The following is a 60,948-nucleotide window of genomic DNA, read 5'->3' as shown; positions in this document are numbered from 1 at the left end:
GATTCTTCCACCCTGGGAAAAAGCTTCTGACTATCCACTCTGAACATGCCGCTCATAACTTTGTAAACCTCTATCATGTCGCCCCTCCACCTCCGTCTTTCCAGTGAAAACAATCCGAGTTTATCCAACCTCTCCTCATAGCTAATGCCCTCCAGACCAGGCAACATCCTGGTAAACCTCCTCTGTACCCTCTCCAAAGTCTCTACGTCCTTCTGGTAGTGTGGCGACCAGAATTGCACGCAATATTCTAAGTGTAGACTAACTAAGGTTCTGTACAGCTGCAACATGACTTGCCAATTTTTATACTCTATGCCCCGACCAATGAAGGCAAGCATGCCGTATGCCTTCTTGACTACCTTATCCACCTGCGTTGCCACTTTCAGTGACCTGTGGACCTCTACGCCCAGATCTCTCTGCCTGTCAATACTCCTAAGGGTTCTGCCATTTACTGCATTAGACCTTCCAAAATGCATTACCTCACATTTGTCCGGATTAAACTCCATCTGCCATTTCTCCGCCCAAGTCTCCAACCGATCTATATCCTGCTGTATCCTCTGACAATCCTCATCATTATCCGCAACTCCACCAACCTTACAAACCACCATCCGCAAACTTACTAATCAGACCAGCTACATTTTCCTCCAAATCATTTATATATACTACAAACAGCAAAGGTCCCAGCACTGATCCCTGCGAAACACCACTAGTCACATCCCTCCATTCAGAAAAACACCCATCCACTGTTACCCTCTGTCTTCTGTGGTCACCACACTTCAGGAAGGATGCGAGGGTCCTTCACAGGGTGCAGAGCAGATTTACCAGAATGGTAATGGTTCCAGGGATGGAGGATTTTAGTTACAAGGTTAAGTTGGAAAAGCTGGGTTTGTTCTCCTTAGAACAAAGGAGATTGAGCGGAGATTTACTAGAAATGTACAAAGATTATGACAGGCTTAGACTAAGTTAGACAAGAAAAAGCTGTTCCCATTAACAAATGGTACAAGGACTAGGGGACACAGATTGAAAGTTTTGGGCAAAAGATGCAGGGGGAATATGAGGACGCACTCTTTTACACATCGGGTGGTAATGACCTGAAACTCGCTGCCCACAAGGGTGGTGGAAGCGGAGATGATCAATGACTTCAAGAGGAAGTTGGATGGCCATCTGACAGAAATAGACTTGCAGGGCTGCCGGAATCGAGCCAGGATGTGGGACTGATAGCATAGCTCTGTGGAGAGCAGGCATGGGCTTGATGGGCTGAATGGCCTCCTTCTGTGCCATATATGACTCCATGCTGTAATTGTGAGAAGATAATTATGACAGGATTAGGTATTATAAACTGAATGACCTTCCTTATATGTACTTTGTGAAATCTAAATTATTTGGTATGGGACAGGCTCTTGCTTTAATGAGTATTTTAATGTATGTTACTCGTAAAATATGTTCTGGGTGTCATATCAGCAAATAATTTTTGTATGAAAACCTTAACTCCTGACATTTTCCTGGCATTTAAAGTTCTGTTAGCTGTGGGTCAGTTGGTAGCACTCTTGCCTCTGAGTCAGAAATCTCTCAGTTCAAGTCTACCCCAGGATTTGAGCACAAAAACTTAGGCTCATATTCCAGTGCAATACTCTAGTGAGGGAGTGCTGTCCTGTTGGAAATGCCATCTTTCAGATGAGATGTGAAACCAAGGACCTGCTTGCACTTGCAGGTGGTTGTTCCATGGTACTATTCTGAAGAACAGGAACTCAAGAAAAACACAATCACCAGGGAAGTGGTACTCAGCAATTGCTGGAGCTGCGGGCTGACAAGTCCCCGGCTCCTGATGGACCTCATCCTAGGGTCTTCAAAGAAGTGGCTAGTGAGATAGTTGATGCATTGGTTTTGATTTTCCAAAATTCCCTAGATTCGGGGAAGGTTCCATTAGATTGGAAAATAGCCAACGTAACTCCTTTATTCAAAAAGGGAGACAGAAAACAGGAAACTACAGGCCAGTTAGTTTAACATCTATCATAGGGAAAATGTTAGAAGCTATTATTAAAGACGTTATAGCAGGGCACTTAGAAAAATTCAAGGTAATCAGGCAGAATAAACATGGTTTTTTGAAAGGAAAATCATGTTTAACCAATTTATTGGAGTTCTTTGAAGTAACATATGCTGTGGATAAAGGAGAACCAGTGGATGTACTGTACTTAGATTTCCAGAAGGCATTTGATAAGGTGGCACATCAAAGGTTATTGCAGAAAATAAAAGCTCATGGTGTAGGGGTAACACTTTGGCATGGATAGAAGATTGGCTAGCTAACAGGAAACAGAGTAAACATAAATGAGTCATTTTCTGGTTGGCAAGATGTAACGCATGGTGTGCTGGGACGTCAACGTTTTACAATTTATATAAATGACTTGAAGGGACCGAAGGTATGGTTGCTAAATTTGCTGATGCCACAAAGATAAGTAGGAAAGTAAGTTGTGAAGAAAACATAAGGGGGCTACAAATGGAGTATAATGTGGGAAAATGTGCAATTGTCCATTTTTGCAGGAAGAGTAAAAAAAAGCATATTTATCTAAATGGTGAGAGTTTGCAGAGCTTGGAGATGCAGAGGGATCTGGGTATCCTTGTGCGTGAATCGCAAAAGGTTAATTTGCAGGTACAAATAATTAGGAAAGCTAATACATGTTATCACTTATTGTGAGGGGAATTGAATACAAAAGCAGGGACGTTATGCTTCAGCTATACAGGGCATTGGTGAGACCACATCTGGAGTACTGTATACAGTATTGGTCTCCTTATTTAAGGATGCAAATGTGTTGGAAGCAGTTCAGAGGTTTACTAGACTAATACCTGGAATGGGCAGGTTGTCTTATGAGGAAAGGTTGGACAGACTAGGTTTGTATCCGCTGGAGTTTAGAAGAGTAAGAGGCGACTTGATTCAAACATATAAGATTTTGAGGGGTCTTGACAGGGTGGATGTGGAAAGGGTGTTTACTCTTGTGGGAGAATCTAGAACTAGGGGTCACTGTTTAAAAATAAGGGGTCATCCATTTAAGGCAGAGATGAGGGGAAATTTTTTCTCTCAGAGGGTGGTGAGTCTTTAGAACTCTCTTCCTCAAAAGACGGTGGAAGCAGAGTCTTTGAATATTTTGAAGGCAGAGGTAGATAGATTCTTGATAAGCACAGGGTGAAAGGTTATTGGGGGTAGGCAGGAATGTGGAGTTAAGGTTACAATCAGATCAACCATGATTTTATTGTATGGCGGAGCAGGCTCGAGGGGCCGAGTTGCCTACTCCTGCTCCTAATTTGTATGTTCGTATGTCATCCTTGGTGTCCTGGCCAATATTTTTTATTCAACCAATAACACTAAAACAGATTACCTGGTTAATGTCACGTTGCTGTTTGTGGGAGCTTGCTGTGCACAAATTGGCTGCCTTCTTTCCTAAATTACAACAGTAACTACACTTCAAAAGTACTTCATTGCATGTAAAGTGTTTTAGGACTTCCTATGGTCTTAAAACGCACAATATCAAAGCAGGTCTTTTCTCTTTCCTCCTGTCATTGTAAACCCTGAGCCTTTAAAGGGTGATTGTTGTGATGACGTCATGGAGCCCCACGCATGCGGCTTGCCTCTGGCGCGGGGCCTGACGGGAAGCCCAGTTCCAATATGGCTGAAGATCCCGGGGGAGTGCATTTCATTCATCCAATCACTTTCTCTCTTCTTTTTGTTTTTCCTGTCGATTCCGCAACATGGAAGAACTCTCGATAGCGTGTTTCGGTCTCGTGTTGTCGTCGCAATGCCAAAGAAAGGGAACAGAAAACGGCTGAAATTTCGGGGAAACATTTCTTCTGAAGCAGGTGAAAAAAGCAAGAGAATTGAACAAGCGTAGCCTAACCTGCTACCGGAAGACCCGCCCAATTTCGCGCTTTGATTGGTTCATCTTGTCTGTTGAGTTCGATGATTGGGCCAGGAAGCTCAAGCTGCTATCATAGTCATACAGCACAGAACAGGCCCTTCGACCCACTATGTTAGATGGCGCTAGGTTCGTCTATTCACTTTAAGTCCAGGCTAGATTTTGGTTCGATTGTTGAGAGTGGAGGGTTTTACGTTGCTTTCTGTGTGGGCCCGGGCAACAACCACATTCTGACCTAAAAAGCTGATTGGGAGGTGTTAACAGTCCGATCAGTTTGAGAACCGCAGAATTGTTCTAGCACAGGAGACCATTCGTGCTCTGCAGAGCTACTCTTTGGATTGAAGCTGCGCACCTGAAATCACCTGGTTGCAGTAATGTACAAATACTTCGTACAAAACGAACCGTTGAGGAGAGAGGCACGGTTTCACCTTCATAAAAGTAAAATACTGTGGATGTTGACAATCTGAAATAAAACAGAAAATGCTGAAATAGTCAGGCAGCAACTGTGGAAAGAAAGTATCTGTGGGGTGGAAGGTAGGAGGGATTAAATGGGATAAGGCAAAAGAGTGGTAATGGGACAAGTAAAGAAACAAAAGATGGGCCTAGAGGAACTGAAAACGACAAAAGCAGAATCGTTACCAGCAACTGCTATCTGAAAAAGGAATAGTGGTTATGTCCTACAATCTTCCACCCTATCACTGATCTTCCCTTTTGTTCTATCCTTGCACACCCACCCCCTTCCCTGCTTCGATCCTTGCTTAAAGCTTGTTGCATCTCTAACCTTTCCCAGTTCTGATGAAAGGCCATTGACCTGAAATATTAACTTTGTTCCTCTTGTCGTAGATGCTGCCTGACCTAAGTATTTGCAGCATTTTATGTTATTGCAGCTTCACCTTCCTTACATTAAGCAATTTGAGCTTGTCCAAAGCTTTGCTGCCCACATGCTAACTTGCACAAGTCCCATTCACGCATCACTTTGTGCTTGTTGACCTGCATTGGCTCCTGGTCCCACTGTACTTCAATATTAAATTTCTCATCTTTGTTTCAAATTCCTCCCTATCTCTATAATTTTCTCCAGCCCCACAACCCTCATGATGTTTCTGTGCTTCTCCAAATGTGACCTCTTGCAAATCCCCAGTTTTCATTGCTGCACCATTGTCGGCTGTGCCTTCGGCTGCCAAGGATCTCAGCTCTGGAATTCCCTCCTAAACTTCTGCTCCACTCTAACATTCTTTCCTTAAGATGCACCTTAAAACTCACCTTTGATCAGGTTTGTGGTCACTTGTCCTAATATCTCCTTATGAGGCACTGTACCAAATTTTGTCTGGTAACGCTTCTGTGAAAAACTTTGGGACTTGTTACTGCATTAAAGGTGCTGTATAAAATTTGGCACTTTGTATTTCGTTACCCAACCCAACACCATTTTTGTGTCATTCTAAGGTAGTGTAGTGTTGCAATCATGGATGTTTGTTCGTGAAGATTAATGACTCACTACTTCTCAATTATGCGACACAGATGAGATCAGTATTTTATTATTGACTTTTAGCATCAAGTTTACTTACGAATTTCTGAACTTTGCTGTCCAAAACCAGACCTAACTTTGAGCAGTTATTTGTCTTATCGTCTTAACTGGCATGATACTGCTGCTGTAGAGTTTATGTGATTCACATGTACTCTCTCTCAAAAATGTGCTTTATCTCCAAAGTGCAAAGGAACACCCCTCCTCTGCATTAGATATTTCTGTTTCTCTTATAAGCCATTCTTGTGTACATGAAGTGTGAATTATTGCCAAATCAAGGCAACTTTTGTGCTGTCTGCCCATATCTGCTAGGAATGAGGTTGGGCTTGTTTGATTTTATCAAGGAAGATTGCAGCGTATAAGGTTGCACTGAATTCATACCTGGATTCCAGAGATGGAAGAGAAGCATTGTTCTACTGCATCTTGTTCTGTGAATATTGTGCACCAGTGATTTTGGAACGCAGCTGCCAATTATGCACGCATCTAAATTTGCTTAGATTCTTAACTTTTTGCTTGCTGTACAAAGCAATACTGCTTTCTCATTCAGTGTTGGCCGAACGATGAGAAATGAGTATAACATTAAACTTTCCAGGAACAGTGCCTTCAACCCATATATGGCAGAACAGTTGTCAAACTTGTATCTTCTGTCATGCAAACATTAAATCATCCCAGATTGGCTCCACAGTCTATGTTGCCCATTAATAATGTATATTATATAAAAGTGAACTAGTTGTTGAGACACAAGTCAAGCTGTTCAAAGAGCAAAGTTCAAGTTTCTGCAGTACTGGTATTCCCTATTCTAACAATTCTTCGACATTCAGTTTGTTGTTTTAGGCTTTTTGTTGTGATGGAGATTCAACTTTAATAATTTAAAATTAAGTGATTTGGTGTTGATATCTGGCAGAATTCCAATTAATCTTTATAATGTGCATCAGCCTCATTGTTGAATTATGTTAGATGTGATCATCTAGAAGCAAATATCCACACATTTGATAGCTTTCAATATAACTTGGTCTTTTATCTTAATTAAACACTTCAGTATTAGTCATGTTTTAATTCTTTTTAGTAAAGGAATTGTGTGCATTCAGTTGGTAGGTGATTGAGACATTGTGAATAGATAGAGAGGATTGTTCATATTTACTTTAAAATGAATCTGTTCACTAGTATCTATTAAGAGAATGATGCTGATACTCTGGAAAATGGTTTGGAGGAGCTGCATAATTAATGATTGCTGAATTGTCAATGATGGACTGATTTAATAACTTCACGATAATTAAGTTCTTTTTCTTATGTTTAATCTCACCAAACTAGTTGTTGTTAATGATGCCTCTGATACTCGACACGTTTTTGTCCACCGTTATGAAAGGAATACCAATTTCACTGTCCTGTGTAAAATAGGTTTGGGAAGCCTGACCAATTCCTAGTGTTTGTATCAAGAAGAAGAAAGTAAGATGCAGACTGTAGGAAAGAACCATATATATGAAGATTTGAGAAAATGCAGTAGGATTCTTTTTCTTGACTTGCTCTTTTGTACGTTAGAAGAAAAATTTTTGTTTAGCTTCCACACGCTGTGTAGCAAACTCAGTTGAGAGCCTCCAATCACACTGACAAACTCACAATTGAATTGGCAGCAGATAGTGTTTGATTTCAATTTTTTATTTCACATTAGTTTGCTACAATTTAAAATGTTTAACCATTTGTTTTTTTCCAGTTACTGTGGCAGATTATGCCGATTCAGACCCAGCTATCGTGAAGACTGGTAGAGTAAAGAAAGCTGTAGCAAATGCAATTCAGAAAGAAGGTTGGTTTGTATGAATATTTTTCAAAATACTTTTTAAGATTTTATCCAGCTGTGAACTTCTCTTTGTGATAGCTTTAGGTTTCTAACTAAACATTCTGCTGCTAATGATTAAACTTCTATCTTGATCAATAACTTTATCCACTTGCAGTTTTTACAACTTAAACCAAGCAGGTTAGCTGCATGGTTGTTGACATTGATGCCTTTTATGCACTTACAGTTCAGGTTACACGTGCAAAAATGAACAAATAAGCTAGTCCTATACCGGTATAGAGAGAGGCCTTTTATCCCCTAAATTAATGAAATCCCTATTATTTAGTGTTCAGTTCTGTTGATGAATAGGAATGTCACAACCTAGAAAGAAGGAGCCTTCATTTATATAGCATCTTTCACAACCTCAAGGCGCTTCACTGCCGATGGAGCATTTTTGAAATGTCGTCACCCTGTTATGTAAGGAAACATGGCAGCCAAACTGCACACAACAAACGCCTACAAATAGCAATGTTGTTTGAGCAATAAATGTCGGCCAAAGCACTGGGAGAACTCCCTTTTCCTCTTAAAATAGTGCCGGGGATCTTTCAAGAGACAGCCAGGCCTCTGTTTAATAGCTCTCACAAAAGATGGCACCTCCAATAGTACAGCACTCAGTACTGCGCTGAAGTGTCAACCGAGATGATGGGCTCAAGCCTCCGGATTGGGCTTGAACCCAAAGTCTTCTGACTTGGGAGAAAGTGCTATAACTGAGCCATTGCTGTCTGATCTGCGTGGTTCCACTATTTGCTTACCGTTATTTCAAATTAATTCTATTGTACTTGAGTTGATTGCTTATGCCCTCGATTCACTACTCCATTCGGCTTAATGTTAAGATCAGGAACTCCTGACATGGGTGTGAGAATGCACCTGCTATTTATGGAACAGTGTGTTATAGAGTCATTTATGGCACAGAAGGAGGCCATTCTGCCCATTGCGTTCATGCCGGCTCTCCACGGAACAATCCAGTCAGTCCTACACCCCTGCTCGATCCCCGTAGCCCTGTAAATTTTTTCCTTCAAGAGGCCATACAATTTCCTCTGAAGTCTTAGATTGTCTCTGCTTCCACCACCTTGTGGCAGCAAGTTCCAGGTATTGGTGTACGAGAGTGCATCTTTGTAGTTTATCTAAATTAGCAACTGTAGATTTTATTTTGCTTGTTGAGCAGAGTGTGGAGTGGGCATCTTGATCTGGGAACAGCATAGGGCACTTTTGAGGTTTGTCGGCATAGGAGCGGATCTTGCCTATACCTAAGTGGTCTGATGTGTAGCTTCAGTTCTTGCTTTGTCCATACGCAGCCCGTAACCCAGTGATCTATGTATGCATAAAGGAAGGATTAAAGTAAACATAAAAGAACATAGAACAGTACAGCACAGTACAGGCCCTTCGGCCCACGATGTTGTGCCGAACCTTTAACCTACTCTAAGATCAAACTAACTACCTACCCTTCATTCTACTATCATCCATGTACCTATCCAAGAGTCGCTTAAATGCCCCTAATGTATCTGCTTCTACTACCACCGCTGGCAGTGCATTCCACGCACCCACCACTCTGTGTAAAGAACCTACCTCTGACATCTCCCCGAAACCTTCCTCCAATCACCTTAAAATTATGCCCCCTGGTGATAGCCCTTTCCACCCTGGGAAAAAGTCTCTGACAATCCACTCTATCTATGCCTCTCATCATCTTGTACCCCTCTATCAAGTCACCTCTCATCCTTCTTCGCTCCAAAGAGAAAAGCCCTAGCTCCCTCAATCTTTCTTGGTAGGACATGCCCTCCAGTCCAGGCAGCATCCTGGTAAATCTCCTCTGCACCCTCTCTAAAGCTTCCACATCCTTCCTATAATGAGGCAACCAGAACTGAACATAATATTCCAAGTGTGGTCGAACCAGGGCTTTATAGAGCTGCAGCATAACCTCGCGGCTCTTAAACTCGATCCCCCTGTTAATGAAAGCCAACACCATACGTCTTAACAACCCTATCAACTTGGGTGGCAACTTTGAGCGATCTATGGACATGGATCCCAAGATCCCTCTGTTCCTCCACACTACCAAGAATCCTGTCTTTAAGCCTGTATTCCACATTCAAATTCGACCTTCCAAAATGAATCACTTCACACATTTCCAGGTTGAACTCCATCTGCCACTTCTCAGCCCAGCTCTGCATCCTGTCAATGTCCTGTTGCAACCTACAACAGCCTTCCACACTATCCACAATTCCAGCAACCTTCGTGTCATCGGCAAACCTGCTAACCCAGCCTTCCACTTCCTCATCCAAGTCATTTATAAAAATCACAAAGAGCAGAGGTCCCAGAACAGATCCTTGCGGAACACCACTGGTCACCGAGCTCCATGCTGAATACTTTCCATCTGCTACCACCCTCTGACTTGTATGGGCCAGCCAATTTTGTATCCAGAAAGCCAACTTTCCCTGAATCCCATGCCTCCTTACTTTCTGAATGAGCCTACCATGGGGAACCTTATCAAACGCCTTGCTAAAATCCATATACACCACATCCACTGCTCTTCCTTCATCAATGTGTTTTGTCACATCTTCAAAGAATTCAATAAGGCTTGTGAGGCATGACCTGCCCCTCACAAAGCCATGCTTACTGTCTCTAATCAAACCATGCTTTTCCAAATAATCATAAATCCTGTCTCTCAGAATCCTCTCCAATAATTTGCCCACTACCGACGTAAGACTGACTGGTCTATAATTCCCAGGGTTATCCCTATTCCCTTTCTTGAGCAAGGGAACAACATTTGCCACCCTCCAATCATCCGGTACTACTCCAGTGGACAGTGAAGACGCAAAGATCATCGCCATAGGCGCAGCAATCTCTTCCCTCGCTTCCTGTAATATCCTTGGGTATATCCCGTCTGGCCCCGGGGACTTATCTGTCCTCATATCATTCAAAATTTCCAGCACATCCTCCTTCTTAACCTCAACCTGTTCGAGCATATCAGCCTGTTCCACACTGTCCTCACAAACGACCAGGTCCCTCTCTCTAGTGAATACTGAAGCAAAGTATTCATTTAGGACCTCCCCTACCTCCTCCGATTCCAGGCACAAGTTCCCTCCATTATCCCTGATCGGCCCTACCCTCACTCTGGCCATCCTCTTGTTCCTCACATAAGTGTAGAACACCTTGGGATTTTCCTTAATCCTACCCGCCAAGACTTTTTCATGTCCCCTTCTAGCTCTACTAAGTCCATTCTTCAGTTCCTTCCTGGCTACCGTGTAACCCTCTCGAGCCCTGTCTGATCCTTGCTTCCTCAACCTTAAGTAAGCTGCCTTCTTCCTCTTGACTAGCTGTTCCACATCTCTTGTCATCCAAGGTTCCTTCACCCGACCATCCCTTCCCTGCCTCATCGGGACAAACCTATCCAGCAGTCGCAGCAAGTGCTCCCTAAACAACCTCCACATTTCTGTCGTGCATTTCCCTGAGAACATCTGTTCCCAATTTATGCTCCCCAGTTTCTGCCTAATAGCATTGTAATTTCCCCTCCCCCAATTAAATATTTTCCCATCCCATCTGCTCCTGTCCCTCAGGGAGTTGTGATCACTATCACCGAAATGCTCTCCCACCGAGAGATCTGCCACCTGGCCTGGTTCATTGCCAAGCACCAAGTCCAACATAGTCTCCCCTCTAGTCGGCCTATCTACATATTAAGTCAGGAAACCTTCCTGGACGCACCTGACAAAAACTGCTCCATCCAAGCTATTTGCACTAAGGAGGTTCCAATCAATATTAGGGAAGTTGAAGTCACCCATGACAACAACCCTGTTACTTCTGCACCTTTCCAAAATCTGCCTCCCAATCTGTTCCTCCATGTCTCTGTTGCTATTGGGAGGTCTATAGAAAACTCCCAACAAAGTGACTGCTCCTTTCCTGTTTCTGACTTCCACCCATAATGACTCAGTAGACAAACCCTCCTCGACGACCTCCCTTTCTGCAGCTGTGATACTATCCCCGATTAACAATGCCACTCCCCCACCTCTTTTACCTCCCTCCCTATTCCTTTTGAAACATCTAAACCCCGGAACATCCAACATCCATTCCTGCCCCTGTGATATCCACGTCTCCGTAATGGCCACAACCTAGTCTCATAGCAAACCTAGTCTCATAGATCGCAGTTGCACAGTGATAGTGAACAGATTGTTTGAGGGAGGGGAGGCAGTGTTTTTCCATGTGTGATCCAAGAGCAGAGAGGTGTTCAATAAAATATTGTATGAACATAAAGTTAGACATCCTTGTAGATAACTTATCCTTACCTGGATAATCCCACAAGCATCTTGCCAGATATACGTCCTTCTAGTTAACTAAAACATAACTAGTACCCTTTCTGTGGATCCTAACCCAATGCCTCTTGGCCTCATCAATCATATTTTAGTTAAAATAAGATTGGATCTGAAACTGGTTCTATTTCATTGGAACATTTCAGGTGTTGGGTGGGGATATCGTGGATTAATTATGGCTACCATGCCTTTCAGTAAAGTGCTAATCTTAAATTTCCTTTGCTAAGCAGTCTTCATTACGAAGTAACAGTTGAAAGCTCTTGTCAGAGTCCAGTTTATGGTTATTGCTTTGGATTCACTTGCAGAACAGAGCTCCTAGATGCAATGACCAAAAGGTCCTCAGGACTTGTGCACCTTGATGCTGACTGCAAAAATGCTGTCTTGATCATTTATAAACCTCCTCATGAATTCCTGTATACATTTATGATGTAACTTTTATATGGATGTTCTAACCAAAGGTCACAGACCTGAAACGTTAACTCTGTTTCTCTCTCCACAGATGCTGCCAGACCTGCTGAGTATTTCCAACACTTTGTTTTTATTTCAGATTTCCAGGATCCACAGTATTTTGCTTTTATATGGAAGGGTTGTCTTACAAAGGAGTCATTTAGGGTTTCCTTTATATGGAGGGTTGGCTCTCTGGAGCTAAACCTGGCACTGAAATTTCCCTATGACCAAAGGAATTTTTAGTCTCTAGAATAAAGAAAGATTGGAAAACAAATGTGAAACAAAAGATTTATTTGCAGTGCTACATCAAGTCCAGCTGCTTTCTCACTGTAAAGTGAATATGTAAAACTTCAGTTAACTGAAACTATTCTTTACAGTGCACTATCATGCACAAATTTACAGGATTTATTTGAAATGTACCAGTAACTAGTTATTGTATAACATTGCAAATTAATTGGAGTTAGGATTTAAGTGCATGAAATCAGCCAATTCTGGATGATTTATAAAATTGGTATTTGGTTCCTGTATATAATCTGGTATCAAAATTCCTTGAGAAACTGTACACAAACCAATGCCCTTCTAATGATGTGTAATACCCTTAATTCATCATATACAGTGCTCCACCAGTGACAGTCCTGTAACTTCTTGAACTTGACACCTTTGGTGTATTTTCAAGATGCTCTTTCCGGGCTGAACCCAGGGTAAGAGAGAGGAACATCTAGCATTGTACAGCTGGGTGCTTTTCAGAGTTCAAATGGACATAACATGTAAATCTGACATATTGTCTTTACACATAACTGAAATTTTTGTGACGCCACCAGCTTTAGTAACTCACTTATGCATTATTGAACGTTTTTCATATGGAATATAATTTGTTACTGTAATCCCTTTGGGATTACAGGCCTGTGTAGTTTAATGAAGAACAAACACCAAACACTGATAATTTAGTCGTTTTATTTTAGCAAAGTTGCTGTGTGGCTTGGAAGCGTCTCGAGTCCCTGTAGCAGAAGACACTCTTTCCTGTGTTCCTGAGGATCATTTGGACTGTGACAGCAGTGATGAAGTTGATGTTGATGGCCACTCTGAGTTGAAGGTTTCTAGAAAAAAGAAAAGCAAAAGACAGCAAGGTAATTCACCCATAATGCAACAGAGCAGTTGTAAATGTGGCTGGAAATTTGCCCAGAAACACTCGATAGTGTCTTTTTCAAACAAAGTTAACTTTTTTACTTGTCTTGTGATTAAACACTGCATGCATACTATAATAAAAGCAAAATACTGCGGATGCTGGAAATCTGAAATAAAAACAAGAAATGCTGGAACCACTCAGCAGGTCTGGCAGCATCTGTGGAAAGAGAAGCAGAGTTAACGTTTTGGGTCAGTGACCCTTCTTCGGAACATTCATACTATATATTGCTTAATGGTTAGCTTGACTGCCCAAAACTATCCACTGCGCTATTGTGCACATTGTATAAATGTATTTACTTGGGTTTCCTCCTATCGAGCCAACCTCCTTCCCTCTGTGATTCTTGCAACACACTTGGAGTAAGCACAAGACAGTTTTTTTCATTCTTACATGGAATGTGGGTGTCCCTGGCAAGGCCAGCATTTGTTGTCCATCCCTAATTGCCCTTGACAACTGAATGGCTTGCTAGGCCATTTCAGAGGGCAGTTAAGAGTCAGCCACATTGCTGTGCGTCTGGTGTCACATGCAGGCCAGACCAGGTAAGGATGGCAGATTTCCTTCCTTAAAGGACACTAGTGCACCAGATGGGTTTTTTACGACAATCGATGATGATTTCATGGCACCATTATTGATACTAGCTTCCAATTCCAGATTTTATTAATTAATTGTATTTATTACTTAAATTTAAATTCCACCAAGTGCTGTGATGCGATTTGAATATATCTCCCCAGGGCATTAGCATGGGCTTCTTGATTACTGGTCCAGTGACAGTACCAGTACGCCACTGCCTCTGAGCATAGGGAACAGACTTTTCACACAGCATTGCTGATCAGTTTATGGAGTATAAGGGTGGCATCATGTTTCTCTCTCCCCCTTGAGCTACCTAACTAGTCCTGGAAATCCTCCTTATGTCTTCCAAAGTACATTTCATAGATAAACTGATTTTTACAGATAATCCCCTCTAACTCCATGATGACTACCTCCAGATTTTATAATTTAGGGGTCTGAAGACCAGGATAGCTTGTTTACCCAAAATATAGCAGACATCCATTCTATAATATGGTTAATTGATCCCTCGGCTTATATTTGTTACACATCACTAAACTTATACATTAATCACTCATGGTCGGCGTGTGAGTTGTATATTTCCTTGAACAGGCATTCCTTGCAGATAAGACATCTGGAGTGCAACATAATTAATTACCCCCTCGCTCACAGGCAGCTGCCTCTGTTTCCATTTCTCCTTTTATCTAGGAAGCCTGTTGCCCCATTGACCAGTTATGATATATACAGTTCAGTTTGATTGTTAACTCTTAATTCTGCAACATGTCCAACACCTCTAAATCCCAGCATTGTTATACAAAGGCTGATAGCTAGCAGTATAATTGTTTCTTGGCATTGGGAGGATATGAAAGATGCAACCACACAAACAGAGCTTGTGCATTTGTTACAATTATAGAATCCCAGTGTTGCATCAATGGAAATTCTCAAATGTTTTAATTTGTATCTGTCTCGTATTATAAATAACATATATGCGTCCTTCTGGCAAGAATATTTTGTAATATGCTGTAACCCTCCTTTTCCTATGACGTCATTAAATAGTGTGTTCCTAATTGCTGGAATAAGCTGGTGTTTTTTTTCCCCCTTCCCCAATAGAGAATGCAGAGGATTGTGGAGAACAGTACCCTATAGATATTTGGTTGTTTCTTGCATCTTACATACGACCTGAGGATGTTGCCAAGTTTGCTCTAATTTGTAAAAATGCCTGGACTGTTACCTGTACTGCTGCCTTTTGGACCAGGTTATACAGGAGGTAAGATTCTTTCATTACTTTCTGTTCTGTTAACTATTGCTAGCTGTAGAGACTGATTTCTGCCGTTATTAACAGTTCTCAAGGTTTACAGTGGCAGTAAAGGACATGAGGATGAGCTTTTCAGAAATGGAATTTGCATGCCATTTCTGAGCAACAAATGTATCCATTCAGAAAATGACTCATGAAACAATTGAAGTTGAATTTTCAAGTGTACTTACAAATTGTCTGCAGCTGTTCATATTTGAATATCAAGTACTTGGAATCATAACTGCAGCTACAGTAAACAGATGCCCAGTTCTGCCCCTCCACCACTTTCCTAGACCCCACGACAACCTCTGCTTCCAAGCTGAATGTCAAATTCTAATTGATGAGCCAAAATTTCTCTGAATTGCATATTGGCAATTGTGTTGTCTTCATCCCCCACCCAAACCCCTCTGCTCCCTTTAAAACCAGCTCCATCACTTTTATGGTTGCTCTCTCAGGTTGAGCTAATCAATGTGAAATCACAGTTCTGGTTCCTTCAATGCAAAGTTGAGTTTCAAATCTTGTATCCTATTCATCACGAAAGCCGTTTACTACCACCTCCACAACTTTGCCTGTCTCGGGTGCTTCCGTACCCACTGTCGCCAAAACCCCTTTGTCGCGTCTAGTCTCAATTTCTCTAACACTTTTTACTTGCTGCCCACCGCTCTCCACAAATTCCAACTCATCTGAATTCCATTAAGCACTAACTGCCACTTGACCATCACTCCTGTCCTTGCTGTCTTTCTGCTCCTTCAGCACCTAAAATTTAAAATCTTTCTATGATTTCATCCTACCCTACCTCTGCAGCCTTCTCTAGCCTTGCATGCCATTCAGTTGTTTAGACTTCAGTACATCGCTAATGCCTTTCTGTCCTCTACATTCAGTGGCAAAACCAGCTCTTAGCCCTACTCTTATTAATTTGTTTCCTAAACTCCTTTACCCCTCTGCTTCTCGCGATGATTTAAAAGCATTCAGAAAAGCTGGATTTTGATCAAGCCTTCAATCACCTTTCAATTTCCTCAAAAGTTCAGTATCTGTTCTTTTTCCTCTGGAATTTTATTTTTTTACAAAAAATTTTTAGCATTTTTTTTTACAATAAATGCAAGTTCTGTTGAGCTGAATAAAACTGCCTTAGTGGACGCTTACACCGTCTTAGAGGTGCAACCCCACACACGCTGGAGGTGTGGAAAACCATAGAATCATAGAAAAATTAAGGCACAGAAGGAGCCCATTCAGCCCATTGTGTCTGTGCCGGCAGAACAAACTAGCCACCCAATCTCATCCCACTTTCCAGCACCTGGTCCGTAGCCTTGCAGGTTACAGCACTTCAGGTGCATGTCCAGGTACCTTTTAAAAGAATTGAGGATTTCTCCTCCACCACCGTTCCTGGCAGTGAATTCCAGACACCCACCACCCTCTGGGTGAAAAAGTTTTTCCTCTTGTCCCCTCTAATTCTTCTACCAATCACCTTAGATCTGTTCCCCTGGTAATTGACCTCTCTGCTGGGGGAAACGGGTCCTTCCTGTCTACTTATCTAGGCCCCTCATAATTTTGTACACCTCAATTAAGTCACCCCTCAGTCTCCTCTGTTCTAAGGAAAACCATCCTAGCCGGTCCAATCTTTCCTCATAGCTGCAACTTTCAAGCCCTGGCAACATTCTTGTAAATCTCCTCTGTACTCCAGAGCATTTATGTACTTCCTGTAATGTGGTGACCAGAACTGTATACAATATTCCAGCTGTGGCCTAACCAGCGTTTTATATCTCTCAATATCAATTTCTCAATATCCTTCTGTTTATTGTGTATTCCCTTGCATTGTTTGCCTTCCCCAATTGTATTACCTCACGCTTCTCTGGATTGAATTCCATTTGCCACTTTTCCGCCCACTCAACCAAACCATTGATATCATCAGGGAGTCTACAGCTATCCTCTTCACTATCCACTAGACAGCCAATTTTTGTGTCATCAGCAAATTTCCCAATCATGCCTCCCACAATTAAGTCCAAATAATGTATACCACAAACAGCAAGGGACCCAACACTGAGCCCTGTGGAACACCACTGGAAACTGCTTTCCATTCACAAAAACATCCATCGACTACTACCCTTTGTTTCCTGTCACTGAGCAAATTTTGGATCCAACCTGCCACATTTCCCTGTATCCCATGGGCTTTCATTTTTCTGACCTGTCTGCCATGTGGGACCTTGTCAAATGCCTTACTAAATTCCATGTAGACCACATCCACTACACTACCCTCATCAATCCTCCTTGTTACTTCCTCAAAAAATCTCAATCAAGTTAGTAAGACATGAAATAAAAACAAGAAATGGTGGAACCACTCAGCAGGTCTGGCAACATCTGTGGAAAGAGAAGCAGAGTTAACGTTTCGGGTCAGTGACCCTTCTTCGGAACTAGCAAATATTAGAAATGTCAAAGGTTATAAGCAAGTGAGCCGGGGGTGGGGCAAGAGATAACAAAGGAGAAGGTGTAGATTGGACAAGGCCACATAGCTGACCAAGAGGTCATGGAACAAAGGCAAACAATATGTTAATGGTGTGTTGAAAGACAAAGCATTAGTACAGATAGGGTGTTAACGAACTGAGGATTGAACAGCAGCAAGTACAAACATGAAAAAAAAATAGTGGGTAAGCAAACTGAACAACCTACAATGAAATGAAATTAATAGAAGAAAAAAATTTGTAAAAAATGTAAAAAATAACTAAATAAAAGTAAAATGGGGGGCCCATCATGCTCTGAAATGATTGAACTCGATGTTCAGTCCGGCAGGCTGGAGTGAACCTAATCGGAAAATGAGATGCTGTTTTTCGAGCTTGCGTTGATGTTCAGTGTAACACTGCAGCAAGCCCAGGATAGAGATGGGGTGAGCAGGGGAGAGTGCTGAAATGGCAAGCAACCGGAAGCTCAGGGTCCTGCTTGCAGACTGAGCAGAGGTGTTCCGCAAAGCGGTCACCCAGTCTGCATTTGGTCTCCCCAATGTAGAGGAGGCCACATTGTGAGCAGCGAATACAGTATACATTGAAAGAAGTACAAGTAAATTGCTGCTTCACCTGAAAGGAGTGTTTGGGCCTGGGATAGTGAGGAGAGAGGAGGTAAATGGGCAGGTATTACATCTCCTGCGATTGCAGGGGAAGGTGCCATGGGACGGGGACGAGATGGTGGGGGTAATAGAGGAGTGGACCAGGGTGTCGCGGAGGGAACAATCCCTTCGGAATGCTGACAGGGGAAGGGAGGGGAAGATGTGTTTGGTAGTGGCATCACTCTGGAGGTGGCGTAAATGGCAGAGGATGATCCTTTGGATATGGAGGCTGATGGGGTGGAAAGTGAGGACAAGGGGAACCCTGTCATGGTTCTGGGAGGAAGGGGTGAGGGTAGAGGTGCGGGAAATGGGCCGGACACGGTTGAGGGCCCTGTCAACAACAGTGGGGGGGAATCCTCAGTTGAGGAAAAAGGAGGTCATATCAGTAGCACCGTCATGGAAGGTGGCATCATCAAAGCAGATGCGTCGGAGACGGAGAAACTGGGAGAATGGAATGGAGTCCTTAAAGGAGGTAGGGTGTGAAGAAGTGTAGTCCAGGTAGCTGTGGGAGTCGGTGGGCTTATAATGGATATTAGTAGACAACCTATCCCCAGAGATGGAGATAGAGAAGTCGAGGAAGGGAAGTGTCAGAGATGGACCATGTAAAGGTGAGAGAAGGGTGGAAATTGGAAGCAAAGTTGATAACGTTTTCCAGTTCGGGGCGGGAGCAGGAAACTGCACCGATACAGTCATCAGTGTACCGGAAAAAGAGTTGGGGGAGGGGGCCTGAGTAGGACTGGAACAAAGAATGCTCGACATATCCCACAAAAAGACAGGCATAACTAGGACCCATGCGGGTACCCATAGTGACACCTTTTACTTGAAGGAAGTGAGCGGAGTTGAAGGAGAAGTTGTTCAATGTGAGAACAAGTTCAGCCAGGCGGAGGAGGGTGATGGTGGATGGGGACTGGTTGGGCCTCTGTTCAAGGAATAAGCGGAGAGCTCTTAAACCATCCTGGTGGGGGATGGAGGTGTAGAGCGATTGGACGTCCAAAGTGAAGAGGAGGCGGTTGGGACCAGGAAACGGGAAATTGTCAAAATGACGTAGGGCATCAGAAGAGTCACGGATGTAGGTGGGAAGAGACTGGACCAGAGGAGAAAAGATAGAGTCAAGATAGGAAGAAATAAGGTCAGTGGGGCAGGAGCAGGCTGACACAATGGGTCTGCCGGGACAGTCCCCTTTGTGGATTTTGGGAAGGAGGTAGAAGCGGGCTGTCCGGGGTTGCGGGACTATGAGGTTGGAAGCTGTAGACAGAAGATCTCCAGAGGAGATTAGGTCAGTGACAGTCCTTTGGACAGTGGCTTGATGTTCGGTGGTGGGGTCATGGTCCAGAGGGAGGTAGGAAGAAGTGTCTGTGAGTTGGCGTTGAGCTTCTGCAAGGTAGAGGTCGGTACGCCATACAACGACAGCACCACCCTTGTCTGCAGGTTTGATGACCATGTCGGGGTTAGACCTGAGAGAACGGAGAGCCTCAAGTTCAGAGGGGGACAGGTTAGAGTGAGTGAGGGGGGCAGAGAAATTGAGATGACCAATGTGTCACCGACAGTTTTCAATGAAGAGATCAAGAGCGGGTAAGAGGCCAGGGGGAGGGGTCCAGGTAGAGGGAGAATGCTGGAGGCGGGTGAATGGGTCTGCTGGTCGGGAGGAGGACTCCTGGTCAAAGAAGTGAGCCCGGAGACGACGGAAGAAGAGCTCAACGTCATGCCGAGCGTGAAATTCATTGAGGTGGGGGCGTAAGGGGATAAAACTGAGACCTTTGCTGAGTACAGAACGTTCAGCATCAGAGAGGGGGTGGTCAGAGGGTATAGTGAATACACGGCAAGGGGTCAGATCTGAAGGGGTGGGGTCAGAGGGAAGTGAAGCGGAAGGAGGATCTGGAGGAGCATTCGTCCCCATCATTTGCTGGAGCTTGCGTTCCTTGACATCTGAAAGGAAGAAAAAAAGTTTTTTGTTAATGTGTCGGATGAAACGAAAGATGAAATGAAATTGCGGAGTAGAACAGCTTTGAGATAAGGTGAGGCGGTGTTGCTGGAGAGAGAGGTTCAGTGTGTGCATGTGGCGGCGCATAGCACTGAGTGTGGATCTCAGGATGCGGCGAGAGTAGCAGTCCAAGGAACGTTGTATTTCTCAGATACCTGTAATCCTGGGTGGATTCAAAACATGATGGGTGAAAATGCAGTTGGAATCCACGTGGAATAAGTTGGAGCCGGAGACAGTCACCGAGGAAGGACATGTGGCTGTATAAACGAGTTTTGGTAGACACTTTATCAACCACCAGGAGGGAAATAGAAAGCAATGAAGGTGAACAAGGTAAAAGAGACAAACGAAAATCCCGTCAGAGGGAAGAGCAGAACTTCTTCAAGGTAGGCATTCCTGGAAGAGAAGTGGCAGTGAATTAAACACTAAAATAAAAGCAAAATACTTTGGATGCTGGAAATCTGAAATAAAAACAAGAAATGCTGGAACCACTCAGCAGGTCTGGCAGCATCTGTGGAAAGACATGACCTTCCCTTAACAAATCCATGCTGACTATCCCTGATTAATCCATGCCTTTCTAAGTGGCAGTTTATCCTATCTCTCAGAATTGATTCTAATAATTTACCCATCACCGAAGTCAAACTGACCGGCTTATAATTATTTGGCCTATCCCTCGCACCCTTTTTAAACAATGGTACAATGTTCGCAGATCTGCAATCCTCTGGCAGTTCGCCCGTATCCAGTGAGGATTTGATGATCCTCAGCGCATCCGCTATTTCCTCCCTGGCTTCCTTTAACAACCTGGGTCGCAATCCATCCGGCCCTGGCGATTTATCCACTTTCAAGGATGTCAGACCTTTTCGTACTTCCTCTCTCATTATGCTTATCATATCTAATATTTCATACTACTCTTTTACTACAATATCTACATCATCCCTCTCTTTTGTGAAGACAGAGACAAAAGCCTCATTAATAACCCTGCCCACATCTTCTGCATCCACGCATAAGTTCCCTTATACATCTCTGATAGGTCCTACCCTTACCTTAGTTATCCTCTTGCTCTTAATGTACTGATAAAACATCTTGGGGTTTTCCTTGATTTTACCTGCCAATAATTTTTCATGTCCTCTCTTTGCTTTTCTAATTTCCTTTTTTACTTCACCCCTGCACTTTCTATACTCATCTAGGCTTTCTAAAGTACTAAGATTTTTGTGATCATCATAAGTTTTCTCTGCTTTATCTTACCCTGTATGTTTCTAGATAACCAGGGGATTCTAGATTTGGCCAAACCATCCTTTATCTTTGTGGGGACATGCCTACACTGTGCTTGTAGAATCTTGCTTTTGAATGCCTCCCACTGGTTTGCCACTGATTTTCCTTCAAGTAGCTGTATCCAGTCCACTTTCACCAGATCACCTCTCAGTTTCGTAAAATTTGCCTTCCCCCAATTTAGAACTTTTACTCCTGTTTTATCTTTGTCCTTTTCCGTGATTATGCTAAAACTAACTATTCTGGTCACCCACTGCTACTTCATCCACTTGCCCAGCTTCATTACCGAAGACTAAATCTAGAATTGCGCCCCCTGTCATTGGGCTTGTTATGTGCTGGTTAAAAAAGTTCTCTTGAATGCAATTCAAGAATTTTTGCCCTCTGTGCCCTGGACACAATATACCAGCTAACATTAGGGTAGTTGAAATCCCCAACTGTTATTGCCCTGTAGTTTTTGCACTCAGAAATTTGCCTACATATTCTTCTATCTCCCTCTCTCTATTTGGGGGTCTGTGTAGTACACTCCAAGTAGTGTGGCTGCCCCTTTTTTATTTCTGAGCTCAACCCATATGGCCTCATTTGATGATTCATTTGGCATTTCATCTCTCCTCACAGCTGTTTTTGATTCCTTAACCAATAATGCTACACCCCCTCCTTTTTTTTTATCCCCCTCTCTATCCCTCCTGAAAACTCTACATCCTGCCATTCTTGCCCCTCTTTAAGCCAAGTTTCTGTTATAGCAGGGAGGAGACACATCAGCACCAGTTCCATGATATGGAGCAGAGGGTACATAACCCATGTCAAAAAAAAATGCATGATTTAATTGTCATCATGAAGCCTCACTCTTCTTTCCCAAGAACAGCAAATGTTTTGCATTCCTTGTGAAGCTTGTATTTCTGATGCATGGAATGCTTTTTGTTGCTCCTCTTTGCGGGAATAATATTGCTGTGATTAGCGGACCAGAACTGAACATAGTACTACAAAGTAGGAGATGCTGTGCTGCAAATTGAGACCAAACTCTTTATGATCTTTTAACTTGTATATTTTTAACTATTCTTTTCAGGTTAAGTAATCAAATTTTGAATATTTAGTATTGTATATCTTTTACATCTTTTGATGTGCATATAAACTGGTCTGTTCTGTGCCAGATTGCTCTGAACTTCCCAGAACAGTGATTATGTTCTGTCTGCTTGCAGCTTTGAACTTAATAAAAATCTAGCACTCCAATTATACTTAATTCTGTACTGAGTGCTTGCAGTACAATCTCTATCCAGTTCTTTATTGAAGCATACCAGCTAAATTGTCTGATAGTTTACAACTGAATATGTTCATCCAGCTCAGACCAGGATTTTTGCTGTATAGGTTTATATCCGGGTAATCCAACATACAGCTGGCGGGCCTGTATCCGGTCCGCCAAAGATTTCCATCCGGCCCACGGATGTAAACTGTACCCGGGCCGTTCCTCATTCTCACCAGGGCTGCATGACTGAAGATGAGAAATTTCCCATTGTCAGACTGGCTTTTAAAAAAGATAGCAATTCAGTTACACAGCTGACAGTTGCTAACATCAGGAACAGTCGTTTCCGAACTTCACACAGACCCTGGGGTTTTCCGGCAGGTTCCAACTTGTTTTAAAAAGCCAGGTTGAAAATCCTGAGTCTGTCCAAAGTTGGGAAACCACTGTTCCCGATGTCAGCAACTGTCAGCTGTGAAACTGGAGATTGAGCTTTTTTATTTTAAAAAAACTGACCAAGCCTCTGCTGAGTGTTCCTGTTCTCTGAAACTGTCAAGGGCGAGGAGTGGGTCCGAGAGCGAGCGAGGAGGGGGTCCGAGAGCGAGCAAGGATTGGCGAAGGGGACAGGAGGGAGGGTCGGCGAAGGGGGCGAGAGGAGAGGGAGGGAGGGCGGGTCGGCGAAGGGGGCGAGAGGAGAGGGAGGAGAGGGCGGGTCGGCGAAGGGGGCGAAGGGGGCGAGAGGAGAGGGCGGGTCGGCGGAGAGGGCGGGTCGGCGAAGGGGGCGAGAGGAGAGGGCGGGTCGGCGAAGGGGGCGAGAGGAGAGGGTGGGCGGAGGGGGCCGGGAGGAGAGGGTGGGCGGAGGGGGCCGGGAGGAGAGGGTGGGCGGAGGGGGCGAGAGGGAGGGCGGGTCAGCGAAGGGGGCGAGAGGAGAGGGAGGGCGGGTCGGCGAAGGGGGCGAGAGGAGAGGGAGGGCGGTTCGGCGAAGGGGAGGAGAGGGTGGGCGGAGGGGGCGAGAGGAGAGGGTGGGCGGAGGGGACCGGGAGGAGAGGGTGGGCGGAGGGGGCGAGAGGGAGGGCGGGTCGGCGAAGGGGGCAAGAGGGAGGGCGGGTCAGCGAAGGGGGCGAGAGGAGAGGGAGGGCGGGTCGGCGAAGGGGGCGAGAGGAGAGGGAGGGCGGTTCGGCGAAGGGGAGGAGAGGGAGGGCGGGTCGGCGAAGGGGGCGAGAGGAGAGGGAGGGCGGTTCGGCGAAGGGGAGGAGAGGGTGGGCGGAGGGGGCGAGAGGAGAGGGTGGGCGGAGGGGGCCGGGAGGAGAGGGTGGGCGGAGGGGGCGAGAGGAGAGGGAGGAGAGGGTGGGCGGAGGGGGCCGAGAGGAGGGGGGGGGCAGAGGGGGCCGAGAGGGCCGAGAGGAGATGGGGGTGCGGGTCGGCCAAGGGGGTGAGAGGAGAGGGAAGGGCGGGTCGGCCAAGGGGGCGAGAGGAGAGGGAGGGCGGGTCGGCGAAGGGGAGGAGAGGGTGGGCGGAGGGGGCGAGAGGAGAGGGAGGAGAGGGTGGGCGGAGGGGGCGAGAGGAGAGGGAGGAGAGGGTGGGCGGAGGGGGCCGAGAGGGAGGAGAGGGTGGGCGGAGGGGGCCGAGAGGAGAGGGAGAGGGTGGGCGGAGGGGGCCGAGAGGAGAGGGGGGGGCAGAGGGGGCTGAGAGGAGAGGGGGGGGCGGGTCGGCCAAGGGGGCGAGAGGAGAGGGGGGGGGGCGAGAGGAGAGGGGGGGGGCGGGTCGGCGAAGGGGGCGAGAGGAGAGGGAAGGGCGGGTCGGCGAAGCGGGAGGGAGGAGAGGGCCGGCGAAGGGGACGAGAGGAGAGGGTCGGCGAAGGGGGCGAGAGTAGAGGGAGGAGAGGGTGGGCGGAGGGGGCCGAGAGGAGAGGGTGGGCGGAGGGGGGGAGAGGAGAGGGAGGATGGGGGCAAAGAGAGGGTGGGGGTGGGGAGAGAGAGAGAGCGGGGACGAAGGGAGGGAGAGAGAGAGACGTGAAGGAAGGAAGAGAGAGAGAGAGTGAGTGGGGGCGGAGGGAGAGGGAGAGATATGGGGCGAAGGGAGAGAGGGAGCGAAGGGGGAGGGAGAACGAGAGTGAGTGGGGGGGGGCAAATGGGGAGGAAGAGCAAGTGCGGCCAAAGTGGGGGGGAGGGAGGAAGGGGGAGAGAGAGGGGTATGGAAAGAGCAAGGGGGGGGAATGGGGTGACAACACAGAGGGGGGACACTGGGAGAGAGACAGAGAGGGAGGGAGAGTGATCAAGATCACTCCTGGCAGAATGACATCTTCGCGGAATTCTCCGCATTGCTACGTCAAGCATGCGACAAACATTGACTACTTGTGCAAGCGAAAAAAATGCTAAGTATCTCACTAAATCAGTATCCAACATAGTGAAGTGAAAGTAAGTCAATAAATTAGTCTTCTCATTTAAAGCTTCTTTAAAAATGTACATATGTTGTTTTGATTAATAGTAAGATAAATCTTTATGCCTTTATCATTCTGAAATTGTTTCACTGGCCCTCTATGTAAGACAGAAATTGTAATGTGCCCCTTCACGCACAAAGGTTGCACAACCCTGGTTTAAATGGTCTGCTGTGCTCAGTAATATTCTGAAGCTGCACGGCTCCCACTGATGGTCATAGCATGGGGTTGTTTCTTGCATTTTGCCCACTCAAAGCCAGTGCTTGATAAGGCTCCTGTGAAGCACCTTGGGACTTTTACATTAAAGGCACTATACAGAACAGTACAGCACAGTACAGGCCCTTCGGCCCACGATGTTGTGCCGACCCTTTAACCTACTCTAAGATCAAACTACCTACATACCCTTCATTCTACTATCATCCATGTACCTATCCAAGAGTCACTTAAATGTCCCTAATGTATCTGCTTCTACTATCACCGCTGGCAGTGCATTCTACGCACCCACCACTCTCTGTGTAAAGAACCTACCTCTGACATCTCCCCTAAACCTTCCTCCAATCACCTTAAAATTATGCCCCCTGGTGATAGCCCTTTCCGCCCTGGGAACAAGTCTTCTTATAAACTTGAGGTAAGCAAGCTAGCCTAACTATTTTTTTCAATGTAGAGTGGGCCAGAAATGTAAATGTTTGTCAGTAGTGGTGAGGGCTAATAAACCTATTCATCAACATTAACTATTAATTAGATTACTTCTACTTTTACACTTTTATCCCATTAAACATCGACTAGTCATTGACTGGTAGATTGTGTTTGATCGTCATTCGTTTCTGCTACCAGTTGAATTCAGTTTGATTGACTTGCTCACTAGCCTGTTGGATAACCAATAATTGAATTAGATGTCTTAACCCATATGCTCAGTAGGTAATGGACATGTGCTTTGTGCTTTCATTACTAATTATACTTTTTTTTTTGAAAAAAAAGTATTTACTAAAAATTCTTGTACATCATTGGGAGTGACTATTAAATCATTAGCATTTGGGAATTCAGTGCAGTAGTTAAAAGTAGACTGTTTTTGTTTACATATTAGGACATGATCAGGAATTTGTTTGGTACTGGTTTTGAATAGTTTGGTCTCTGGTAATGTTAATAGTTAAACTTAGTTAAACTCTTTATCTGTACAGTAACTAGATTGTACTGTATAGTGAAACCTATAAGCTACAAACTGCTTGAGGGCATCAACTGTCATTTTCGCAGGTATCCTTATGTTCAAAATGGTTATATCTGCTGCATATAAAAATATTCAGTGGAATGGTGTGTGCTGTACCTAGCATCCATAGTGGCAGGAAATCACTCCATCCCTGGGATTGAGCTGTGCAAGCATTCAGTTTCAGAGATGGAGCAGTTTCTCTGCTGCTGTGGGCGCTGGGTGAAGAGCTGTCCATTCTGCAAAAGCCATTTCTTTCACAAAACCTGCTGCCACCTTTTGAGGACATGCGTTTCCCATGTTTTAAGTCATAAAAGGGCTTGGCGTATTTAAGGCTGTCTGTTGTTTGTAATTTGCAAGTGTCCGTGGTTTCAGAGTGCCTCCTGCATATTTTATCATGTCAGTTAATTGGGCCTCTCGAATGTCTTTTTGTAGCTGTCCATTTTTTGGGAGTGTCTGTTTATATGGGTTTCATCTTATAGGTACATTAAGAATCTACTTTTTAACATGCGATCTTGGAAGTCATGTTTGCTGTGCTTTCACTTAACTGATCCATAAATCTACTTAATATACAGGTACTATTGTTCAGATGTGTACTTGCCTGTACGTTTGCAACGTGAGGTCATAGGAAAGTTGGGTTCGCTGCGTGCCTGTGTGATTCGATCTTTGTACCACATGTATGAGCCATTTCGAGCTCGTATATCAGAAAAACCTGCAATTCCTGAGTCTACTCCAAACACATTACAGAACTGTAGTGTAAGTGGAAACTTCATCTTTGATATTTGCCATTGTTTGGACCAGTGAATTCTGATTAAATTAGAAATATTTACTTGTGATGAAAATCTCCCAAGAATACTCTTGATTGGGTTAGCTTTACACTAATATATTACAAAATGCAGATTTCCCAGTTTTCATGATGTATGTAGTTGTAGTTCTTGGCTGGGATGAAACTTTTCAGGGGTTAGACTTTAAGGGCTGGACTTTTACTTGCATTACTACTTGTATTTGTCCATAGATTACTGTTTTGATAGAATGAAATACCATTTCCTTTTTGCGCCTTCTCTTTGACATGCTTTAGACTGAAATGTATGTGAGCTGCACTGCGTCCCTACAGTGCCACTCCAGAGATTACAGTTTTGCAGATGTTCATGAATGGGTCAAAGTGTCTCTTTTTCTCAGCTTCTTAAAACAAAGTAGCTGAAGTTAGGGGCTCCTGGCTTATTGCATGTGCAAACCCACGTCCTGCCAATCTGTGTCCAACATTCTGAAGTTTGTTATGCCATAAAATGGCAGTTTATTTGTAGAAATTTGATTACTAAAAGCTAGTATACTGGAGAAGTTACTAATGCATTAAAATGGCATTTTTAAAAATATAATGTTGCAACTCCAAAAAAAAAAATCTTAGTGAGTTCTAGCTTAAGCTGTGTACCTACTCCCATACTAACCATAAAAATCTAGTGTAGTTGAAGCACATTATGAGAGATACATTTAAAACTTTCACTGGACCATGCTTTTGCAAATGCAGTTGGCATTAAAGGCCTGCTCGGGTCTGCGAATGAAACCCGACCCAGCTCGAGTCCTTTCATTTTCCCCGTGACCGACCCAACCCAACCACCGGAATATATTCAACTTTATTCAAGAGGTTGTGCTCTACCTTGGATGGAATCGCTCACTGCAGATTAGTGTGGAGTGATTCCCACCTTGACGTCCTGGCTGTCACTGTACCCGACCCGAGCTCGAATGCCAGACCCGGAAGAGCGACCCGACCTGACCTGAACCCGACGCATGTCGTTGGTTTCAGGTCGGGTAGCCATGCTGTAGTTAGCTTTGAGTATTCAAATGAATTAACTGTTTTGAAAAATGTTTTTTTTTAATTACACCTATTTCTTAAAACTTGCATTCACAATGACACGTGGATAATTCTGTTTTATAGCTAAAGGTTTTTGAAGCTGAATTAAAATGTGCTGAAGTAGGCTTGTATTAAGGCAACTTATTGAATTTTTGCTGCAGGGCTAATCCATAGCAAAGGGGGAAAAAATTAAATTATACTGACTGGCTACAAAGATTTGTTTGCTAATTCACAAAAAGTATCCACCAAAATGTGCAAATCTATCTTTAAGCCCAGTGCATATATTTTAATGGTTTTAATGATGCTATGTTTGATCAATTTTGTTAACTAAAAACATTGTCATATTTGCACACTGCTGTGCTGTTGCTGAAGCTGTAAGTTTTCATTTTCCTGTTCTCTTTTCTGTGAAATAAACCAGTACAAGTTTTGTGTGTGTAACTAATATGTAAAGCTGAACATTTCATTATTAAACACAATTGTATGTTCTGTTTCTAGTGCTTGCTCTATTGGTGCAAGAAGGGAAGTGGAAATAGATCAGACCAAAGATGGGAGTTCAACTATAAATTCAAAAAGCAGGTGTGCAGTTAAATCTTTAAGTTCATAATTATTGGTTCACTAGATTAGTTCCTGGGATGAGAAGGTTGTCCTGTGATAGGCTGAGTAAATTGGGTCTAGACTGTCTAGAGTTTAGAAGAATGAGAGGTGATCGCATTGAAACATACAAGATTCTGATGAGGTAGACACAAAAGTTGTTTCTCCTAGCTGGGGAATCTGGAACATCAGCACAGTCTCAGGGTAAGGGGCTGATTATATAGGACTGAGCTGAGAAATTGCTTCATACAAAAGGTTGTGAATCTTTTGAAATTCTCTACCCCGGAGGGTTGTAGATGCTCCGTCATTGAATATATTTAAGGTTGAGAATTTTCTTGGCTCTGAGAATCAAGGGATATGGGGAGCGGGCAGGAAAGTGGAGTTGAGGCCGAGGATCAGTCATGATGTTAGGATGTGCCAAGCGAAGTCCAACTTGCTCCATATGGAGAAGCGGTTTGCTTGTGTTGGACCCTTGGTGATTGCAACAGATTTGTAGCTTAACTGTAATCAGAGGAAATCTGAAGAGCAGTAAAAATGTACATTTTATGGGTAGGTGAGCTGGTTAGCGGTGATGGGAAGAGAAAAAGTTGGATCATGAATGTAAGAGTTGCTGGCCAAACAGAAATTCACTGAGGCAGAAAAGTTCCCTATCTAGTTGTCTTGCTTAACTTTCTAGTTTCTGTTCTCATTCTATTTTTGGTAGACTGTCCTCATGTATACATCCTGAACTTTCTTGTATTAACTTCTAATGAATATTTTAAGTACTTTATCCAGCTCCCCAATAGCACAACAGGTTTAGGCAATGAGTAGCTGAGTCCTACAGACTAAGAAAGTTCCACATTTAGTTTGCCCAGTCTTGCATTAGCTGATGATACAGATGAATGCTACAGTAGGCCTTACCAGCCATGGACTAGGAGGTAAAAATTGGTCAGGATTCCCATTTCTGATCACTATCCAGAAACCCCTACTCAAAGTCACACATGAAGATATTGGTTGAGGACAAGATTGAGCTTAGCTCAAATATCCCCCATAATTAAATAGCTGAAAGGATGGAAACCCAGCCGAACTGCTCGAGCATGGAAACTTCCATCTATTGCCACACCTTTATGACCTTCTCCTCTGCTGGAAAGTACACTCTGTTCCGCAGGAGATGTGTGATGCCAAATTCATCACACTATACAAAAACAAAGACGACAGAGGAGACTGCAACAACTACAGGGGCATTGCTCCTTAGCATCATAAAGAAGGCCTCTGCTCGGGTCATACTTAAAAGACTCCATTTACATGCAGACCAAGTGTACCCCGAAGCAGTGTGGTTTCCGTGATCTACTTTCAATATGACCTTCTGCATACGCCAGCTACAAGAGAAGTGTAGGGAACAGAGTAGACCCCTTTACCTTACATTTGTAGATCTCAGTAAGGCATTCGACAGCATCAGCAGAGCAGGGCTGTATAAGATTTTGGAAAGAATTGGCTGTCCACTGAAGCTCCTCAGTCTTATCTGCTCCTTCCATGGCAACATGCACTTCACGATACAGTTTGATGACTCCAACAATTCTGGAGTAAAGAATGGAGTGAAACAGGGTTGTGTCCGAGCCCCCACTGTGTTCATCATCATCTTCATGCTCCTGACCTTTGCCTTCCCTGCAGATATGGAAGGAGTCTGCTTGCACACTAGGTCAGACGGCAAGCTCTGCAATCTATCAAAGCTGAAATCAAAGACAAAAACACATCACGTCCTGATCAGAGAACTCCTCTACGCTAACGATGCTGCGCGAGTAGCTCTCACAAACTCAACTACAAAGACTCATGGACTGTCTCTTCCGTGCATGTAACTTGTTCTCCTTGACTATAAGCATCAAGAAAACCATGGTCATGGGACAAGGTGTTGCATCGCCGCCCATGATCACACTAAATAATACCCCACTGGAAGTGGTTAGAAAATTCTACTATCTTAGGTCCACAGTGACAGACAATCTGTCCCTTGATGCAGAGCTCAATACACGCATGGGGAAAGCAGCTACCACCTTTGGCTGACTTGCAAAACGCACGTGGAGTAACTCCAAATTGACCCTTAGGACCAAGCTCATGGTTTATAATGGGGATAAGTTGGGCCAAGTGGATCAAGTGTCAGTAGGAGAGCATTTAGGGGATAGTTATCATTGCATCATAAGGTTTAGGTTGACTTTGGAAAAGGACAAAGAGCAATCCAGGGTAAGAATAATTAACTGGGGAAGGCCAACTTCAATGGGGTAAGAATGGAGCTGAGGTGAATAAATTGGAGTCAAAAGCTGGCAGGAAAACCAGTTGATGAACAATGGGCTACCTTCAAAGAAGAGATAGTTTGGGCACAGTCAAGGTGTGTTCCCTCGAAGGGGAAAAGAAGAGCAAACAACTCCAGAGCTCCCTGGATGACAAAAGAGGTAGAGATTATGATAAAGAAGAAAAAGTGTGCTTATGATAGATGCCAGGTAGAAAATACTATCGAGAACCACGCTGAATATAGAAGGTCCAGAGGGGAAGTAAAATAGCAAATAAGAGAAGCGAAGAGACTGGCAGCTAGCATTAAAGGAAGTCACAAATTTTTCTATAGGCATATAAATAGTAAAAAGGTGGTGAAAGGAGGAGTGGGGCCGATTAGGGACCAGAAGGGGGATTTACACATGGAGGCAGAGGGCATTACTGAGGTATTGAATGAATTCTTTGCATCTGTCTTTTCCAAGGAAGAAGATGTAATCCAGGCAATGTTGAAAGAGGAGGTAAGTCAGACACTAGAGGGGTTTAAAATTGATAAACAGGAAGTATTAGATAGGCCGTCTGTACTTAAAGTGGATAAAGCACCAGGGCCGGATGAAATGCATCCAAGATACTGAGGGAAGTGAGGATGGAAATCACAGAGGCACTGGCCATAATTTTTCAGTCTTCCTTAGACTCAGGTGGTGCCAGAGGACTGGAGAATTGCAAATGTTACACCCTTGTTCAAAAAAGGGTGTAAAGTTAAGCCCAGCAACTAGAGGCCAGTCAGTTAACTTCAGTGGTGGGAAAACTTCTAGAAAAAATAATTCTGGACAAAATCAGTAGTCACATGGACATATGCAAGTTATTTAAGGAAAGCTTGCATGGAGTTTTTTGAGGAGGTAACAGAGAGGGTTGATGAGGGCTATGCTGTTGATGTGGTGTACATGGACTTTCAAAAGGCATTTGATACAGTGTCACACAACAGACTTGTGAGCAAACTTGTAGCTCATGGAATAAAAGGGATGGTAGCAGCACTGATAGGAAATTGGCTGAGTGGGAACCAAAGAGTAGTGATTAATGGATGATTTTCGGGCTGGAGGAAGGTTTGTAGTGGAATTCCCCAGGGATCAGTGTTGGGACACTTGCTTTCCCTGATGTATATTGGCCTAGACCTTGGGTGTACAGAGCACAACTTCAAAGTTTGCAGATGATACGAAACTTGGAAGCATTGTGAACTGTGAGGAGGGTAGTGTAGAACTTCAAAAGGACATAGACAAATTGGTGGGAAGGGCAGACAGGTGGCAGATGAAGTTCAATGCAGAGAAATGTGAGGTGATTGATTTTGGTGGGAAGAACATGGAGAGATGATATAGAATAAAGGGGAAATTCTATAGGGGGTGCAGGAGCAGAGGGACCTAGGTGTACATGTGCATAAGTCATTAAAGGTTGAGAGAACGGTTAATAACGCATACAGTATCCTGGGCTTTATTAATATAGGCATAGAGTATAAGAGCAAGGAAGTTATGTTGAACTTGTATAACACTAATTCAGCCTCAGCTGGAGCATTGCGTCCAATTCTGGGTGCCGCACTTGAGGAAAGACATGAGGGCATTGGAGACAGTACAGAAGAGATTGGAGAAGTTAGGACTGTTTTCCTTGGAGAAAAGAAGGCTGAGAGGTAATTTGATAGAGGTATTCAAAATCATGAGGGATATAGACAGAGTAGATAGAGAGAAACTGTTCCCACTCGCGAAAGGATCGAGAACAAGCGGGCACAGATTTAAAGTAAAAGCAAAAGTGACATGAGGAAAAAACTTTTTCACGCAATGAGTGGTTAAGGTTTGGAATGCGCTGCCTGCGAATGTGGTGGAGGCAGGTTCAATTAACGCATTCAAAAGGGAGTTGGACAGTTATATGAAAAGGAAGAATGTACAGGCGAATGGAACTGAGGGAGTTGCTCTTTCAGAGAGCCAGTGTGGACATGATGGGCCAAATGGCCTCCTCCTGCACTGTAACGATTCTGTGATAAGACCTCTGTTCTCAGCACCTTGCTGTCTGTTTGTGAAACATGGGTGACTTACAGCTACCAGGAAAAGAAGCTCAATAATTTCCATCTTCGCTGTTGGCGGTGCATTATGGGTATATCCTGGTAGGACAAAATCACAAATGCGGCCATCCTCTTAAAGGTAGAGCTCCCAAGCATGTTGGCACTAATCAAACAGAGGCGGCTTCGGTGGATCAGACACGTCCGCAGGATGGAAAACGGTCGCATGCCCAAGGACCTTCTGTATGGTGAGGTAGCTGGGGCCAGCCAACCAGTAGGGCACCGAAAGCTCCACTTCAGGGATGCTTGCAAGCATGGCATGAAGGCCCTAAATGTCGACACTCAAACTTGGGAGTCACTAGCTGGCAAAGGAGGGAAATGGCGCCACAACCTGTAGACTGGTGTGCACTATCACGATGACCAGTTGCTACAGCAGCTTGGCAACAACCGCCAGTGTCAAAAACAACAACGCAAAGCATCACTTGGCAGCTTCACTTGCAGCACACATAGCAGAACCTGCCTCTCAAGGATTGAGCTTTGCAGTCATCAACAAAGGTGAACCAAGAGAAGACATGGATTAAATGGATTGCTTCCTGCGTGTCCATCATCTTTCGTAGATGGAAGGATGCCAACCATCCAGCTCCCCAATAGCTCAACAGGTTTAGGCAATGAGTAGCTGAGCCCTACAGACTTAAGAAGTTTCCATATTTGATTTGCCCAGCCGTGCATTAGCTGGCGTAACAGATGGGTGCTACAGTAGGCCTTACCGCTCCTGGACTAGGAGGTAAAAATTGGTCAATATTCCCATTTCTGATCACTATCCAGAAACCCCTGCTGGAAGACACACTTGAAGATGTCGGCTGAGGACAAGATTGAGCTTGTCTCTAATATCTGCTGTAATTAAATAGTTGACATGTTCATTGTAAAGGCTCACATGGACACTCAGACAAGTCACTGGAGGGTGAATTGTATCTCTGGATCTCTAATGCAGCAAGGTGTTCGCACCTTCAGGAGGAGTCAGGAGAATTAAATGTTTAATCACCGATAAACTTTGTCAGAGTAATAGCCTAATTCCTAGTTACACCCTTGTCTTAAAGTTTTGTTATTTTAAGATCCAAGATTTGCAGTCAAACTTTTGTTTTCCATATTACAATAAATGAATTGGGGGTTTGCAATGCTCAGTGAATGTATATGTCACAATTTGTGTCCTTCAGTCTCCCAAGTTAAAGAATGGCTCTCGAAATGGGCTTCAGTTTCCAAGACAGTATGAACCGGTACACAAGAACCCTGACCAAGACTGCTACTTGTTGCAGATCACAACTCTCAATTTCATCTTCACACCTGTGGTTATGGGAATGACTCTAGCATTGGTAAGAGCAAATCTGAATGTTCCAAAGATGGATTCTAAAGCTAAATAGTTTGTATGATATAAAAGTATTTTCTATTGAGAATTGGTTTTGTTTATTCTCTCTGTCTCCTGTTATATTACCCTGTTATGACCAGGTGAGGAAGGGGTCTCAGGCTCCCCTCTGCCCCTTTTCCTGGTTAGGCCATAACAGGGTTTAACTTTTAAAACACCGTGTCTTTAGCTTCACCTCAGTGAGTCCTTGCTCACTGCTAATTATAAACAAACCAATCAGACAGGCTTTCTTAGGTTTAAACAGGAAAGATGCAAGTTTATTAACCGTTACACTCTAACTCAGTTAGAATTACTAAAAATACATGAAGCAACCACTCTTGCATATACAATAAACAGACACAAATAGATACAGAAGAGAACAAAGAATTAAAGGGGGAGGGTTTGTAGTATTAAATGGAATTCAGTTACTGTCTTTGGTTTGGATGTAAAGACCTTGATTGGAGTTAAGTCTTAAAGTTCTCGTTGGGGCCCAGTGCACACTTTCAAATTTGTTTCGCTGGTACCAGAAGGCTGAAGTCCTCTTAAGCTGCTTCCGGGGGTCCCTGGAACTTTGCCAGAGAGAGACAGAGAGGGGTGTTTTCTTCTTGAAGTTCGGTTGCAGTCTGCCCCAAACCTTTCTGAGAGGCACAATTACACAGTTCTCAGGTTGGCCAACAGGTTAGTCATGTGACCAGCTCTTTGTTTGAAACATTATCACCTGCAAAGGGTTGTTGATTCTTCAAAGCTTACCAGACACACTCAGTGGGGGGTGGTGAAGTGCTGGCTCTTACACAGACAATAGCTCTCCAATGTCTTTTGGTCATCACTATTGACAAACCCCATCTCGCTAATTGAATCAGGGAGCACTCCCATTGTCTGTCTATGCAACTGTATCTCAGAATGCAAATGTGCAGCCATGTTTTCAGCCATTCAGCTCTGTGGTCTTTTTAAACAAGTTATGTTCAGTGTCCAGTAAAAGTTCAAATAGTGTTCCATGTGATGAAATTGTTATGTTTCCATTTGGCAGGTGTGATTTCGTCACACAGTGAACTAGCCACAAATTCAGGGATGGTTTGAGGCAGGGAAATGGTCATGGGAAAATGGTCACTTTTCAAGTAAGATCATGTCCTCCTTAATCATCCAGTTCCAAGTCTTTGTAGCTCAACTGTTGATTATGCTTTCTCAGGTTTATGGGATTACTGGGAAAATCTCAAATTCCTGTAGTAGAACAGCTGGAGTTGAAAATTATTGGTTCGCCCTGATTTTTTTTTCAAGGTCTTGTCTACAGTGACAGTTGTTTTCTGTAAGTTATGGCTTCTCTCTTTGCACTACATTTCTTAAACTTAAAACTGCACTTTTTTTTAAGAAGAATACCCTGTCAAAAGGGATTTTGGTAACTGCACATGCTTCTATCCTTTCAATTCTGTGTCTGTACAAGGGTCGTAAAAAAAATAAATAATTGAGATGTCAAGCACACCCAAATGCTTGAAACAATTATTGTCACTAAGCTCCTATCAAATAACATATGTAATCAGGATAGCCCTAGATTCAACAGCACTAGACCCAGTCTTTGTAACTCAACTGTTGACTGTTTTCTCAGGGTTTGGGATTATTGGCAAAGTTCCAGGGACCCACAGAAGCAGCTTAAGAGGACATCAGCCTTCTGGTACCAGCGAAACAAATTTGAAAGTGTGCACTGGGCCCCAACGAGAACTGCAAGACTTAATATATTGTCCGCATGCTTTTGTGCACGTGTTGTGGACTTGCTGCTCATTGTTTGAATTTTTTTTAAAAACCTGTCCCCCAGACTGGCTTCTCAAAGGTGTAACTATATTTCAGAATTTCACAGATATAAGAAATAAGAATCAGACACTTTAGGTACTTCAGTTAGTTATGGCATTGATAGAGTTTCAGCAGATGCAGAAACAAGATGCATCCCTAATTAGAACTACCTGCATCATTTCAATATAAAATTTAACAGGTTGGAAAGCTCAATTGACTGGCCTGTCTCTTTAACCCTTTCATGAAGTTTAAACTGACAAACTATTGGGTATCAGTTTGGTTCTGTAAAGTGATTATCTGTGAACAAATTTATTTGGTACTTTAGTATGCTGTAGAAAAAGTCTGGAGTGACTGATCATCTGTAGTGGAAATTCTCCATCTACCCTGAGATAATAGGTTCATATTTTGCCAGGGCAGACTATCCCAGATTATTTATGGTTACTTCAAGTCATAGGAGACACAGGTTTCTTATAGGAGCTGACTTTTCTGTTGGTCATGAGAAAGAATAGCTGTGGAAACCCAAATCTCAACACTTGATGTTTGTTTTAGAAGAATAATTGCATTGCTTCTGAAATTACACCAAAACAATATCCATCAGAATTGTTGGGACACTGTCCCTACTTATTTAATATGTGACAAGTTATGCAGGTGTTTTTCTTGCATTACAACTGGTGACTACATTTCAAAGCTACTTAATTGGCTGTAAAGCACTTTGGAGCATCCTGAGATTGTGAAAAGCATTATCAAATGCAAGTCCTTTCCTTTTCTCTTGCAGTTTACAATAAATGTGAGCACTGATATGAGGCACCATCGTGTCAGGATGCTGTTTCAAGACTCCCCACTTCCACATGGGAAGAAGCCGAAAAAGGACCAAGGACTCCAGGTTATCTTGGACCCTGTGCATAGTGTGCGTTTGCTGGACTGGTGGCATCCACAGTATCCCTTTTCTGCCAGCATTTAACACTATTTCCCTTTAAAACAACATAATGTGAAATCGCTGGATAAAAATTGGACATTGGAAAGTGCTTTGAATGGTAGACATGGAAAAAGAGTTCCGTTTTTAGAGCAATGATTTATGAAATTTAGAATTTTTGCAATTCACATGTTTCTGCTATGTCAAAGGTAGCATTAGCAGCTGGAGTGTTAACTCTATTTGGCGTCCCAGATCTGAGAAACAGAGGAAACTAATCTTGTCTCTGAAAGTAATTTTTATAAAGGCAGTCCTCAACTTTACACCTTTCTCTTGTTGTTTTATATTAACTTTTGCAGAATGTTTGAGATGTGGTGTAGAGAAGTTTTCTCTTGGAATGTATGAAATTGTTTCTCAAACGCTGGCAGTGATGTACAATGGTTAGGACAACTTTATATACAGTACCCCTTCAATTAAGGTGCACTCATGAAATGTACAGTGTTTATTTGGTCTTAATGGCAACGACTATAAAATGTTCTCTTTGTAATATGTTTCCACTGAAGACTGTTAAAACACAGTTTTGCTGCACTACCTAGAAACAGTGCTTTGTTAATGCTGAAGACATTCAATTTAGTTCAGGCTAAAAATCACAAAAGTGTCTCAGATGATCGTCATGAATCACAGGAAAAATTAGTGTCTGCAGTTAACTTACTCCCTAGAAAATATTTGTATAGAACACTGTTTTGAAAATTGTTTTTCTTCCCTCCTCACCCCTCCCACTATTTAATTCTAAAGAATCAGAAATGGAATAAAGAGAAATCAAGTCCTATCTTTTGTTTTATGTAACTTGGGGGATGGGATGTTTGCCAGACTACACCTGAAGTAGGGACAGTAATTTAGGCATCAGGCTTAGAAATGAACAAAAGGATTTTGAATTATAAGGGGGTAAACTTGAATATTACCCACTCAGTATGTCTGGGCCATTATCTTCCTAACTTTGCATGAAGCATAATGGTGTATAGTCTGAGGAAATCCATCAGCATTTTAATTGTTGTATATGGTACTTTGAAAGATAGTCTTAACCCATTTTTGTAGATGGTGGGGGTGGGGAGCGAGGATGACAATATGTCCATTGACCCATGTTCAAAAAAGTTAAATTTAAACTTTTTTTCTTGCTGTCACTGGGCAGGAATTGATTGCAGTGAGTGGCTGATGTGCACAGAGTATGAGAAATGCTGATTTTTATTAAGTGCTTTTGGAATCTTAAAAATGGCTAATCTTGCAAGTTGCAAATCTTGTTTTAGTTGCAAACCTGTAGTTCAATTAGTTCACTTTATTGGCACAGTTCAGTGTTGGAACAGGAAAAACTGTTGAGCTGGATTTTGTATGATTTTGTTTTCACTGTTTAATCTGCTGCCTGAGTCCGCTAAAGACTAAAACACAGTGGGAGGTTGTCTGACATGGTACTTGAATGAAGTAAAATAACTTAAATTCCAAGTCAACCTTTTATAAGCAGGATCGAATACTGTACGAGTGGATTTATGCAATTCAAAGATAATCAGTACTATCATTGAATGCAATATGATGGATGCAGTTGAATCTAGTGTTTCTGGTCGAGAAATTTGAATACGACAGGCCATTGCTTTCTGAAGCAAAGCTGAATTATGCACAGAACAATTGCAATTGTTTTTGTCTAATAACCCGAATGTTTCAGTGTAGCCTGAAGCTAGCAAAGTAATGTTTTTTCCAGAAGAGAAACTTAAACCAATGTGTGAAAATGTAAGAATTGAAGTATTTTGAGTTACTTTGTCATGGGTGTTGTAGCCGATGTAATTTGTGCTTGTGTTCTTAAGCTATATATCTCATTAACTATGTGTGCACCCAGCATGTTGAGACATGATTTTGATTTGTGGACAGTTTACAGATGCACTGGTCCCAAAGCAGTATGGAATGTGCACAAAATTCAGACTTGTATTTACTGCCATGCTTAAGAAATATGCAGATTTTCTAGGTTTAGGAAAAACCATTTGGTGACTGCTGGTATTTTATCTCAAAGGACTTGTTCTTGAAATTACTGCATTAAGCTTCTAATTGTGATTGCTTGGTTCAGATTCCACCTTCTGCTACAGTAACTAATTTACCCACACAGGTATTTAAATAAGTTCTTCAATCGAAAAGAAAATAAGTAATTTTATTTTTAAATGGTATTCCTTAAAGAATAAGCTGTAAATTAAGTGCAATTTTCAGCTGTGAAAGATGAAATATTGGTAGACCAAAATTGCATAACTAAGCACTGCTAAAAATGGTAGTGAACGGGAATTTCCTGCGAACAATATATTTCCTGTATTATTTTTTTTGTGTGTTTCACCAAAAGTGAGTTTGTATTTAGTAAATGTGATTGGTTGTTCACATATGCAGGTACTGTGCCGAAAGGAGCAGGGTGCATGTTCCAAATAATTGAGAATTCAGCTTGCAGGTATTGAACTTTTCTTTTGTTGGAAGTGAGAACCAGGTTCCCAGTGTAGCGCTATATCCAGGATATTCAAACAATTTCTCTGAATAATATATTTCACATGGAGCTCGTTTCTTCCAAGAAACCTTCTAATTGCTTTGATGAGATGTCTTTTTAATATAAACTTTATTTTTGCTGATCCAGTTTTTGCAGTTCAAAAGGAACACAAACACTTAATTAGCAGTCAAAAGATTTTTTTCCAGTAATATTATACACTGGTTTACATATGGGTTTTATGTTTTTAAGTTAATTTTCTGTGACTCTGCATTCCACTGTTTGTGCATTTTGTGACATTTGAGTTGAGACTTGCCTATTATATAACCATTAAAACTTTAATACATTTCCTTGAAGTGATGGGGAGCTATTGTAGGAAAGGAATGAAGCATCATCAAATCTCACTGAATAGAATTATTGGAACTTGAGTTTAATACCCTTGTCTATTTAAAATTGGGACTTATACACTTATTGAAATTGTCCTATTTTGATGAGTAAAATTATTGCGATTGAATGTTTAATGAGTATTACTGAGTGGAAGAAACGGACGTGAATAAAATACTGGTGTAGATCAAAATTGCGTCACCGTTGAACATCATCTCGTGCAGCGAGACCGATTTATACTGAGACAGAAATCCATGAATTATATTCTAAGCTGTTCAATTCTACTTGAGCGGTGTATTGCTACTGTCCTGTGAAATATCACTGAAATCTACTGGAATATATCATGGCTCCTTCAATTGGACTTTGTAAGTAAATGTTTAACTTGATGTAGGTTGAGACCTGGTGAAAATGATAGCCTGGATTTATTTCTTGGATTTGTTTTTTTCTTAATCTGCGATTCTATTGTTCAATTAAAAAAAATTGCTTCTGTGCGAAACTAAAATCATTTTACAGATGGTATAGATTGCATTTTTACACTGTACAATTTCATGAGCCGAATAAAGTTTGCATAAGACCATCTGAGCTTGTAAATTCTTTTTTCTTTACTACAAAATATATCAATGCATCTTGCTGAGTAGAGTAACAGGCAGCCCTGAATCCCTACTGAAGAAGCCTGGTTGGTGAATTTCGGAACCAACAATTAAAGGCAAATGTAATGAAGTTCTTTACTTTTTAGAATTTTTCTAAATAAGAAATTTTTTATATTTTTAAATACAACATTACAAAACATGGAAGAAACATTTAAACACATTCACTTGATTTCTATTGCTGTTGTGTGAACATGCCTCAACAGCTGTGACCTCAATGTTTCCTGTAAACTTGTGGATGTCTTTGGACGGTGAGACGTTTTATTGCATTAAAGGTGCTATATAAATAGAAGTTGTCGAATAAACATTTTATAGTCAGTTACTGATATTGATCCCTAGGTGGCAGACTGTTACTGTTTCAAATATCTTGCTTTCCTGGCTCAGACAGTAACATATTACTGAACATACATTCAACAAATCCAGTTGAAGTTCAATTTTATGGTTGCTTTATTGAAAGATTTCGAGGACAGTCCATAATTAAAAGATTGTTGGGTATCTTGTACAATTAACCAAACCGACTAAACTGTACAAATGTAGTGTAACGACCTCAGTAGAGTTTTAGTAACTAAAACTAGAGATATGAACTTCCCAGTGACCGATTAAAGAATTACACGACAAGATTTTGCATGTTAAAACTTTTACTATAACAACTAAACTAAAAGTCGGCGTTAACTAAACTGTACTTAAGTAGCTAATACACTAAATTAGAGAAAAGTTAATGGAAAATACCTAACACACTTAGAAAACCCCACACCACTTTAATATGTTAGTGTTCTCAGCAAAAAGGTATCCTTGCAATTAAAGGTCCTAAACTCCTGCCAGCTGCAATGGGTTGGATCTCCCAGGTATCCTTCACAAAGTCACCATCCTATTTGTTCACTACTTCCAAGCACATTTGAATGGACTTCTGTTAATAAGGCAATCTCTGGTGACCCTATTGGTCTTGTCTCCTCCGCAAACCTCAAGCCTTCGAACTGGGTTCAAATCTTAGCAGCCTTTTTCTGTATCGGTGACCTAAAAGCAACTGTTTCCCCAGCAAACACTGGTGTGTGTTTCTGTCTATCTCTCTGTCTCTCTCTTCAGGCTGCACAGCTGACTGCTGGTTTTCGTTTCTTCCTTTCAGCCCCAGACCTAGGAAAGCCTGTCATTTATCCGGATCAGAAGTCAATAGTCATTTGCGTTTGACAATTCTCAGAGACCATAAGTTGAACCATAGCAAAACCACTTGGGCCACCTTTTGTTTATAGATATTTAAAATTACTACACCAATCTGTATTTTAGAGCCCCTGGCTCCCTGTTTACAATGAGAGTCTGGGAGAGCAAAACCATTGTCCTTTACGTGTTACAACCTTGCACCCTGTTTTCAAAAGGGTCTTTTATCTGGATTCCTTGTTCTCATGGTAATCAAGACCCCTGGCTTGTCTCTGGGTGGAATTTGTATGAGGTCACATGTTTCCTCTGTCCATTTTACAGTGCATTAAAGATCAGTTTTTAAAACAACTATACTACAAAATCCAGCATTCGTAACAGTAGATTCTCAAGTCTGAAATATGTTAACCTGATACCTAAGGGGTGTACTATTTGAATTGCTGTAAAATATATGGAAGTGTTTGTTCAATTTATTTAATATTTTCTGATGCCTCAGCAAGTTTATTCAGTGAGTGAGCCTTTAAAATCATGAAGATTCAAGGTTCAGTCAGTGCTGCTTGTTGGTCTCTGGTCAAGACATTTCAATTGGCTTCAAGCACTCCCGGGTTTAATCGAGGGAAAATTGGCTGGGGTTTCTGCTTTGATTTGCTATCCATTATATCTTGCTGGGACTATACGTGTAGACATTGGGTGAGGGCAGGGTTGGTCTTAGATGTGAATGCAGTGGCAGATACTCACAAAAGGTTTTTCTGTGGCCAGTTGGTCAGGATATTAGAGGGTGACTGGCGCCATAGAACAGTCCGCCAAAAAAAGGTGTTGGCACATTCAGGATGGAAGAGGAGAAACCCGGTGTGAAAAAGGGACAGCACATTTTTTCACAAAGGTGTTTTCAGTGTGGCTGCATGTTTTGAGGGCCTGCAATGTGTTATGACCCATCTTGATGTGAGAAAGTTTTCCAAACTGTTCTTGGGATTATTTGCATCTCTCAATCAAGTGAAAATTGGAAATGAATGCTTTGAAAAACATGTTTAAGAAGTTTTAGTTAAAGAATCTCAACCTCTCTCAAACTGGCACTAATCAATATTTCCGCTAATCGTAAACTACACTTTCAACTCTGTCATACATTTTATTCTTAGAACAGTAACGACAGAATATGAAATGATGTTTTGAAGTTCGTTTGATAATTTGTTCATTTTGAGATTTTTTTTCAGATTCTATGTTTACTTTTAGTCAGCCAAAGGAGTTGGTAATCAATTCTGACTTGTAATCTTGACTTTTAAACTTTTATTGTATCTTGCTGTTTTCCACTTCAATTTAATAGATTTCATTTAAACATTGTTTTTGAAGATTAAATCTCAAATTTCCATCCATGAGGAAATACAAATATGAAGACTGTCCTAAATTTAGGTCTTTTTCATTTAAAATAAGATTATACAGCGATATATATTTAATTATCAAAGGAATGTGACAGAGTTGGTAGAAGAAAACTCTACCCAGTAGTTAAGGGGTCTAGACTGAGGGGGGAGATAGATACCAGGATTAAAACGTGAGATTTAGAACTTGAGGGCAGAAGAAACATCTTCATACAGAGAGTTGTGAAGCTGTTATTCACTTCCAGCATTAGTCGTTGGGGCAGAAACATCAATATCAAGATTAGATTGGATTGGTTGTAGAAGAAAAAGGAGTCGAATGGATACAGGTGGGTAAATGGGATTCAAACTTAATATTTGCATGATGTATCTGTGTAAACGGAGAACTAGAGTAGGCCCTTTTTGACCAACAAACCTGTTTTGTTATTAGTTGAGGCAGCAGTATTTTACTAATCCCAGTTCCCTCCCTACCCTTTATCCATCTTAACAATTTTACTCCCAAATATGTGCTGATCAACCACTTTAAATAGTTCAATTGATGCTGCATTTATATCTTACTGGGAAAATGCCTTACTCATTCTTGTCATCTTTTCTGGGATTCACTTTTGACCGCCTCTAATTTTAACATTGTTCCCTAGTCTGTATTCCTGCAAGAGGGAAGAGTTGTTCCTTATCTATCTTGTCAATTTCTTTCCCTTTTTTTGCTAGAGATTGCTACTTATTCCCTTCTGTAGGGTATATAATGTAGCCAGATGCATCGTACTGAAATTATTGTAAAACTAAAGTGCACAGTTGATAAATACATACCTCTTAAATTTTAATTTGTGGTGAACAAAAATTAGTGAACCAAGCAAGCCTGTGTACTGCTAAAAATGCCTTCAATTTTAAACTAGTTTCTTTTAAACTTGAGAGGTACAGTTGACAATTTCCACGAATATAGTCTTGTGTTATTCTAAGCAAACCAGACAGCCACAGCTCCTAGTGTGTGATAGTGAAATACAATATTGAATTAGATTAAATAAGTAATATTTCTTATGTAATTGTTCCCAAAGAAGTTCTTTTTCAGAGACTGCTGCCTTCATTATGGAGCAGGTGCCTAATTATTCTGCTGGTGCATGAAAGTAAATAACCCACAACTACATTAATGGCACTGATTGTTTGTTGCACTGAATTTCATATGCTTTGAAGAAGACCCTGTTACTGTAATGTTATAGGAACAGAAAGCAAATGAAGACCACATTTTAAATCTCAAGAGCTAAGAAGGTAAGGTTATTTAGTGCAAATACAGAAAGTGTATGACTGCAATTCATGAAATTGCATTCTCAGAAATCAAATTTCAAAGCCATGCTTGCTGCAATTTTAAGAATTTGCAATTTTCCTAAGAACAATGTTTCTGTTTTTCGTAAGTTTTAGTAGAGAGGAAGTAATTGAAACAATCTCCTGAAATGATTGCAAATGTAAAAATTAAACAAAATGTCTTGAAAAGAAAATGGAAACAAAATAGCAAGGGGGTGGAGAAAGCAGAATGGAACAATGAAAGAAAAGTACTAAAGTGACTAAAAGCAAAACATACCAGCAATGACACGAGGTCAAATTAAGTGACTGTGAATGGCAAACTTCCCGAGTCACAGACTCCATTCCTCTCCCATGCTGAGGCTGAAACAGACTGTTCATAACCTTGGTGTCATATTTGACACCGAGATAAGCTACCACCCACACCCTTACTACGCCTGATCACTAAGACTGCCAATTTCCACCTTTAACATCACCTGCCTCTGCCCCTACTTCAGCTCATCAGCTGAAACCCTCATCCATGCCTTTGTTCCCTCTAGATGTAACTATTTAAATGCGCTGGTGGCTGCTCTCTCATCTTCCATCTTCTTATGAAAGTGCTTTTTAAAAAAAAAATTGAGGACTCCTATTTTAGAATTATGGACATTGCTTCATTTGGAAAACTGAAAAGATCCCATGGATGTGTTTTTTTTTAACAAGGGTCACTGAGAGGTCTTGTTTGAAAACAAACCTTTACTGGATGTCATATGCCTTAAACTCAAATAAACAATAGAAACCTTGGTGACTTGGGGGGGAGATGTTTACTGAGAAGTGATATGTCAAGATTTATGGTGGTCAGGAGGTCTTGCTTTTGGGATATTGTTTGGTTCAGTTAGGATGTGGACTGTTTTGAAGGCAGTTGGCTTTGTAGTCTGTTGAAAAGAAACACCCAGCTCATCTTTCCTCCACATCTGAGAGATACTGAAAAATCCAGTGTGTGAGCCAAAACGCCTGATGCCGCATTTCTCCTGAGAAGCTCCTGGAAGGCCTGCCAGATTAATTCTTGACTCCGCCTGAAAAGAACTGCTCCAGAAAAGATCCCAGTGACCCATCTACATGTACTCAGATGCGAGACTGTATGCAATTTTTGTGACACAACACATCTCATCCTTTTTCTTCAAGAATTAACAAGTATTTGGCCAAAGTATTTGTTTTTGTCTTTTTTGTAAAAGACCTCTAGAGAGAGAATTTATTTTTTTTCTTTAACAAGTGTGTGTGTGTTGGGTATTTAAAAAAGGCATTTTCATATTTCAGTCTCTGTTAATGCTTTGCTTCTTTACTGGATTAGTCTGGTTTTTACAACAAACTGATAATTTAGTAGTTTATTAAAGAAACTTGGTTGGTGTATTTTATTCTGGGATAAAGAGTAGAGTCACTGACTGTATCGGTAACTGGGTAAATATTTAAATACATGTTGGGACTTGTGGAGAAGTGGAACTAGTGAAAGACAGTGCGCTCCTCCTGCCTTGGTCGTAACACTCTGTAAATTTGAGGTCATCCAAAACTCATATCCGAACTTGCAGGTTGACAGGTATCATATCCGAACTTGCAACAAGTCCTGTTTACCCATCACCAGTGCTCGCTGATCTTACAGTAGCTCCCGGTTAAGTAAAACATTTTTTTAAAATCTCATCCTTGTTTTCAAATTGCTCCATGGCCTTGTCCCCTCCCTAGCTTTCCAATTTCCAGCTCTACAATCCTCCAAGATATCTGCGATCCAATAATTCTGGCCTTTTGAACGTCCCCTATTTTAATCACTCAACCATAGGTGGCTATGCCTTTGTTGAGGCCCTAAGCTCTGGAGTTCCCTCCCTAAACCTGCTTCCCTCTCTACCTCTCTTTCCTCCTTTAAGACGCTCCTTAAAACCTACCTCTGTGACCAAGCTTTTGGCCATGTGCCCTAAAATCGCCTTTTTTTTTTAGATTAGAGATACAGCACTGAAACAGGCCCTTCGGCCCACCGAGTCTGTGCCGAACATCAACCACCCATTTATACTAATCCTACACTAATCCCATATTCCCAACAAACATCCCCACCTGTCCCTATATTTCCCTACCACCGACCTATACTGGTGACAATTTATAATGGCCAATTTACCTGTCAACCTGCAAGTCTTTTGGCTTGTGGGAGGAAACCGGAGCACCCAGAGAAAACCCACGCAGACACAGGGAGAACTTGCAAACTCCACACAGGCAGTACCCGGAATCGAACCCGGGTCCCTGGAGCTGTGAGGCTGCGGTGCTAACCACTGCGCCACCGTGCCGCCCTTATGTGGTTTGATGTCAATATTTTGTTTGATAACACTCCTGTAAAATGGCCTGAGATGTTTTACTACATTAAAGATGCAACATAAATGCAAGTTGTTTTGGTATATGTACAGTCTTCATCAGGGCTGTTCAACTTTTATGCGGGGGGCGGTGGGTGGCACATTGCAATTATTGTCTTACAATAAGATAATTTCAGAAAGATAACGGCATTAAAAATTTATCTTACTATTAATCAAAACAACTACAGATCTTCATTTCTGTGAAGAAGCTGTAAGTGAGAAGATTAATTTATTGACTTACTTTCTCATCACTATGTTGGACACTGATTTAGTGAGATACCTGGCAGTTTTTGCTTGCACAAGCAGTCAGTGTTTGCTCGCACACATGTAGCAATGCAGCGCATTCCAGACAGATGTCCATCTGTCAGGAGTGATCTTAATCACTCTCTCCCTCGCTCTCTGTGTGTGTGTCTCTCTCTCTCTTCCTCCCCTTCTCTCTCTCTCTCTCTCTTCTGCCCCTTCTCTCTCTCTCTTCTGCCCCTTCTCTCTCTCTCTTCTGCCCCTTCTCTCTCTCTCTTCTGCCCCTTCTCTCTCTCTCTCTCTTCCGCCCCTTCTCTCTCTCTCTTCCGCCCCTTCTCTCTCTCTCTTCCGCCCCTTCTCTCTCTCTTCCGCCCCTTCTCTCTCTCTCTTCCGCCCCTTCTCTCTTACTCTCTCTCTCTTCCGCCCCATCGCTCTCTTTCTCTCTTCCGCACCTTCTTTCTGTCTCTCTCTTCCGCCCCTTCTTTCTGTCTCTCTCTTCTGCCCCTTCTTTCTGTCTGTCTCTCTCTTCCGCCCCTTCTTTCTCTCTCTCTCTCCCGCCCCTTCTCTCGCGCTCTCTCTCTCTCCCGCCCCTTCTCTTGCGCTCTCTCTCTCCCGCCCCTTCTCTCGCGCTCTCTCTCTCTCCCGCCCCTTCTCTCGCGCTCTCTCTCTCTCTCCCGCCCCTTCTCTCGCGCGCTCTCTCTCTCTCCCGCCCCTTCTCTCGCGCTCTCTCTCTCTCCCGCCCCTTCTCTCGCGCTCTCTCTCTCTCCCGCCCCTTCTCTCGCGCTCTCTCTCTCTCCCGCCCCTTCTCTCGCGCTCTCTCTCTCTCCCGCCCCTTCTCTCGCGCTCTCTCTCTCTCCCGCCCCTTCTCTCGCGCTCTCTCTCTCTCCCGCCCCTTCTCTCGCGCTCTCTCTCTCTCCCGCCCCTTCTCTCGCGCTCTCTCTCTCTCTCCCGCCCCTTCTCTCGCGCTCTCTCTCTCTCTCCCGCCCCTTCTCTCGCGCTCTCTCTCTCTCTCCCGCCCCTTCTCTCGCGCGCTCTCTCTCTCTCCCGCCCCTTCTCTCGCGCGCTCTCTCTCTCTCCCGCCCCTTCTCTCGCGCGCTCTCTCTCTCTCCCGCCCCTTCTCTCGCGCGCTCTCTCTCTCTCCCGCCCCTTCTCTCGCGCGCTCTCTCTCTCTCCCGCCCCTTCTCTCGCGCGCTCTCTCTCTCTCCCGCCCCTTCTCTCGCGCGCTCTCTCTCTCTCCCGCCCCTTCTCTCGCGCGCTCTCTCTCTCTCCCGCCCCTTCTCTCGCGCGCTCTCTCTCTCTCCCGCCCCTTCTCTCGCGCGCTCTCTCTCTCTCCCGCCCCTTCTCTCGCGCGCTCTCTCTCTCTCCCGCCCCTTCTCTCGCGCGCTCTCTCTCTCTCCCGCCCCTTCTCTCGCGCGCTCTCTCTCTCTCCCGCCCCTTCTCTCGCGCGCTCTCTCTCTCTCTCCCGCCCCTTCTCTCGCGCGCTCTCTCTCTCTCTCCCGCCCCTTCTCTCGCGCGCTCTCTCTCTCTCTCCCGCCCCTTCTCTTTTCTCCCCTCCAATCTCCCGCCCTCCCCCCTCCCTTGCTGGTTGACACCCCCCCCTTATGACCCGCTCCCCCAGGTCTGATTGTTATTCCCCCCCCCCCCCCCCTCGGTCTGATTCTTCTTCTCCGCTCCTCCCCACCGTATGATATCTCCTTCTCCCCCACCCCCCCCCCCCCCACCTTATGATATCTCCTTTTTCTCCCCCACCCCCCACCCCACTGTCTGATTTCTCCTTCTTCCCCCCCCCCCCCCGCCCCTCCACTGTCTGGTTTCCCCCACCACGCGTGTCTGGTTTCCCCCCCCCACCCCGCGTGTCTGGTTCCCCCCCCCCCCCCCCACCCCGCGTGTCTGGTTTCCCCCCCCCCCCCCCAGTGTCTGATTTCCCCCCCCCCCCCTTATTTTCGGCCCACTCCTGCTCTTTATAAATCCTTGTTTCCCATCCTCTTTTTAAAACTCCATTCCTCTTTTTTAAATCCTTCTCCTGCCCTATTTGAAGTTCTGTTCTTTCTGCTTTCTTTGCAGTCCTGTTCCCTAGCTGATTGAGAGGTGTAGCGCGCTCAGATTTCCTATGTTTCTCCTCACACAGCAGCTCCAATGCTGTCGGGAGAAGCTGAAAAGAAAATCAGTGAAGACATGGAAGAGGTGAGGAAGAGGGGATATAAGAAAAAAAAGGAGAAAAGTGAGAGAGGAGAGAATGATGAAAAAAGGGTGAAAATTAAAATGAAGACAAAATAAGGGTCGGCTTTTAGTGTTCCTGCTATTATTTAACATTGTCGTTTTTTGGATTAAATTAATTCTGTAGCAACATAACTATTTAATCTGGGAAACCCACTGGAAAAGGCAGGTTTAAGCACTCCTGTGCTACTGCTGCAGCTCCCTCACTAGCTAGCATTGTCACTCCAGAACAGATTTATTTCAGTACAAAATAAGGACTATCAGAGAAATCAACAGGGATTACTGTGTAGCATTAAGGAGAACTAAAACTGGGAAATGTATGGTAATACAGTTGGGATTACTGTGCGAGCGAACTGGAACTGACTAAAGTATAGCAATAGAAGGCTCAACGAGTCAGTAGAACAGCATAAGCCTAGAAATTCTTGCTTGTGATATTAGATGTTTTATCAATCCCATATGATATTCCTTATTTTTAAATCTGTACTATGTGCTGTCATTTTTCTGTTGGCTACTGGGTAACCAGAAAATTTAAAATCTGGATTTTTTAAAAACTTGTTTTATCAACTATACTTTCGCAATGCACTTAATATAATGGGAATAGTAGCAAGGGAGCAGGAGGTGAATCTGGGGAAATCAAGGGAGCAGGAGCTAAGTCTCATGGACAGGATGAACATAGGGTTTAAGGGGAGATGCGAGAGAAATTAGAGAGAGATCCGGGTTCAGGGATAGGATATAGGATGCCTGAGGGAAGGATTGGCTTGGTGGGCAAGTGGAAGGAGTGGAGGCAGCTGAACAGGTGGCCTCAATCTTACTGACAAAGGAATCTATGAGTTTAGCATACCATTGGAGGTGAGGGTGGAAGGGGCAGGGGAGAGATGTTTAAGGCAACAATTGGTAGTGTAGAAAAGAAGCCATGATGATTCTGGAGTAGTTGATGATTTTGACAGAGGAGGGTGAGGGTCAGTAGCACTTAATGTCCAGCCAGAACTGGGAGTAGATGCAGTATTCCTGATTTGCTAAAGTCTGTGATCCCTGAATGTGAGGGAGCAAGGTTGGTGGCCATGTGAGGAGGAATGACCAGGATAGAACAGAGTAAAAGTTTTGTTGGGGACAAGGGCAGCAAAGTGGAGATGAAAGATTGGTTGAGCAAATTGATGGCTCTAGAAGTGATAAATGGAGGCCCAAAGCCTAAATAGCTGTGAGTTTGAAAGTGCAATTCTCTGATTTGGATGAATTTTTGATTTTTTTTAACTTGTAAAAGCAATGTAAGGAGCAATATAAAAGTCAGTTGAGGATAACAAAATGAGCATTTGAAGAAGCGATAGGAAGTAGAGTAATTGTCAATAGCATATGCACAAAGCAATTTTTTTTTTGGCTGTGCAGGCAAATAGAGTAATAAAAAAAAAAACGAGGGATAGGATAGAATTATCATACATTTCTAGGAGATGACAACTGTATTAAACTCATGCTTCACATTGACCTTCATAAACATCTAGCACATGCAGAAGTCAACATAGTATTATGCAAAAAAAAAAGGACTTAAATGCCTACAAGATACCAAAGCTGGACCCTCAAGGAAGTACAGAAGTAGCATTTGCCTTGTGGGTGGCCGTGTGCAAAAGTGTGGCTTGGGCCCCTACATCTTAACTGGACAATTATACTAAAGACTACTTACTTAATCTCGTGTCAATTCTGCACATGTGCAATCATGAAAAGACATGATTGGAATAGGTAATATAAAAATAGTTGGCAAAATGATCAGGGTTCAACAAGTGCCATTTTGTAAGTGTTCTTTTTCTGGATCTGCTCAGGGCCCTGTGCAATTGCATGGGTTGCACAGTTCTAGGAAATGAGTGAAAGAATTAATAAGATTTCTGTTAATGCTTGTGGAAACACAGGACAATTACTGGAATATGGGGACTGTTATCCTGATACTCTATAAAGGACTGGGGTATGAATCAAGAAATTTAAATGCCATTTTTTCTTCTCTATAATGAAGAGAATAAATAAGGCCATTTTTAAAAGAAGCTATCAGTGTTCTTATGAAGAAAGGTTATACTTCATGTAACTCTGGAAAATTCTAGTAGAAGACAATTACCTCAGTTTAAATTTCAGAAGCCATTTGATGTACCACATGAGACTTTTAATATAGATCATAACATTAACCACAAATTAGCCAACAATATTGAAAACTGGCTTAATGTTGGAGGTGATGATAAATTGGAAAAAGCTCTACTAGGTGGCAGTAACTCCTGAGTTTCTCCAGGAGTCTCTCATGACCCCTCTGCAGTTCACACTATTATTAAACAATATGAAGGAGGGAATCATTTCTGGTAGCACTCAGCAGGACTGGCAGCATCTGTGGAAAGAGAAGCAGAGTTAACGTTTCGGGTCAGTGACCCTTCAGAACTGTTGTTTTTATTTCAAATTTCCAGCATCCGCAGTATTTTGCTTTTATCATTTCTGGTAGTATCAGGGATTAGACATCATAGTCTGAGGTGAGGTACTTCCTGAGGAAACCCTCCGTAACATCATTCTCACTGACTCAATGTGACTAGGGGTTTAGGGTTTCCTTGAGCATTGCTCCATGTGTGATGCCTAAATCCTGTTAATGGCATCATAGCTCATCCCACACTATTCCCTGACCATACCTATGTGCAAGGCTTACTGAGGGAGAAGTTCATACAGAAAGCAAAGTAGACGTACAAAGTGTAGGAAACATTCAGGAAAATGGATGCAGAGGGAAGGGGAGACTAACAGGAAAGAGAGACAATAAATGTGTAAAAAGCATCAGAGACCAGAGGTGTGTGAGATTCACAGAGAGAAAAAGAAAGACTGATAGAAAGTGTGCGAAACAAACATACAGACAGAAATAAAAACATGAAGAATTAGAAGCAACGTCAGAGGAAAAAAACCCATCATTTTCTTGGCTTTGTGCCTCAGATGAGTGCCCCAGGACATCAACTGCTATATAGTTAAGAGTGTTTGAAGAGAATGCTACATTTCATAGTGACTCTGAGATTCCAAATGACTGTCTTCCACTGGAATTTTTTAGAGTTACAGTAGATTCATGAATTATAACCTATTTTTCTGCAGGATACTCACACCTTCTTAAAAAATGCCCTTATTTATTATTGACAAGAACAATGGCCTATTGGTTTCCTGGTTCATCTCCTGGTCCTTTATAGAGTTTAAGTGACCTATAGAATAAAGTTGCACGGCTTCATAAAAATTAAACTTTCAATATCTGGAATAAACAAGATGGCAGAAGAGACTGGAAATAAAGCCAGAATAAAGGAAATTGTTTGAAAGACACACAACAGCCACTTTATTACTGCAACAGCTGCTGCCAGGAATATTCAGCAATAAGATGATGTCTGAGTTTGAGTGAATTTAATCATGAGGAACTTTATGATATTATTACATTGGAAATCTAGCATTAAATTGTCCACCTTAATGATTATCCAGGTAATCATTAACACTTGAATTCACATATGACTGCCCATTACTTACAAATATCAAAATTAAAGCTAGCATTGCTCTGTTTGCTGAGAGAAATGACAAGATGAAATAAAGCAATAAAGTATCTTAAAATATCAGGACTGACAAGGCTGTAGGAACAGTGAACATACCTTCCTGCGGCTAGGAGCTTTATTATTAAAAATGGATGAAGAACATTGGATGATAAAACTGCAGAAAGTCTTCTACCCTCTTCTTGCTGTGATTGGAATTCCATGTGAGTACATGCCTGCCTGGAAGATTTTAATGAAATAAGCGTCATTTAAAAACACAAAACAACATAACGCATATCTTGTAGGCATGCTTATGTGAAGAGAGTACCGGCTTTGTGATGACATCATTGCATTTCTTACGGATCTGATTTGTTTTTTTCATCTTTGTTTCTAAAACGAAAATTTAAAACATGAAAATGACATTGAAATTGTTGCACTGCTGCAAAGTAAACTTCCAGAGGCAGCAAATTGGGTAGTTTTATACTAGCGCTGGGTGGTTAAGCCCTCCTGCTTTTCGAAGCAGAAACCTCACAGCAAACTCAACAATACGGGGTTATTGTGTCTTTAAAGCTGTTTAAGGTTTTTCGGATAAAATTAACTCAGTCATACAATAAATCTTCAATACAAATGGGTAGAATTATAATGTTAAACAAACTGCATTAATCAAACGGAAGATCATTCTCTAAATATATCGGATATATTTTTGATTCAAATGACTGGCAGTGATGCTGCAGCAGGGAGCTTGCGTTTAAACAGTTATTAAGAAATAGAAGTGATCTTGGCACGAATTAAAGATACATTTCAGTATTAATCCATTAATATTATTTTGCCTAAAATATAATGCAATCTATACATTCTTTAGGTATTATAGTGCTAAACATGAGAGGATTGTATCATTGATTGTATGGTGTATTGAGAACTTTGTTTTCATTGTGTTTCCTCAGGTCATGTCATGTAAAAGTAGTGATGCCTTCAAACACTACATCAAAGATAGATCACACCAAAAATAGTTTTCATCAAAGACAAATTCACCCAAAACATTATTAAACTTCATATTTCTACAAGTAGCTGCCATGGAAAAATGCCGAATGTGGCCGTCTTGAAAATATTTCAAAGTTATTCATGTCTTTCATATTATTATTAGTTTTCCAGTTAGTCTGTATTTTCTATAACATAACAGGTTGCACCACATTACAAGCTGTATTCTAATGCTAGATAAAGACCTTATTTGTATTGCATCCCATTGTTATTCTACATGCTAATATTTTAATGACAAAATATATTCATGAGATTTTGCACTTATCAACAGTTAGTAACCTTGACAACAGAGAAATCATAAAAGCCCTTCTGGAAGGCTTGCATTTATATCTGGCCTTATCACATCTCAGAGACATCTCAAAGTACTTCATATGAAGTTCAATGACCTTTCTTCAGGCCAACACAGCAGCTGTTTTCTTTTTTGAGACAGCAAGATCCCACACACAGCAATTTGATGAATGACAAACTTTTTTTTGCTGGTGTTGGTAGAAGGAAAATATTAGTCAGCATTAGATTACTGGGAGAACCTTTGCTCTTCTTCAAATAGTGCAATGGGATCTTCCCATCCGCCTGAATCATTATTATGGGCTAGATGGGGTCACAGTTTAACGTCGCATCCAAAGGAATGTGCCTTTGACAATGCAGTACTCCATCATTAAGGCAAGGGCTTTTTGCCTAAATTGTGAGCTAGAACCCCTGGTATAGGGCTTGAATCTACAGTCTTAAATAATATTTAAAAAATTAAAATCTGAATTGTAAAATGTTTATCTGTAATATAGCGAGTAATGCTAAACACAGCCTTAATTTTTATATTTTCTATATTTTTCAGCAAACGTTGTGACCTTCTTAATATTCTGGCAAAGAAACTGCCTGATTTCCAAATCAAGCACTTATTACCTGATGGCAATTTCAGTCGCGGACACCCTGGTGCTTATTCTAATTGTAATAATTGAGCTAGTCCTCAGGTTCCATATCCTTGAACCATTTTGGGCTAGAGATCCATGGTGTACTATCCGGGACATTTTTAATTATGGTGCGTACAATGCTTCTGTCTGGCTTGTGGTGACCTTCACAGTTGAACGTTTCATTGCTATAAGTAGTTTCAGACTCAAACCTAAATTATGTACTTCAAGATGTGCCATCATGGTTATAACTCTCACTTTCGTCTTAAGTTATTTGCTTGCTATTCCGTACTTTTGGTCTAATCACTCTCAAGCTAGACCGAGACCTATCAATGTTACGGAGACCCTCAAAATGTTATACGTATGTGTTTACAAACGAAATATCTCACATTTGTTTGTTCAAGGCCTGGTGTGGTTTCAAACAATTTTGGATTATATTATTCCATTTATAATTATTTTCACATTGAACGGTTTGACACTTAGACTGATTGTGCGGAGCAATAAGGTGCACCACTCCTGTGAAGCAAAAGGAATGGGTAACTTAGCAAGTTCTCTTCATTTCAGGGCTCAGAAAAGGAAATCTGTTGTCCTCCTGATCACCATTTCAATGAGTTTTGCACTCTTATGTGCTGTGAGATTAGTCACACAGCTTATCCTCCGTATAGCATACTATGACATTGACCGGGCAGACTATTCACACACCATCAATGTTGTTGCTGATATTGGGTCTATGCTTGACTTGACCAACATGGCTATTAACATGTATCTGTATGCATGCACACAATCCAAATTCCGGAAAGAGCTGCTATATTGTGTAAATGCCATGCTGTGTCCTTGCAAACACTGCAAGCAACTGCATGCAGACTCCCCAACTGCCATCTATCAGTTGTAACAGCATGGACAAGACATTGGAAAGTTCAACACATTCCAATGGAATAATCAACCTTACAATTATCCCCTATCTGAAAACTAGTTGCTGCATCCAAAGTAGTTGCAAAGCTATGCATTTGCTTCAACATAGTTTATGATGATATAAATCTGAACTTCCTATCTCGGCATTTTTATGGTTGGGGTTTAAGATATGAGGTTAATAGCAAAGCAGATTCAAGAGCATTTGAAAATATACTATCACATACATCTTGTAGGGGACAATCCTGTCTTTTCCAACATCCACTTTTAACCAGGCTTGGTAATGGTGGCCAGAAGTAGGAATTAGAGCTGATTTTTTTTCTTCCTAACCAGGAGTGCTGAGGCCAAGCACCTCTACTGGTGCCCTTATTGAGATCAGCCAACTCAGCACAGATTGATGATCGAACCTTTGACTTTCCTGGTTTGTATGATTCAGTTACTCATCAGATGAACTTGAGTCATAGAGTCGTAGTCATATGGCACAGAAGGAGGCCATTCAGCCCATCGAGTCCACGCCTGATCTCTGAACAGCAATTCAATCAGTCCCATTCCCCTGCTCTGTCTCTGTAGCCCTGCAAGTTTATTTCCCTCAAGTGCCCATCCAATTTCCTTTTGAAATCATTGATCGTCTCCACTTCCACCACCCTTGTAGGCAGCGAGTTGCAGGTCATTACCACTGGGTCTGTAAAATAAGTTCTTCATATCCCCTCTGCATCTCTTGCCCAAAACCTTCAATCTGTGTCCCCAATTAATCTGTCAACATATCCTGCTATCTTCAAAGATCGATGCATATAAACTCCCAGGTCCCTCTGTCCCTGCACATTCTTTAGAACTGTGCCACTAAGTCAATATTGCCTCACCCTAACCCTTCTGCCAAAATACAACACCTCACATTTCTCTGTATTAAGTTCCATCCGCCACTTCTCTGCCTATTCTCCTAGCGTATCTATGTCCTGTTACAGTCAATTGGTTTCATCATCACTGTTTGCCACCCCTCCATATTTCATAGCATTGGTAAAGTTTTAAATTTTACTCTGTATTCCAATATCCAAGTCATATATATATCAAAAAACACCAATGGCTCTAGCAGTGACCCCCTTGGGGAACTGTCTGCCATCCTCCAATCTAAAAAAACAACCATTTATCATGACTTGCTGTTTTCTGTCCCTAAGCCAACTTTTTATCCAAGCTGACATTGACCGTCCTATTCCTTGAGCCTCAATTTTGTTAACCAGCCTTTTATGAGGTACTTTGTCAAACACTTTCTTAAAATCCATGTAGACACATCCATTGCATTCCCTTCATGAACTTTCTCTGTTACTTCATCAAAATAATCAATTAGATTAGTCAAGCAGGATGCAACTTTTACAAATCCATGCTGACTCTCCTTAATTAACTCAAACCTCTCCAGTGCTTATTAATTCTTTTCCCTGATTATTGTTTCTAAAACCTTACCCAACACTGATGTTAAACTAACTGGCCTGTAGTTACTAGGAATGTCCTTACACCCTTTCTTGAATAAGGTTGCCACATTTGCCACTCTCCAATCCTCTGGCACCTCCCCGAATCTGGGCAAGATTAGGAGATTGTGGGAATCCCTTCTCCTATCTCCACTCCACTTCCTTTAGCAACCTCTAAGCATAGCCAGCCTTTCCAGTACATCCTGCCTATCAATTTTCACCTCATCCGTTACCTCTACCATCTTTGCTTCTACTGATATTTTGTCAGCATCCTCTTCCTTAGTAAACACCGATAAAAAGTGCTCATTAAGTAGTCTAGCCTTGTCCTGCACCTGAAAGCATATATCATCATCTTTGTCCCTAATAGGCCTTACCCCACCTCTTACTACCCACTTACTATTTACATGCTGGTAGAAGATTTTTGGAGTTCCCTTTTATGTTAGCTGCCATTCTATTCTCATATTCTCTATTTGCCAGTAACATAATATGTGAAGCATTAGTGTGCACATCACCCATAATAATGAGTTCTAGGAAACAAACTGCACATTAAAGAGGAAGGAAAGATTAGAGACTTTTTTAATTCAAGATACAACTCCTTATTATTAAAAAAAATTATAATCATTAAAGATACTATTTCCTAAATATTCTCAAACAGGTTATTGATGTTTATTATTTTTCAAGGTAGGATAGGCAAGTAATTTCAATTAAAAAAGGCGTTTAACAATTAGTGCAGTTTATTAGTAGCGTTGTCTTACATGTAGACTAATAATATTGTGTTTTTGTGAGGATAAACAGTTTGATATAATCTATTTTAACACAGTCTCTTTCAATTGAAAAGTAATTTCATTTTAAATGTAAGCAGTGATGAATGTAGCTCTTTTGTGTATTATTTCGCATATGGCCTAATTTTCACAATGTTTTGATAGGACTTTGTGTAAGTTTGGTAATATTCTGTAGAAGGCAGTCAATGTAGACGAGCAATATCCTTGAAAATTGTGTGGAGTTTTTTTTACTAACAGTAAGAATTCATTATCTGATAGTAAATGTATTATTTGGGAACATTCTGTACAAATGGAGAATTCCTCGCCCTGTCTTTCATCTGTAACCTTTAATTGTGTACATAGTCATCCTTTAAGCACTGTGTGTATGTGTAACTAAGTTACAAAAGAACAAATTTGCTGCAATGAAATTAAATGCCTTTATTGTATATATATTTCAATTGATTGTGACTAACACCTAATTAGTGCACTTAGTTCCGTTAAGCACTTCTTCATGTCTTTTCGTTTTTGTTACAAGGCGTCAGTGCCCTTTGGTGAATGTCAATGTGCATCAAAGTCAGGAGCGCACTGACTGTTGCTGGGTGTACTGAGACCTGGCAGCTGCACAAGCAGTGCCTAAAAGTTGAATTCAAAATGCACAAATAGTATTTTTAAAAATAGAATACAAGGCTATGCCCTCCTATTAAAATTTGGATCATGGTTACAAACTGCCAGAACTTCATATTTTATGTTTTATTAAATTGTCATAATGTCTTATTTAGGCCACTGTCTTCTAAAGCCATTGATTAGCATTCAGGAGCTATATTTTCAGCTGTTACAGAATCCAGATGCATCTTCAACATTCACCCAATACACAGATGTGCTCCTGACCCCGACCAATTTTCTAGCCTTGGGTTGTTTAAATCATTTTGGCAGGAGTCCACCTGTTGGGGGAAGAAGGGAACGATTGGTTCTGGCAGGCCTCAGAGTAGCATAGCCAACAGTCACTAAGCTGCCAGTTCATTTTTTAGAAAAATGTTATTTTGTTTTGAAGCCACTCCTAAACCTTTGCAATTAATAGCTCCATTCAAAGTTTAGAGATCCACTTCCTTTCTCCAGAGAAATTCTGGGTGCAAAGAATGAACAGACGTAACTTGCACCCAGCATTACTATAGCGAAATGATGGAAAAATGTCAACTGCATATTTCTGTTATTTGAATATCATTACAATATCCCTACCATGTATGACAGGCATTTTGTATGTCATCTAGCACTACTAGAGGGGTATCAGTCCATCAAAATGGCAGGACAGGTCCCTCACCCATTTCATGCCTGCCCATCTCAGATTTGCTAAAAAAAAAAAGGCAGAGAAAGGGCAGAAAATCTACCCTCAGTTTTTAATCACATTATTGTTACTATTATTATCCATTTAAAGGTGCACTGTCTGCATGGGGTCGATTTTGACTTTGTGTGAGAGTATAAAACGAGCAATAGAAGTCAATGGAAATAAAAATGGGGAAAGATGTAAAACAGGCTGCTCATACACTGTCACCTGTTTAACACCATCATACAAAGTCAAAATCTTGCCCGATGAATAGTATTTTGCAAACATCCCATGTTGCTCGTGCAAGGTGCTGTGCATCATTTTAGTCACAAATCACTAAAAGTAGCAATGCAGGTTAATAAGGTTATAGAAAAAAAAGCAAAGCAAGTACAGAGGTTGATTTCAAGATGTATAGAACAGAAAAACAGAGAAGTTATGTTAAACTTGTATAGAACTTTGGTTAGTTCACACTTGGAGTACTGGCCTCCATATAAAAATGATGTAGTCATTGGAGAAGGTGCAAAAAAGATTCACAAGGATGATAGTAGAACTGAGAGGATATACTCACCAGGGAAGAATGAACAGGCTGAGGCCCTTAGCTCTACAAAAGAAAAGGTTGAGGGATGACCTGATTGAAGTATCTAAGATTATGAAAGAGTTTGCTAGGGCGGACACAAAGAAAATGTTTCCACTTGTGGGGGTCCAAAACCAGAGGTCATAAATATATATAGTCACTAATAAATCCAATAAGATTTCAGCAGAAACTTCTTTACCCGAGGAATGGTAAGAATGTGGAACTTGCTACCACAAGGAGAAGTTGAGGTGGATAGCATAGATGCAAATAGGGGAAGCTTGATAAGCACATGAGGGAGAAAGGAACAGAAGGATACACTGATTGTATCAGATGAAGAGGAGCAGGAGGAGGCTCGTGTGGAGCATAAACACTGGCACAGACCTGTTGGGCCAGATGGTCTATTTCTGAGATGTAGACTCGACGTAACCTGACATAATCACATGCATGATAATGTGGCAAAATGCAATTTACTTTATTGCACCATGTGTTTGTAATTAAGCAAAAGATGATTACCAAACATCTTTTTATTGAAGGTTTGTACCTTAAAATTTTTGTTTCAGTTCCTTAAATTCCTTTATTAGCATTTCACTTCTGTCAAAACGATGTTTAAAATTCTGTTTTGCAATTGTTTGATATTAGAAATGTTGGTCATTCTATATTTCTTATATGGCTCTGTCCTTTATTTAGATTTGCAAGGTTCAGTATAGTTTTTTTAAGACTGCTATTTATTACTAGGTGATGAATTTGAATATAAACCAGTGATTAGCTAATGTGCAGTATGCTAAATATATTCCTTGATCTCTTGTTCCTTTGAAGTTAAATTTAGGTACTGACATTTTGTGCAGGCCACTGTAATTCCATATAAGCAGGCGCACCACATTAAACTAATTCAAGAGTAACAAATTGAGCACGGATTATTGATTATTGGATTAACAATTTACAGCACAGTGTAGTCTTAATGGTTGACTGCATCTTTTAAAATCTTTTAGTTGGGAATCAAAGAAATTCAGGAAAAATTTAACTTAGAATAAATATATAAATGATTCCACTTGAACCAATACTAATGGCTGAAACATGTTTGGGTAGTTTCCAGTCGCTCATTTCTCTGTATTACTGTGGTCAATTCAATAGTACAGTGTAGCCTATGAAACTGTGCAGCCAGAACAGTGACATTTTTTACATGCATATAGCTGACCTAAGGCTTGCTTGGTAGCAAGCCTAAAACATACAAAGTCAGATAAAGGTAAGTTCAA

At 42.0% G+C, this 60,948-nt stretch overlaps 1 protein-coding gene across 5 annotated transcripts; it reads left to right on the top strand.

Moving 5' to 3' along the window:
- The first annotated feature begins 3,640 nt into the window (after window positions 1-3,640).
- Window positions 3,641-40,513, top strand: tmem183a (transmembrane protein 183A). Of its 5 annotated transcripts, none has more exons than XM_068057115.1 (8): window positions 3,641-3,846; window positions 7,133-7,222; window positions 12,960-13,124; window positions 14,837-14,993; window positions 26,809-26,989; window positions 28,578-28,658; window positions 34,170-34,325; window positions 36,912-40,513. In XM_068057115.1, the coding sequence occupies exons 1-8, from the start codon at window positions 3,786-3,788 to the stop codon at window positions 37,095-37,097; spliced, it is 1,077 nt and encodes a 358-aa protein (XP_067913216.1). In that variant the 5' UTR covers window positions 3,641-3,785; the 3' UTR covers window positions 37,098-40,513. The 5 variants fall into 5 exon arrangements, with proteins under 5 accessions (XP_067913216.1, XP_067913213.1, XP_067913214.1 ...); XM_068057112.1 differs by lacking the exon at window positions 3,641-3,846 and adding an exon at window positions 3,901-4,031; XM_068057110.1 differs by lacking the exon at window positions 3,641-3,846 and adding an exon at window positions 4,064-4,340.
- Window positions 40,514-60,948: the final 20,435 nt, after the last annotated feature.

Source organism: Heterodontus francisci, chromosome 25 (assembly GCF_036365525.1).
Source record: "Heterodontus francisci isolate sHetFra1 chromosome 25, sHetFra1.hap1, whole genome shotgun sequence".
Taxonomy (NCBI): domain Eukaryota; kingdom Metazoa; phylum Chordata; class Chondrichthyes; order Heterodontiformes; family Heterodontidae; genus Heterodontus; species Heterodontus francisci.
Note: the sequence above shows the minus strand (reverse complement) of the source record. Positions and strands in the feature narration are given on the sequence as shown.

Excerpts from the sequence above, each read along its gene's own strand:
- tmem183a (XM_068057110.1), top strand. The coding sequence starts at position 4,277 with ATGTACAAATACTTCGTACAAAACGAACCGTTGAGGAGAGAGGCACGG. Across the intron at positions 13,125-14,836 it reads GAAAAGCAAAAGACAGCAAG|AGAATGCAGAGGATTGTGGA; the intron begins GTAATTCACCCA and ends CTTCCCCAATAG. Across the intron at positions 26,990-28,577 it reads ACACATTACAGAACTGTAGT|TGCTTGCTCTATTGGTGCAA; the intron begins GTAAGTGGAAAC and ends TTCTGTTTCTAG.